Source organism: Jaculus jaculus, chromosome 4, assembly GCF_020740685.1.
Source record: "Jaculus jaculus isolate mJacJac1 chromosome 4, mJacJac1.mat.Y.cur, whole genome shotgun sequence".
Taxonomy (NCBI): domain Eukaryota; kingdom Metazoa; phylum Chordata; class Mammalia; order Rodentia; family Dipodidae; genus Jaculus; species Jaculus jaculus.
In genome coordinates, this window is record NC_059105.1 from 84381375 (window position 1) to 84453463 (window position 72089).

Here is a 72089-nt window from a genome sequence, read left to right on the forward strand (position 1 = left end):
GCCATATATGATTACTAAGGGCTACTGGCTATTCTGGCAAGAGAAGTTACTTTTTAAAAATTTTCACAAGGCCTTTTTCATTGAGTAAAAGAAGAATATACCTTGTGAGGTAGAAAGATCACAGCAGGATTTGGGCCATTGACAGAGAGCAACCTGAGTAGATTGTAATATAGGCTATACATTAAATCTTCCTTGTCTCCCAAGAGGAAGTAACTCCCCTGACCTCAAACCATGGGGAAAATGGCAGGCATCAACTAAATGTTTTTCCTGCCAAAGTTTCATTATTGACTAATAAGTCAACTGTTTCCAGGTAGTTTGTCTACATGAGATATCCTAGTAGCTCTATGCAGTTGTGTGAAAATGAAAATGGTCATGGTCATTCAAATCCAACAGATATTTCAGTATACTTTTTAGAATTATGAAAGTGAGTACTTGTAATCAGAAAGAATGCATTATAATGCTAATGAAATCCACTAACAATATAAAAGCATTGAAATAACTATGACCTGTTATGCTTACCCTTGCTATTAGGTGATAAAATTGCATCTTCCTAGAGTCTTCCTTTTAGTGTAGCCACTTCACAGATGGGCCACCCATGGATTCATTTACACTTCACAAATACATGACTTTTAAAAAAATGTAGCCGGAACTGCATGAGTGTATAATGCTTCTCCCAGAAATCATGAACTTTCAAATCAAAATCCCAACACCTGATACTGGATCCCTCCCTATGAGCCTTTGCCAAGGAGCCTCTGTAGGTTCCCAAAATACAGGTTACTGCCACTGCTCTTGGCTGCCACCCAGACATAGACAACAAGACCTTGATAAAGGCATCATGAACTTTGAATACAGGAAATTAAGCAATCAAGCAGGAACTGAGTTAGAATCTTCATCCTTGGTGGCTAGCATTTATAGCACCAGCAGGTACTGTGTAGTCTGTTAGGTGAGAAAAATTATCAACTATCTTGTCCAGCTGTGAACCTTATGTTCTCTACATTGATCTGCTAGGAATGATTCAATGACTGGTACAATAGGGGCATGACTGCCATGAGAGTAACCAATACCTTTCTGACCAATTTCTAGGTCCATTTTACATAAGGCAATTCATACCTGATGCAACTAATCTGCTTAATCTGGCTGGGGAGGTCATAGGCTCTATGGTGGGCCACACTACTGTTGTTATGTTAAAAGAACAGGTTGTTATACTCCCTTATAATTTGTTTAAACATTATACATGTGTATGGAATTACAAAAACTAAAATTAATAAAAAATAATAAAAATACTGAAAAGAATTGTTCATTTCAAAAACTGTCAATTTTTGAACAAAATCAAATAATTTACTGACTTCTTGGTGCACAGCAACATGTAATGGGGACATTGAAATCAGAAATTGGGTTTAAGATTCATTTTCAGTGCTTGACTACTAACAAGATATCAGTTTCTCATCTCCTGTGTCTGTCTCACACAATTATTTGCTTACCTCTCCAGACTCACTTAATTCTATACTAGAGTTACATAAAATTTGCTGATTTTTAAAAAAATCATTTTATGGTATACTTTTCCCTCTGTCTACAACATTCTTTGATAATCCAGATTTAACAACACATATAGCCCACCACATGGATATAATCGTCATACAGGCATATATGCATCCCCACATGATTGCACTTATATGTTCACAATTCCTTATTATTTTTCCATACTCAAGTTTAATTCACACTTCTTACAGCAATCACCTTTTGATAGATAATGAAAGTTAATCCCTTACATAAACTTCCATGTAATTCTATATTTCTTCTGTCATAATGTGTTTTATTCAGTTATGCATATGTCTTCCCAACAAGGTTATCAGCCTTGTGTGAACAAAGCTCTTGGGGCTGTGGTAACCGTTACATGTTTAACACTTTCCCCAGCCTCCAAGCATGTAGAAGGAACTTAATGACTATTTGAAGAATGATACCCCAAGGGCAAATTTTTGTTTTTGTAAGTGATATACACAAACATTCTCCAGTCATGCTGTATAGCAACAAATCCTAGAACATAGTAGGCATCAAAAAATATATGTTCAAAAAATTATTATATGAATGGATGAATGAATGAATAATATAAGATTAATGCAAGCAAAAGTCTTTTTAAGATAAAATATTCTTCATTGAAATTGAACTTATTCATAATATTGTTTACAATATCATTATTTTATTTTTGTCAAAACAGCCATAACCCAGAGAATGGGATAAGTGCATTATGATGCTACATAAGTTGCAGTTTGAAGGAAAGTCTTTAGGACCCTGGAAGAGGGGTGGGTAAACTATTAAAAACAGCAGGAATCTCAATGTAGTTTTAATCTGCATTTCCCTGATGACTAGTGATGTAGAACATTTTTTTAGATGCTTATATGCCATTCGTATTTCTTCCTTTGAGAACTCTCTATTTAGCTCCATAGCCCATTTTTTGATTGGCTTGTTTGATTCCTTATTATTTAACTTTTTGAGTTCTTTGTATATCCTAGATATTAATCCTCTATCAGATATATATAGCTGGTGAAGATTTTTTCCCATTCTGTAGGCTGCCTCTTTGCTTTTTTCACTGTGTCCTTTGCAGTGCAAAATCTTTGTAATTTCATGAGGTCCCAATGATTAATCTGTGGTTTTATTGCCTGAGCAATTGGGGTTGTATTCAGAAAGTCTTTGCCAAGACCAATATGTTGAAGGGTTTCCCCTACTTATTCCTCTAGCAGTTTCAGAGTTTCAGGTCTGATGTTAAGGTCTTTAATCCATTTGGACTTAATTCTTGTGCATGGAGAGAGAGAAGAATCTATTTTCATTCTTCTGCAGATATATATCCAGTTTTCCCAACACCATTTGCTGAAGAGGCTGTCTCTTCTCCAATGAGTATTTTTGCATTTTTATCGAATATCAGGTGGCTATAGCTACTTGGGCTTACATCTGGGTCCTCTATTCTGTTCCACTGATCTACATGTCTGTTTTTGTGCCAGTACCATGCTGTTTTTGTTACTATGGCTCTGTAGTATAGGTTAAAATCAGGTATGGTGATACCACCAGCCTCATTTTTGTTACTCAGTATTATTTTAGATATTCGAGGTTTTTTGTGATTCCAAATGAAATTTTGGATTGTTTTTTCTATTTCCATGAAGAAAGCCTTTGGAATTTTGATAGGGATTACATTAAATGTGTAGATTGCTTTAGGTAAGATTGCTATTTTCACATTATTGATTCTTCCAATCCAGGAACAAAGGATGTTTCTCCACTTTCTAGTGCCTTCTGCAATTTCTCACTTTAGTATTTTAGATTGGCCACCATCATGAAAACAAATGATCATAAATGTTGGCGGGGATGTGGAAAAAAAGGAACCCTTCTACACTGCTGGTGGAAATGCAATCTGGTCCAGCCATTGTGGAAAACAGTGTGGAGGTTCCTAAAACAGCTAAAGATTGATCTACCATATGACCCAGCTATAACACTCCTAGGCATATATCCAAAGGACTCATCTCATTTCCTTAGAAGTACATGCTCAACCATGTTTATTGCTGCTTAATTTATAATAGCTGGGAAATGGAACCAGCCTAGATGTCCCTCAACAGATGAGTGGATAATGAAGATGTGGCACATTTATACAATGGAGTTCTACTCAGCGGTAAAGAAAAATGAAGTTATGAAATTTACAGAATAATGGATGGACCTGGAAAGTATTATACTAAGTCAGGTAACCCAGGCCCAGAAAGCCAAGCGCCACATGTTCTCTCTCATATGCGGATCCTAGCTACAGATAATTGGGCTTCTGCATGAGAATGAAAATACTTAATAGCAGAGGCCAGTAAAGTAAAAAGGAGACATAAAGGGTAGAGAAAGGAAGGGAGGAGGATACTTAATAGGTTGATAGTGTATATATGTAATTACAATGATTGTAACGGGGAGGTAATATGATGGAGAATGGAATTTCAAATGGGAAAGTGTGGGGGTGGGGAGGGAGGAAATTACCATGGGATATATTTTATAATCATGGAAAATGTTAATAAAAATTAAAAAATATAAAATAAATAAAATTTGAAAAAAGCCGGAAACTAGAGTGAAAGAGATACAAGAGGAACACAATGAAAACCTACATCTATTTGTCTCTATTTATTATTTCCCCCTATAGTTGGAACAAGTGAGGGGATTTTATTTTATTTCTTCAGTTCTCACAAAATATTTCCGAAGGCTTTTTACCAAGAGCTTAAAAACAAAGACGACATATGCAAGTTCAAGAAAATGAAATCAGTATTTAATTACTAAATATCCTACCTCTAAAATTAAAGAAAAAAAGCTTAAATAATTCAGTTTGATTTGGTCTCATTAGTCTGATTTCCTAGTATTTAGCCTTAATTATGTGATACAGAAGCCCTAATTATGTGGTACATATACAGTGCACTCTCTAAAGTTAAAGATCAGAACGGATACTGACTTAAATGATAAAATATGTTAAATTATTGATGATAATTAATCTTACAAAATAGGCATAATTAGTTTAAGTACTTTAGATATTATTCTTAATAGTGTTACAAATAATATGACACAGTTTGATCATTTAAAAATAATTTATTGGTATAAAGGCTACACAAGCAATGATTTTTACTCAGGAGGCTGACAGATGGTTTGGTACTGTCAAAATATATTTATCTATCTTTGTTAAAAAGGTGAGTTTGCTTTAACCCCTTACATACTAGGTCCTAAACTAAAGAAGAATACTGCATAAAAGGTATACTTTTTATGAATACAATCATTTTATAGTAACAGTAATATGTCAGGAAGAGTTTTTCAATATTCTTTAATCCAATTCATTCTGGATTAATTGCTCAGTACTGTTCACTGTAATTTTGTAATTAATTAATTAATTATTTTATTTTGGTTTTTACTGAAATTAATACAAAAATGTATTTAAACTTGATAGATATTCCATAACACAATGTTTTGTTCTCACCCATTTCTTTGAATATTACTTTCAATAAACCTGCTATTGTTTTTGGTATCTAACATGAGGATATATATTCTAAGAGGTTCTAATGAAAAAGAACTAGTTTATATTTAAAGAAAAAATTGAAAAAGTATTTACTTCTATGGAATGGTGTAACAGTTCCTTCCTCATTACTATGAACAAAATACCTGACCAAAAGTTAGTTAGAGAAGGAAAGTGCTAATTTCAGCTTATACTTTCAGATGGTAGAGTGAATGATAGCTGGCAAGAACGCAAGATAGGAGAATGAGACTATTGTCACATCAGCAAGGAGAAAAGAGAGAGAGAGAGAATGGCAAGTAACACACACAGCAGGCTGAAACATCTCAATGTACGCCTCCAGTGGCATACTTCCTCTGGCTTACTTACTTACTTCCCTGCCTCCAGAAGGTTGCACAGCCTTCCCAAATAGCACCACCAACTGGGGATTAAGTAATAAAACACATGAGTCGATAGTGTACAATGCATCTTGAACCACTACAAATGGGAACATCATTGAAAAAGAGAATTATTCATCTTTCCTTTGTAGGGTTTTGTAATGAAGAATAAGTTTGCTGTAAAACAAAAATGATGCTGTTTTGCTAAATTTTGCTAATTCCATTGCAAAGGCCATAGTGATAATGTTCAAGAGAATAACTAGCAACATGATTTCATGCAATGAATTAATGGTTTATAATATTTGTCCATTATTTATAAATTACATCATAAAATCCCACAAGCAGGTAAAATTAAGTTAAAAAGTGAGGGAATGTCCATTTGTTATTTAATATTTGTATTTATTTACTTATTTGTTTATTTGAGAGAGAGAGAAAGAGACATATATAGAGAGAATAGGTATGTCAGTGTCTGTAGTACCTGCAAACAAACTCCAGACACATGCAACACCTTTTGTATCTGGCTTTACGTGGGTATTGGAGAACCAAACCTGTATCTTTAGGCTTTGCCAGCAAGCACTTTAATCACTGATCCATCTCTCCAGCCTAGTAATGGATATTTTTAAAGTCACATACAGTCTTTAATATCTGGGTTTTTCTCTGTTAACATTCTTCTATAACACCAAATTAAAACTGAATTATGTCTTCAAATCACAATTTAAATTTAATGTTTTTCAAAGCTTTTGTCAGCAGCAATTACAGCAGGTATCTTTCCATTGTCTATGTTTCCCAATCAGCTGTAAGGGCAGAATATAACATAATACTAATAATTTATGGTTCTCTGAATAACCCTTTGTTGAAATGTAGATAAAGGTGGGTTCCAGGAAGGAAGGCCTTGCTGCAACAGGGACAGTAGAAAAAAGGAAATGTCCAACAACCAATATTCTGTGTACATGACTCTGACTAATAAAGAGTTGTCACAATAATTTCCATACATTGTTTCTTGAATTAATGACAGCAAACTTCCTTCAAATGGTATTTTGCATATGACCTCAGAGTAACCTGTGGTGTGGAGAACAAATTTTATTCTAGCAACAGAAATGAAAAAGAATATATGCCCAGTAAGGGAATAACTGGGTCAATTGGTATCTCTATAGTCAGTGTTTTCCGGAGTCTCCATATTGCTTTCCAAAGTGGTTGTACCATCCTACATTCCCACCAACAGTTGATGAGTGTTCCTACTTCTCCACATCCCTGCCAGCATTTATTTTCATTTGATTTTTTGATGTTTGCTGTCCTTATTGGGGTAAGGTGGAATCTCATAGTTGTTTAATTTGCATTTCTCTGATTATTAGGGATGATAAACATTTTCTTAAGTGTGTGTTTGCCAGTTGTATTTCTTCTTCTGTGAACTGCCTGTTCAGCTCTTTGCCCCATTTTGTGAGTAGGGTGTTTGATTTCTTACTGTTTAGATTATTGAGTTCTTTGTAGATTCTAGAGATTAGGCCTCTATCGGTAGGATAACCTGCAAATATTTTCTCACATTCTGTTGGTAATCTGTTGGCTTTGCTTATTGTATGCTTGTCTGTAAAGAAACTCTTTAGCTTCATGTAATCCCATTGGTTGAGTGACTGTTTAAGATCTTGAGCTACTGGAGTTTTGTTCAGGAAGTCTTTTCCCATCCCTATATCATGGAAAGTACTTCCTAAATTTTCTTCCAGTAGTATTCGAGTTTCTGGTCTTATACTGAGTTCTTTGATCCATTTGGACTTGAGTGTAGTGCATGGCGAAATGTGTGGATCAAGGTTCAGTTTCCTGCATAAGGTTATCCAGTTTGTCCAGCACCATTTGTTGAAGATGCTGTCTTTTCCCCAGCCTATATTGTTTGAGCCTTTGTCAAATATCAAGTAGGTATAATTGCTTGACCCAAAGTCCGGGTCCTCCAGTCTATTCCATTGATCTATACTCCTGTTTTTATGCCAGTACCATGCTGTTTTTATTACTGTGGCTTTGTAATATAGCTTTAGATCTGGTATGGTGATGCCTCCAGAAGTATTTCTTTTGCTGAGGATATGTTTGGATATGCAAGGCCTTCTGCCTATCCATATGAAATTTGTGATCATTTTTTTCTATCTCTATGAAGAACACTGTAGGGATTTTAATTGGAATTGCATTAAATCTGTATATTGCCTTTGGTAGGATTGTCATCTTCACACTGCTAAAAGACAGGCAGATTTCAGTCAGAGTACTTGATGACCCACCAAAGGTTAGTGGTAAGACCCTACTGCTGAAGACACCTTATGTGGTTGACATGTGAAATGGAATGGCATGGCTGGAAGTTGGAAGAGACTCAGTCCCCAGACAGTCAGCACAACATGTGGAACAAATAATACCAATGTTCTAGAAGTCAAATGCAGCAAGGAATACATTTTCCTAAAAGTGAAAATTGACTTTAGGGATGACAATAGTGGTTAATTTCATCTTTAAGGTGATCTCTTTTTTTATATAGCAACCTTTCAAAAAATATTCACCAGATATTAAATCATATTTTATTAGTTTTCAATGCATGGCCTTGCAGTTTTAACTGTTCTTCAACTGATTAGGTTAGTGTCAAGTACAGAAATTTGTGTGAATTGTACAGTGAAACTATTTTGAAGTACAATCACATTAAAAAGTTTGTCCCTCTGGTTTTGTTTTGATATTTCTTATGATCTATATATGAAGTGAATTATTTTGGGAGAATGTACATTTGAAACTCTTTACTGCATATACAATAGTGTTCGGATGGTCTGGATTACATGTGTAATATGGTCCTTATGAGATCCCTCATGAGAAACTCCAGTTTGAAATTAGTAGAAAAGAAAGTATGGTAATGTCAACAAAACAGGAGGGTCCTTATGAACCATGAGATACCAAATAATGTTTGTTTTAATTGAAAAGAAATCTCTTCTAGCCATCCACTCTGGCCAATTACTAGGGACTAGGGATATCTAGCTATATACTATGACCTATTAATTTCATTGCTCTCTTTTTTTTTTACATTTTTATTATTTTAAACATGCAACTCTGTTATAAAATATCACATCATCTTAGACATTATTACAAAGAAATTTAAGACTAAAGCAAGAGAAATGAAAGATAACTTAAAACAATACTTTGTTTTTTTCCATTGGTTTTTCAACTCTAAGACCGAGACTAGTACAGGACATTTAGAGGGGAGTTGACAGCTGCTTGTCAAATTGTCAAGTTTGGGGAAAAGATGACAGGTGTATGCTGTTAATTCTGCATGTTTAATTACAAATGATTTATTATTAACAAAATCATGTGATCAAGGTTTTTAATGATATGATTCAGTCATCATTCTTAAACTTATTTCACAGCCAAACATTTACAGATACCTAAGCTTGTCTTATGCTACTAAATAAGTACTAGTACAAGAAATAATCTCTTCTTTTTTATTTTAATTTCTTTGGTCGTCAAGTGTTTCTTCCCATTTCTAGGTTTCTGAACTGTTACACCTTTTGAAATTTTTATATAATAGGATTACCTTTATGTAAGTACCCCCAAAGCATATCTCAACTATTAATTCATATAATTGTTCTTCCTGGGAACCTCTGCTTTTTAAGGCATAAATTTGTCAGTTTTTTTCATTATTGTTCCCAAAAGATCATGAAAATCTCATAGTTTTTACTATGTAATGTTAAACAGATAAAAACAAAGTTGCTGTTTATCAGTTTACTCATTTTCACATACATTCTTGAAATACAAATGCGATCCACATTGTTGGTGTGGTTTTCAGCTAATATGGCTAAATTTTGTGTATGGTTATACATATTTCTGAAATATATCTATCTACCTATATATTTAATATATTATTGATTAAAATGAACTCGATTATATTTTCTATTTAATCTTAGCTTTTTTATAACTTTATTCATCAGTCCTATGCTTATTTTTCAGTTATTGTTTGTTTGCTTGAGATATGTTCTTATTTGTAACACAGGATGACTATTGAAATCCTAATCTGAGAAGTAAATACTGACTTATATAAGTCAGAGAGGCCACCTGTAGTTATAACTAAAGATACAGCAAAAGCACCAATCCAGCATAGGCTACAAAAATCTAGTATAAATATACAACCTGCCAAATGTTGTGACTGGAATGCAGTACAGTTTTTGGAAAGTTGTGGGACCTTTTGAGGTGGAGCATCACTAGAGAAAGTGGGTCTCTGTGAGAAGGCATTTACATTTTATAGCCTGGCCTTACTTCCTGTCTGATCTTGCCTTCCAGACTACAGACAAAATGGGACTATCCTTTGCCTCATACACCTTCCAACATGCATTCTTGCCACCATAAGGTGAACTCCATACTTTCTTAAACCAGGAGCCAAAGCAAAACGTTCCTTTACCTTTCTCTCTTCCTTCCATTCTCTTTCATTATTACTTTCCCCCTCCCTCTCTTTTTCTCTCTTTCATTTTGTTCTGAACCTATTTCCTTATTATAATGAACAGATTGTATTGTATACAAAAGGTGGGATATTGGTTGCTGTCTCATTGCTGGGGCAAAATGCCTGATCAGAAGGAACTTAAGGAAGCAAAGCTTTAATTCAGCTTACAGTCTCATTTCATCATGTCCGGAAGTGAAAAGCCATGGTCATATTGGAGCATAGGAAGCAGAGATGGAGAAGAGGATTTGGAACAGAGCTATAATACCCAAAGGAATTTCCCCATTGTCACATTTCCTCCAATAAGGTCATACAACATTCCCAACCAGCTAAACTACCTGAGGGCCAAGTATTAAAACGCATAAACCTATGGGGGCATTTTATATTGATTATATTTACATTTTACACAAATGGTCATAACTGGATGCTTTTCCTCCATGTCTAGGGTGCTGCATATCAGAGTGCAGGATTCATTGCTCAAGGCAGGGCTGTATGTACATAAACTAGGTTGCCTGGCAAGCTTGAAGTCCAGAACAGGGATTTGCAAAGTTAATCCCAGGCCATTTTGTAGAAGAAAAATGTGATTTTGATGTAATAATATTAAATTTGGTGGTAGTATTGTTTATCGGGGAAGAAATTTGAAAGACAGTGTAACATAAACCTATCAAGATGTGATGTGGAATATGGCACTCAAAGTGGGGATCAATTGAAATGAGGAGATCTTTTTCACATTATGCTAACTCATTTAATCTACAGAGTATTTTAATAATTTGGTTAAAACAAAAAAGTTTAAAAATGGCCATATATGTGTGGGGCTACAAAATTAATTCAATGCCAATCTAAAGGAAATACATCATTTTCTATTTTTTAATTTTTTTATTAATTAGTTTTGTATTCAGCAAATACAGTCAGTTTGGTACCATTATTAGGCTCATCCATGACCTACCCCCTCCATATTGACCCCTCCTTGTTGAGGTATATGGGTCATGCATTGTGGAGTTAGCCCGCAGTTATGGGTAAGATAAATGTCTTTGCATATCATGACCCAACATGTGGCTGTGACATTCTTTCCACCCTCTGTTCTGCAAAATTTCCCTGAGCCATGTTGGGTTCATTTTTGGTCTGCTTCAGTGATGAGGTGTTGGGGGCCTCTGAGGCTCTGGCTCTCTGATTTAGTAGGAGTTGATTTTTCTCTGTGTTGGTCTCCTTCCCCCTTGTGCTGGTATCTGGTTCATCAGGAAAACAGCACCCTTGCTTGTTTCACCAATTTTCCTTAGTTTCAGCTGGGGCCCTTTTGAGGTATGATGGCTCTCTGCTTAGGATCTACATTCTAAGAGAAGCAGATTCTCCAACGGAGAATAAGTTAGCACCAGGACAAATGAGATAACCATTACTTTTTTTATAGAGAATTTAATAGGTATAAGCCTTCTTGTAGCCCATGATTGATAGTAGCGTGATAATAGAGAGTAGGCTAATGTTTGGATATGGTTCTGACTTGTTTCCCTACTCTAGTTATGGGTCCCATACCATTTAGGGAATCTGTTTGCCAAATCAAGAGCAGTTGGTTCCCCACCATGGCTGTTTGCCACTATTGCACTTGTGTGGGCATCACAACAGGTTATTTACACCATATATTATATGCTTATCTATAGACTTAGCTTCTCCCAGATTTCCAGATTTTTCCACTAAAGTACTTCACTTTTGCTGAATTCCACCATTATACTTCAGACTGAATTGACCATCTCCTTTTCTCACTCATTGCCTTGTTTACATACCAGCACACTTTATGTTCTCCTCTTCATTTGACTCATTTGAGTGGGAAAGCCTGAATCCTACAAACGTGCCTTGATATTAACTCTCCACTCAATGTCCAGTGAAAATTGTTGAGTTTTACGCTGAAATGTTCCAGACATGATTTCTTCCTGTTCCTGGCCTTGTGTCTTCTGTGCATTTGTTCTGTCCTCTCACTATTGAAGCATTATGATGCTTGAGATCATATAATTAGATTATAATAATTAGATTGTAAATCTAAATTTATCTTTTGTTGCTGTACTATATAAAATTCACATCCCCACCCCCCCACACCTGTAATTCACTAAACTCTTTATTTTTTTAATATTTTTTGTTCATTTTTATTTATTTACTTGAGAGAGAGAGAGAGAAAGAGAGAGAGAAAGAGAGAGAGAGAGAGAGAGAGAGAGAGAGAGAGAGAGAATGGGCATGTCATGGCTTCCAGCCACTGCAAATGAACTCCAGACACATAGGGCCCCTTGTGCATCTGGCTAATGTGGTAATGTGGGTCCTGGGGAATCGAGCCTCAAACCGGGGTCCTTAGGCTTCACAGGCTAAGCCATCTCTCCAACCCTCACTAGACTCTTTAAACTGCATATGTTGATGTATCCAGGTGGCCTCAGATCTGTTTAGCTGCAATAGTAACATGGTTAGATTCTCTGAGGAGTGGAGGGAAACCTGATGAGAATCACTCATGCATTTTTTCATTCCTTCATTCATTCACATATATTTAATAAGAAGTTAGTAGATAACAGGTGCTATGCACACAATACTTTTAAAATATTCTTTTGGCCCTTGCATTGTAATTAAACTTTTATGTAAAACACTGAAACAGCTAATTGAACATGAAATGTTATTCTCATGTTATTTTTGTAGGACAAGAATATGGGCCCATGTGTGGCAAAATATATGTATAGAGGTCAGAGTGTGACTCCAAGTGTCAGCTGTCACATTCTACCTTGTCTGAGGAAGGGTTTCTTATTGTTAACCACATTGCCTTCCAGGCTGCCTGGTCCACAAGGTTCAGGACTTCTATCTCTGCCTTTTATCACCCACAAGAGGAATGGATACCAAACAATTGCTACTGCATCCAGCTTTCATGGGTCCTGAGGACATGAACTTTAGCCAGCCTACGTGTACAGTAAATAATTCAAACACATAGCTGCCTCCCCAGCTCCAATACTATCTTTTTATTAGGATAGTAAGAGGAAACTGAATAACCTTAAAAAATAATTATGTATTATGCAAAAAGAAGGAATATTGGATTTTTAATAAGTGATATGTCAAAGGTGCAAAGATGAAAAACAGTTGCAATGTATGATTACAAATAAATTAAGCTAAAAATTCATGAGTGGGTATATAAAAGTCCTTGTCGGGCTGGAGAGATGGCTTAGTGGTTAAGCGCTTGCCTGTGAAGCCTAAGGACCCCGGTTCGAGGCTCGGTTCCCCAGGTCCCACGTTAGCCAGATGCACAAGGGGGCGCACGCGTCTGGAGTTCGTTTGCAGAGGCTGGAAGCCCTGGCGCGCCCATTCTCTCTCTCTCCCTCTGTCTTTCTCTCTGTATCTGTCGCTCTCAAATAAAAATAAAAAAAAAAAAAATTAAAAAAAAAAAGTCCTTGTCATTATAAAGTGATTGAACTTTGTCATTTAGGCAAAAAATGTTTTGTTTGTTACTTCTTTGAGATTGTTATGCATACAAAAAATTAGAATTGCACATACACACACACATATATATGTTTGTGTTTACATATACACATACACACATATATGTATATACATATATATGTATATATAATATATATAGCAGAAATTAACAATATTACATTAAAACCCCCTTAAAAGCAGCACATGATTAGAAGAAGTTTGATCAGACCTGCATTGAGAAAATGTCTTTCAAACTAGGAATAAATGAAAGATCCTTAAATCAAGCCCAAACTATGTGGATTTCGGAGATACAACGTTAATATAAAGACGTAGTGACAAAAATAGTGGTGGAGTGGAGAGTGGTGCACATACTTGGAATCTTTACGAGGTTCCATTGATAATAATTGAGTATTTGAACAAGAAAGTGAAGTAAGTCAGATAAAAAAAAAAAGCAAATTTGGAAACCAGAAACACTAATAATTCTGTTTGATTTGTAGTGGGGTTTCATACTAATAAATATTTTTACTGATATAAATATTTAAGGTTGAAATAAGTATTATTAGTTTTTGATAGAATGATTTTTAGGCAACATTTTTTAAATCCCACATCTTTTAAAAATTATTCATTTATTTGAGAAAGAAAGAGGCAGATAAATAAATAGACACACACACACACACACACACACACACACACACAGGAGGGAGAGAGAGAGAGAGAGAGAGAGAGAGAGAGAGAGAGAGAGAGAGAGAGAGAGAGGAGAGAATATGGATATGCCAGGGCCTTGAGCCACTGAAATGAACTCCAGGCACATGTGCTACCTTGTGCATCTGGCTTACTTGGGTACTGGGGAATCAAACCTGGGCCCTTAGGCCACAGGTATAAGTGCCCTAGCCACCACTAAGCCATATCTCCACCCCAACTTCCACATATTTTAAGCCCAACTTTTCTCTTTAGAAACCTAGCTGCCTACATTAAGACATTCAATGACTTTAACCAAAAGAATATTGTATTTTATCATTAACTTTTCTGTTATTTTTTTTAATACTTTTATTAGTCATATGTCTAATAACTAGAGTGTTACGCATATAGTTTCTCTTTGGTCCATTGAAATTTGAAAGTTGCAGTTATAGTTATTTTAGAAAAAAGATGGTCTCCCTAATAAGTTCTGGAAGGTACAGAAGTGGGCTTGTGAGAGACATGCATGTGCGTGAGAAAAGTACAGATATAAGGCAATGAGGAAATCTCAGTTATGCCTCAAGGAACAGGATGTGTCTGAAGCAATCATTATATAAAGAATCATTTGTGTCCCATTTCTTTGGCTTCTTAGTGAGGTTATTCTTTTGGCAAATGATCTGTCTTAATATTACACAAGGCAGCTTTGTAAAGACAGCGTTAACTCAAATTCTATGGTTGGACAATAATGTAAGCAAAATGTAATATCAAAAATTGTACAGACAAGAATAAAACTAGTGTTACTTTAATATATAAATGTAAAAGTAATGGTAAAAGATAACAGTCTAGGAAGAACACTAGAATTATGGAAATCACACCTTTGAAAGACTGGGATATTGATTCTTCCAAGTTTACATCACCAGTGACAACAATGGATACTTCTGAGAGGTGCTTATCGTGTAGCTCACCTAACGATTATATTGATGAAAGACCAGAGAAGACTGATTAAATAGGTTAAATGTTTCACCCACAGTCAAACTTGGGAAGTCAGGATTTTAACTCAGCATTTGACACTCTCTGGTATTTATAGCCAACATTCAGGAATTCTTTCTAACAATGATGTAATTGTGGCTTCCTAGGAAATGCTTAACGTTTATAATGTTTTGTTTATTATCACATTACACTAAATCTATGATATCAACATGTGTAGTATATGGTGAAGAACATTTTGATATGTTTGTCTTTCCTACTTTTGAAATTTTTTAAATTTAAATTTTTAAAAATTAAAAAAATATTCTTTTTTTTTTTCCTTAGGTTAGTTTTGTACTTAGTGAACACAGTCAAGTTGGTACCATTGTTAGCCTCCTCCATGACCAGAATAAATTTGTTTTTTATCTTAGGAGTCATGAATTCTTGGGAGATAACACATGCACACTTCAAGGAATCACAGACCTTCTAAAATGTTATCACGGACTTTGGGTATGTGCCACTGATCATATTTTTTTTGACGGTGAGAATATTAACATTTCCAGGTTTGAAAACTTTTGTCTCTGATAACAACCTCTTTAAGACTGGGGTTACAAACAAGTGTGGCACTCCCATTTACAGACCAGGGTTATGAACTTGTGTGACCACCCCCAGGATTTTTAATTTGTGGGTTCCTGAGAGTTGAATTTAATTGATCACAGGTCCTGCCAGAAACTCATGTTTAGCCTGAAAACACTCTTAACTCCCTAGCAAACCCCAAAGCTCGCCAGCCCCCTTTATAAATTTTTCATTTTGGGGTAGGGTTTCTCTGAATTACATGGTTGAATCTGAACTCATTTTGTATCCTAGGAAGTCATTGTACTTGCCACCCTGCCTCAGCCTCCTCAGTAGCCAGGACTATGAGAGTACATCAATCAGCCTTTTTTTTTTTTTATATTCATATAAATTTACCACACATAAAAGATGTAAGCAAATTTGCATACTAGTGAGATGGATCTGTATATTTAACTTTATATATATCTTGGTTGAATATTTGATACTATAGTACATAAAGCATCTTCAATGATTTTCAGAGTTGATTGATAGCTTCATTTTATAATCAAGGGCTTATAAGGCCTTATATTTTTAATTCTAGTACTTGTGGTGGCTTTATAGAGGAATATCAAAAGATCTGTTGAGATATTTTGGGTTTTATTAAATCTGGAAGTCCATTTGGGAAAAATGCAAGTTTTTACACATATCATGTCACATAGAGAATGATCCTGGTATATTTTTCCATTTATTTAGGTTTTCATTTTCTAGTTCTAAAAACATTTAAGGGCCAAATTGACAGTTGTTTCCTGACATTCTCGAGGCTGTATGTATTATAGTCTTCAAACTAGGATTTGAAACAGTTTAACTCAACTGTAAAAAAAAAAAAAAAAGCTATGTACGAACAGGAAAAATTGCACTTTTCAGAATTATAAGACTGTATTATCAGTTCGTAAATGTCACTATCAGTAGCTCAGTAGGATGGAAGGTTTACTACATGCAAATGAAGCTAAAAAGTACCACCCTTTCCCCAGCACCTGCTCAAAACCAAAGATAAGAGGCAGAACTCAAGAACTGATCATTATAGCATTTTCCCTAATGCCATTCACTTTATTTGGAATAGAGGGATAGGAAGCACAAGCCTAAGGGCATTTCCAACAGAAATGGAGATTTTGATGAAAAGCAACTTAGTAGCCTGGTAGCTACATATAGCAAGCAAGGAAATAGGGGACCAGCTAGATCTTAACTGAGAAAATTAAAGAGGGACATAGATAAGAAGAGCCCGTGGGGAAGACTCATAAAATACATACACTAATGTGAGTAGAAACATTATCTATAGAACAGACAATCAGAAATAAGAAAATTATCCAACATCAGAGAGATGTTGTATATTCATGCAATGGATATTACTTGACCATCAAGACAAAGCATTGATACATTCTACCATGGGGTCATGTATGAGCCTTAACAATATTGGGTAAGTGAAAGAAAACAGTCAAATTGGGTCACATATGTACATTTCTACTTGTACAAGCTTTCCAAGGTAAATGAATGTTTAGAAATAGAGAATAGTGTATAGACTGAAGAATGTTTATGTGAGTGATCACTCATATTTTGTGGAGTATAGTAGACAAGTTTGGGTTGTTGAGATAAACTTCCAGACCACGGATCATTATGCAGGAATAAATTTATTTATTTGAAAATTAAAGATCCAGGGGTCTGTGTACAGGTGGGCATAGCAGTTGGGAATGTAAAGACCAGACCTATGTTTTCTGGCTCCTATAATCCTCCTGATCTGAGGTCTGTGAGCCCATCTGTGTGCAGGCTAGTGTAGCAGTTGGGAGTGGGTAGGCCAGACCCCTGTTTCCTGGCACCTCCAACCTACCCGGTCTGGGTTCCCTGTGCTAGTCTGTGTGCTAGTGGTGCTGCTGTGTGGAGTGAGTAGGACAGATCCCTGTTTCTGGGCTCCTCACACCTTCCTGGTCTAGGTTCCATGAGGACACTGTGCTGGCCCATCATTGGGGAGGGAATAGGCCTGACCCCTCCTTTCTGGCTCATCCCAGTTCCTTGGTCCAAGTTCCCAGAGCCTGTCTTGTGCAGGAGAGTAAGGTACAGTCCTCTGGTCCTGGTAAGTCCCACTGTGCCTTGTTTGGGGAGGCCTGGTCTCTGTGTGAACTGTAGAATCAGGCCTTTTGCTTTGGTATCCTGGCTAGCCACTGGGCACAAGCATCCCTTCTCACTTGATTCAGATGGTGCATCGGCCAAAGGACAAAACTTGCTTCCTCCTCAATAAAATATTCTTCCTAAAATGGGTAGAAATAATGCAATAAAAGCCAATGAAAGTCAAAAAACTGAGAGATCTCACCAAAGGTGCCTAGTCCTACAATGAAAGCCTCCAATGAAATCATAGAGAAATCAACAGAAATTCATTCCCACAATGAAAACCCTATATCCCATGAGACAATGATCAAAAAAAGAATTGCTGAACTGGAAGCAAACCACCAAAGAACCAACAATCATATCAATGAAATTGAACATAATAATCTCCAGGAGCATTTAGCTTTTGACAGTAGGCTTAACTTGATTGAAGAAAATTTTAGAACCCTCAGAAGAGATATGGATAAATTGAAACAATTAACAACATACAAAGGCAATCCCATCAGAATTACATCAGATTTCCCTGCATGCAGTTCAATGGGGGAAACTAACAGCACTCTAATTTGATTGGAGACCTGCTCCATGGAAGGGAATATATTCCTGATACTGAACACCTACTACAGGAATACTCATGAGCCCTAGGGTGTAACATATGATACTGTCTGGCTAAATGTATATATACTATGCTCACCAAACTGCCCAGTAAGTACTTCTCTTAGTGCCCATACCCACATATTAATACTACTCTCACTTTTGGTTAGAGAACTTTATCTTTTCAGATGGCAGTGACCTTAGGATGACTCAGAAGGCACCATGGTTCTGAGAAGAAGTGACAGAGGAGTGCTCAGCACTGAAATATCTCTATCACATCTTCCAAGGCTTGGGGTCCATTGTGGGCGAAGGCATGGAAAGAATATAAGAGCCAAAGGAAGGGTAGGAATCCTTACAACATGCTCCTCCAGACACAAAATAGCATGGATATATATAACCTCACAGTACCTGACACTACCAACACAAGAAAACCATAATAGGAAGAAAATATCATGACATCAAAATAAAAGAGAGACTGATTGAGAGAGGGAGGGAATATGATGGAGAGTGGAGTTTCAAAGGGGAAGGTGGGGGGGGGTCCATGGAATTACCATGGGGTATTGTTTACAATCAAGAAAATTGTCAATAAATAAAAATAAACAAATAAATAAAAATAAACAAGATTGACAAACCCCTGGCCAAATTGATCAAGCAAAGACCCTGAACAAAATTTTTGCAAAGAGAATCCAATGACACATCAAAGGCATTATGCACCTTGATCAAGTAGGATTCAATCCAGGGATGCAGGACTGGTTTAACATATGAAAATCAGTCAATGTAATACACCACATAAACCGAACCATTAGAATCACACGATCATCTCAATTGATGCAGAAAATGCTTTTGACAAAATACAACACCACTTCATAATCAAAATACTGGAAAGAACAGGCATTGAAGGTTTATATCTGAACATAATAAAGGCTATTTATAAAGCTCCTAAAGCCCAAATAATTTTTTTTTTTTTTTTTTTTTTTTGGTTTTTCAAAGTAGGGTCTCACTCTGGTCCAGGCTGGCCTGGAATTAATTCTGTCATCTCAGGGTGGCCTTGAACACATGGCAATCCTCCTATCTCTGCCTTCTAAGTGCAAGGATTAAAGGCCTGCACCACCACACCAGCCAGATAATTCTTAGTAGGGAAAACCCTAAGAAGTTACCACTGAGATATGGAGGAAGACAGAGGTAACCACTGTCACCACTGCTCTTCAGCATAGTACTAGAAGTACTAGCCCAAGCAAAAAAACAGAAGAAAGAAATAAAAGGGATTCAAATTGGGAAGAAGAAGTCAAGTTACCCCTATTTGCATGTTACATTCTCCTATATATAAGTGACCTGAAATTCTCCATCTCCAAACTTCTAATGGTGATAAATTCCTTCAGCAAGTGGCATGATACAAAATCAATGCACAAAAAAATCAATACCTTTTTTATATGCAAAGGACAAATATGCAGAAAAAGAAATCAGAGCTGGGTGTGGTGGCATACGCCTTTAATCCCAGCACTAGGAGGGCCACTGTGAGTTTGAGGCCACCCTGAGACTACATAGTGAATTAAAGGTCAGCCTGAGCTAGAGTGAAACAAAAAAAACAGCAACAAAAAGGAAAAAAAGAAATCAGTGAGGCTGTCCTGTTTTCAATAGCAAAAATAAAAATTAAATACCTTGTTATAACACTAACCAAGGATGAGAAAGACCTCTATAATAAAAATATAAAAACACCAAAGAAAGAAATAGAGGAGGACTTGAGAAGATGGAACATCCTTCCATGCTCCTGGATAGCTAAAATTATTATTGTGAAAATGGCAGTTCTACCAAAAGCAATATATAGATTTAACACAATACAAACAAAATTATCAGTATCATTCTTTACAGAGATTGACAATATGATCTCAAAATTCACATGGAATGGCAGCAGGCCTCAAATATCCAAATATATCCTCAGTAAACAAAATCCCTCGGACAGTTTCACCAACTCAATCTAAAGCTATATTGCAAAGGCATAATGATAAAAAAAACAACATGGTACTGAATAAATATAGAACCACAGACCAATGGGAAAGAACTGAAGACCAAAACCTTAGGTCAAGTAACTGCAGCTGCTTGATATCTGATAAAGGTGCCAGTAATATAGACTGGAGAAAACATAGCATCTTCAACAAATGGTGTTAGACAAGTTGGATGACCATATGTAGAAAAATGAAATTAGACCCACTCATTTCACCACACACAAAATCAAGTCCAAATGGATTAAGTATATCATTATAAGACCTGATAATGCTCAACTATTAGAAGCAAAAATAGGAGGCACTCTCCATGATACAGGACTGGGAAAAGACTTCCTGAACAACATCCCAGTAGCCCAGGAAATTAAACAACACTCAATCAGTGGAAACTTATGTAGCAGAAAAGCTTTTGCAAGACAAACATACCATAAACAGAACCAATAGATTACCTACTGAATGGGAGAAAATCTTTGCCAGCTATACCACTGAAAGAAGCCTAATATATAGAATCTACAAAGAACTCAAAAACTAAAAAATAATAAAAAAAATAAAACAACCCACTCCAGAAGTAGGGCAGAGAACTAAATAGGGAGTTCTCAGAGGAAGAATTACAATGGCTAATGCACAACATCCCTAACAACTACGAAAATTCAAATTAAAACAACTGTGAGATTCTACCTTACCTCAATAAGAATAGCAAACATTGATCAAATGAAACAAATTATCAAATAATAACCAATGTTGGTGAGGATGTGGAAAAATAGGAACACTCATTCCCTGTTGGTGGGAATGTCAGCTGGTATAACCATTGTGGAAATCAATTTGGAGACTCATGAAAAGGATGAATATAAAGTTACCAACAGACCTGTTATTCCTTTCCTGGGCATTTACTCTAAGAGTCACATATCTCAATTCAGAGATATTTGGTCAATCATGTATATAGCTGTTCATTTTATAATAGATAAAAACTGAAATCAACCCAGGTACCCATCATTGGATGAATGGACATGCAAGATGTATTATATCTACATGATGGAGTTCTACTCAGCAGTAGGAAAATAAAAATGTAGATAAGTGCTCACACTTAAACAGATCATCCTAAGTGAACTCACATAATTACAGAAAGACAACCATCACATGGTCTCACTCACATGTGGTTCCTAACTTGGATCAGCTGAAGTTTCTGACATACCTGAATAGCATCTTGAGGCTTGGACCATAAGGAGTGTAGGAGGGCTTGCGGAAGGGGAAGAGTTGGGGGTGGGGACATAAAACTGAACCCAAATTAAGCTGGTACCATAGAATCCTACATCTTGGAAGTCAGACTAAAATGTGGAACCCTCAAGAGGTCCTGAATTGAAGGTCCCTGGAAAGGGTGAGATGAAACCTAACATTAAATTTCTTTTGTTTCTCTTTCTTCTTTGTTGTTTCTTTTTTCTTTTCCCATGGTGCTGGTCTGTAGTTCCCAATACCAGGATGTGGCTTACATCCACAGTGCATTGTTGATCAGAGAGAGCTACTAGATCTCCCAAAACAAATAAGACAGAATTTTGTCAGAGCACTTGATTACCTACCAGAGGTCAATGGTAAGACCCCACTGCTAAAGACACCATATGCTGTTGACAAGGACCATGGGGAGATCTTGTTGGAATCCAGGAGAGAGCCAGTCCCCAGACAATTAGGCCATCTAGTGCTAGAGGGTGCTACATGAGCTACTAGAGTAAAGTGACCAACATTTGCCCAAGCAATGAAAAATCTAAGTGACTTAGAAACAATCTGACATGATGCTCACACAAGTGTAATAGTGACACACAGCCATGGTGGGTAACAAACTGCTCTTGGATTGTCTATCAGATCCATTCAGTGGAAAGTAAGTCATATCTGGAACTGGGCAAAAAAATCAGAATTATATCCAGATAATTATTCTGTTTTCCATTGTCAAGCTCCCACTAAGCTTCGGCTTTAAGAGGCTCTACATCCTTTAAATTCTCTCTAAATTAATAATGGTTAGCCTGTTTAACCATTGATTACTTCACTTTCCACTGGAGAATCTACCTCTCATTTTCAGAAGGGAGCTGGACCTGATGAGATAAACAACCCAGTGCACTCCACCCTGGCCCCAGCTGAAACCACAGCAGACTGGGAAATGAGTAAGAGTGCTGCTTTCTCAATGAATCTGATATCAACACAAGGGTGAAGGAGATAGACATTGAGGACACTTAACATCTTCTAAAACAGAGATTCAGAGGCTCCTAAGTGCCCATCACTGAAGTACATTTAAATTGAAGGTTGAAGCTTGGAAGTAAGTGGGTGGTAGGCTTCTTCAACTCAGTTGTATATATTTGCAAATTTCCTTAAAATGTTTGTTTATTTATAAGATCTGAAAGGGCCACCTTTGGCTTTAGAAGTGTGAGATAGCCAAGGCTGAGATGACTTCAATCCTGCTCCTCCCCTGACTTGAGCTGCTATCTTGCAAGTCCTAGGAGGACACATACTGAGGGAGAGTGGCATAGCATACCTCAGATGAGAGCAGGTGATGCACTGATTTAGTCAGAACAGGCATGGACAGTGCTCCCCCCACACACACTGTCTCAGAGGCATTTTCTCTGGGAGTGGATAGAGGAGAGGATCTATCGTAGACAGTTTTGCCTGGACTAGGCTATCTGTGATAGCACTTCACTGGGCTTAAGGTTTTGATTCTTACAATCTTGGTGGTTACTTGCAATAAAAATAAACTTTTATTTAAAAAAAATGCTCCCACCATGGCTCAGGGAAGTTTGCAGAAGAGAGGGAAGAAAGATTGTTAGAGCCACAAGTTGAGACATTTTGCACAGAGACATTACCTCTCCCCCAGTAATGTATGACTCATAATCCCCATGTGATTTACCTTCATTCCCAATGAGGAAGACCTCTTCAGAAAAGGGGAGGGTGCAGCAAAAGAATGGTACCAACATGTGTTGTTTATATACTAAATGTGTCCATATCTAATAATAATAATAATAAGGCCAGTCCATTAGACTTGCCTCAAAAAAAGAAGAAAAAAAAAAAACATGTTCAGGGCTGGAGATATGACTTATTGGTTAAAGGACTTGCCTTAAAAGCCTAAGGACCCAGTTTTGATTCCCCAGTGCCCACATAAACCAGATGAACATGGTGTCACATGCATCTGGAGTTCATTTTCAGTGGTTAGAGACCCTTGGTGTGACCATTTTCTCTGTGCCTATATATCTTTCTCCCTCTATGTCTTTCAAGTACATAAATAAAAATAAAATTAAAAAAAAAAAGATCCAGGGAACGTTCCATAATGACAGAAGAAGCTGGCCCACAGTTATAATTGTATGCCAAGAGAGAAACCAACACTATCATCAGCACAAGCAAGCACACTTCAGGAACTCCAGCAGAACTCAGATACTTTGCATATCTTTAGATTATAATTCCAAATGTACCATCACACCTTAGGGATGAACACCAGGGTTTTCCCAGTGACATCTCATTGAGCCAGGTTGTTGGAAAACTAAGAAGCTTTAATAAAACTCCTGAATCTGTTGGGGGACTGTTGCAGTCTTGTTCGCATTGCTGGTAGAAATCACCCAACCAAGAGCAGCTTCTGGGAAAAAGAGATTAATTTTGGCTTACAGGCTCGAGAGGAAGCTCCATGATGGCAGGGAAAAATGATAGCATGAGCAAAGGTTGAACATCACCCCCTGGCCAACATAAGGTGGACAAGAGTAAGAGGAGGCTATGCCAAACACTGGCATGGGGAAACTAGCTATAATACCCATAAGCCCGCCCCCAACAATACACTCCCTCCAGGAGGCATTAATTCCCAAATCTCCATCAGCTGGGAACCTAGCATTCAGAACATCTAAGTTTATGGGGGACACCTGATCAAACCACCACATTCCATCCCTGGCCCCCATAAACTGATAACCATACATGATGTAAAATGCAATGCATCCATCTAACTTTAAAAGTCCCATAATTTTTACCAATTCCAATGATGTTCATATATTCCCATAGTCCAAGATCTTTTGATTGAGCCATAATACCAAAAAATAACCTCAAAAATCCCACAATGGCACAGAATAAACATTCACACAGCAGAAGATGGCATTGGGCATAGCAAAGAAATATTCAACCAATACAAGATTTAAAACAACCAGGTCAAACATCAAACTCTGAAGCTTCAAGTCCAACAACTGCAGCCAGCAACAAATATTGAAATCTGATAACTCTAACCAGCAACAAGTCTCTGGCATTCCAATTCTGCCTCTCTAGCTAGGCTACTCACAGTCCTGGAAAACTTCATCGGGACAGCAGCTCTCCTTGGCAGCCATCTCGTGGTCCAAGCATCTCCACTTGGTCTCCACTGCAAGCCACGGTTCATCTTCATGGCCCTGTGGGGTCTCCATGCAGGCATCCAGCAAACCTGCTTCACACTGCCCATAGTCATTTCCAAAACAGAAGACCATGTTGCAATCTCAATGATCCTCTTTCCAGCATTTCTTATACTCCACGATACCAGGTAGGGAGCCAATTTGTTAATCCAGGGGGGAATAAAACAGACTTTGAAGAACAGGACACTCCTTGAGCACTGGGGCCCCTTCAAAAGAATCAACATTCTTCCTTTTGCGCTAGTGCAGGTCAGCTAGCCCAGTCTCATAGGTTGTAATCTCTCAGTTTCAGCTGAATGTGCAACAGTTCACCCAAACATTTTTCTTTCTGTGCCATATCCCTCTGCTCACACCAGTTAATTTCTATGTAATGCAACACTGCACAACGTCTCAGGACATGGGCACAAGAGCAAGCTTCTCACACAAACTGCTAGCCAAGTCCAAGCAAAGCTCTTTCTCACCCTCATAAGCCAAACCTCACGTCCATAGTTCTTACTGCATTCAGGTCTTGCAGCTCAGACCAGAATAGTCCATCAAACTGTACTTATAGCACTAGCAGACATCTCTTAGGCCAAGGTTTCAAATCCTCCCACATTTCTCTTGAAAATCAGCTCCAAAAGGCCAAAGCCACACAGTCGGGTGTCCAGCAGCAATCCCACTCCTCAGTACCACTTTACTGTTGTAGTCCGGTTCACATTGCTGGTAGAAATCACCCAACCAAGAGCAGCTTCTGGGAAAAAGCGATTTATTTTGGTTTACAGACTCGAGATAAAGTTCCATGATGGCAGGGGAAAATGATGGCATGAACAGAGTGTGGACATCAGCTTCTGGCCACCATAAGGTGGACAAGAGCAACAGGAGACTGTGCCAAATACTGGCATGGGGAAACTGTCTATAACACCCATAAGCCTGCCCCGGACAATACACTTTCTCCAGGAGGCATCAATTCCCAAATCTCCATCAGCTGGGAACCTAGCATTCAGAACACCTAAGTTTATGGAAGACACCTGAATCAAACCATCACAGGGACATTTATTCAAACTACCGCATTCCAGCTCTGGGCCCCAGTAGATTCATTACCATTCTACACTTTAAATTGCATTCAGTCCAAATTCAAAGGTTTCCATAGTCTTTACCAACCTTGTATAGTCCCATAATCCCAAGTCTCCTCTGAGATTTAAGATTGTCTCTTAGCTGTGAACCTTTTAAAATCAAACAAGGCATACACACTCAACATATACTGGCACAGTGTAAATATTTTCAATTGCTATAAGGCATAGTAAGGAGAGACTAGAACAGTGCAAACTCAACAACCACTATGCAGACATCAAACTTCTGCAGCACTAGTCCAATATAACCAGTGACTGAAAGTCTTCAGATTTTCTAATTCTGTCCCTCCAGCTGGGCTGAGTAGCCAGGGAAATATTCCATCCCTAACCAATAGCTTCCATGGTAGCCCTTGTATAGTCCTGGTATATCCAAAACATATTCACATCTTCATGCAAACCATGGTCCATCTTCCAATGGCTTTGGCAGCCTATCACAGTAATCACACCTTGCCTCATGCTGCATCTCAGCTGTGGGTACTGGAACTGTGTGTGTGCTTCTTGACCCACTCCATGCATTCTTCATGCTTCCAAAACTAATACTAGGAGTACCAGATACAGCTATATTCTTAATTCAGCAATAAAATAAATCATGTCATTAGAAATGAGGTTTCTTCTCCAATTCTTTTCCAAAAGAGTTTGCATTTCTATCATAATATTTCTTCAGACATCTTCTTCATTGTTTAGTGAAAAGCAGATTGGTCATCTTCCTTAAGATTGCTAGTATGTTTGACAATCACAGCTTGAGTAACCTAAAACAAGTCTCAATGACTATAATTTTAACTTGCTTGAGTTTATCCAACTAAAAATCTTAATTCTCTCAGTCCTATATATCTTTAGCCAAGCACATTAATCAGTCCATTACAAATTTCACCTTGATCCAACTGTCTGGGAATGGGCAGCAGAATGTAGCCAGCTGTTATTCTAATACCCTAGTTCCAACAAAGTTCTGTCTTCTTTCCTTCCCCTTAGAAAGTTTAAAAGTCATTCCTCCAAGTTCAATTCTCTGTGCATTTAGCATGTTCGAATTTTCTCAGGAATAGTCCATAATACTCGGCTTACCACTCCAGAAGGTGTATTCAGTTGCAAGCCCCAAGTCCATGCCCATTCTTCTAAAACAGAAGGTGCAAATGACCAAAATCTACATGATCAGATAACAATTTGTGTAGCAGGAATTTCAGATCCAAGGGAAGCACCATAATGGCAGAATAAGTTGGCCCACTTTCACAGGCCTAAGCAGAGAGTAAAACCAACACAATCATTAGCACAAGCAAGCACACTTTAGGAACTCCATGTAAAACTCAGGAACTTAGTATATCCTTAGACTGGAATTCCAAGTCTATCACCACATTTTAGGGCTGAAACCCAGGATCTACCCAGTGACATTTCCTCCATCCAGGTAGCTGGAAAGTTAAGAAACTTTAATAAAACACTTGAATGTTTTAGGGGCATTTATTCAAAGTACTACATGGTGCTTCCATCTTGGGTGATTAATCTAATATAAACTTGATATCAATGATTATTACACAACTCTCTATATTAAAAACATTGTAATATACACATTAAATTTTGAATTATCTTTGAAAAAGCTGCTAAGCACAAATGTGTAACATTATAATAGAATATGGAGATTCCAGAAGAAAGGAAATGTGGCAAAAATATTATTCCTTTTAAAGAAATATTTATTTATTTGAGACAGATAAAGAGACAGATGGGGGAGGGGAAGAGAAAGGTGCACCCGAGCCTTCAGCCATTGTAAAAATAACTCTAGATGCATGTGCCCCTTTGTGCATCTGTGTTACATGGGTCCTGGTGAGATGAAACCTGAGTCCTTTGGCTTTGCAAGCAAATGCCTTAACCACTAAGCCATCTATTTAGCCCAAAATATTATTATTTTAAAAAAACATATTTTTTATTTATTTGAGAGAGAGAAAGAGGGAGCGAGAGAGAAATACAGACAGAGAGAGAGACAGAGAGAGAGAGAGAGAATGGGCATGCCAGGGCCTTTAGCCACTGCAAATGAACTGCAGATGCATGCATCCCCTTATGCATCTGGCTTATGTGTGTCTTGGAGAATTGAACCAGGATCCTTTGGCTTTGCAGACAGGTGCCTTAACCACTAAGCTGTCTCTCCAGCCCCTATTATTTAAATAAATATATATTTACTCATTTGTAAGCAGAGAAATAAACAGAGAGAGAAGAGAATGGGTGAGCCAGGGTATCAAGCCACTGAACACAAATTTCATTTGCATGCACCAGTTTGTGCATCTGGCTTTACATTGGCACTGTGGAATTGAATCAGGGTTGTTAGCCTTTTCAGGCAAGCACCTTAACCACTACGCCCCCTCTCTACCCCCACACCATTCTTATACAAGAAAAAAACATATCTTCTAAATCTTGTCACTAATAAAATAAGTAGGAAACACTACAGTTCACTTAAGGCTCCTGAGATGCTTATTGCTAGATTATCTCTGTAAACAGAGGAGAATTTAGATATTTATTCCCTATCTGTAAAGTACAAATTCAAAGTCAGGGCTATTCTTTTAAGTCACACTTTGTCTTTAAGACTCTGAATAATTATGGATGAGATATCAATAGTGGGGAAGCAATTATAAGCTGTTATTGTGGGATTAAGAAATTTACCTGTATTTTTCATTTGATACTATTATGAATGGTAAATAAACCTTATTTTCATAAAAATGCATGCTTTTCAACTTAGTAGGAAATCATTCCAAACAATAATATTTTCTCTCATTTCCCAATGATAAATTCTGGTAGCATGCATCATCTTTCTTCTGACTATATAAAACAGACTGATAGCCTTCCTTCCAGTTGTTGATTTCTTTTTAAATTCTATGTCATGCCATTCTATATATCACTTCAACTAAAATGTCATATAAGTCATAGATATCATTTCAAATAAGATGCTAATCTTTGCATGCTATTTCAGGTCTCCTCCACATTCATTGACTGTTACAAAACTATAATTTACAAACTGAAATCCACACAATCATGAGTAGTACAACATACATTTAAAAATTAGAACTTAAAATTTTAATATTATTCTTGTCCTTTAGAAAATTTTCTTATATATTTCATATATATATCTTATAAATAAATTTACATGTCAGTATGTATGTTCAATAATAATGTTTTTTTAATTTTAATTTTTTTTTGTTTGTTAACTTTTATTTATTTACTTGAGAGTGACAAGAGAGAAAGAGGCAGAGAGAGAGGGAGAGAGAATGGGTGCTCCAGGGCTTCCAACCACTGCAAATGAACTCCAGATGCATGCACCCTCTTGTACATCTGGCTAACATGGGTCCTGGGGAATTGAGCCTTGAACCAGGGTCCTTAGGCTTCACAGGCAAGCGCTTAAGCACTAAGCCATCTCTCCAGCCCAATAATCATGTTTTATACATGTGAAATATGACAAAATATTTGGAGTATCAAAATGTAATGACTTGCCATTGGAAATCAGAGTTACATCTGTGTGGACTTAATGACTAAAGGATGTTACAGTTAAATGGACAAGTAAGGAAGGATGCTGGATACCATGCATGGCACAATTCCAATCAGAGAGGAATTTTTTCTGAGTCCTGCCCCACTTAAAAACAAACAAACAAAAAAATCAGACTGACTTCTGGCCAAGATGGCATCTGGCTAACTATGTGGCAATTTCTGGGAAGGAAAGGCAGGAATTAAGGGGGTCACTGGGTCGTTTAGGGAGGAAATCCCTAATAAATCACCCGTGGGAGGATGCAAAGGGGCAAAAAAATGGAATTGGCTGAATCCCATGCTCTAGGGTAACCCAGCAGTTGCCCAATATCCCAAAGCAGCCATTCTAGCCAGAGTTCCAGCCTCAGGTTACTCCTACACTACACTGCAGTCAAGGAGACCCAGGCCAGTAGTTCTACCTGTGCCTCCAGACACAGGCAATCACCTGGAACCAGCCCCACTCCCCTGCCTGCACATTGTCAGAGACACCCCACCCTTCCACCCCTGCATGTCCTCAGACACCCCCCCCCCCACTTCCCCACTTTGGTCCCTCTCTGCTGTGGCCCTGACTGCTGCGACTTAGGAACCTCTCTGCTCCCCCTGCCTCCCCTCAACTTTTACTTGCCCTGCTCTGCCCCACGTGACTCCACCCCCAGTGACTTCCAGCCAGCTCCACTCTATCTACCACCACCCTGAAGGACTTGAGACCTGCTCTACTCCACCCCATCCCCACCCCACCCAACTTCTGACCCACTCTGCTCTCCTCTGCCCCCACCACAGGTGACTTTCAACCTGCTCTGCTCCACCCTGCACTTCCCCTGTATGACTTCAGATCCTCTCCACTCTGCTCTTCCCCACCCCCCATGACTTCAACCTGATCTTCTCAGCCCCCACTGTATACACACTTAAGGAAATGTTCAGCATCCCTAATCATTAGGAAAATGCAAATTAAAACCACTGTGAGATTCCACCTCACCCCAGTAAGGATAGCAAACCTCAAAAAATCAAATGCAAATAAATGCTGGCAAGGATATGGAGAAATAGGAACCCTCATCCACTGTTGGTGGGAATGTAAGATAGTAGAACCACTTTAGAAAGCAATATAGAGACTCCTAAAAAAGCTGACTTTGAGTTACCAACAAACCCAGTTATTCTCTACCTGGGCATGCACCCTAAAAGCTCCATGTCTCAGCTCAGAGAGATTTGTTCAACCATCTTTACAGCTACTCAATTCTTGATAGCCAAGAGCTGGAATCCACCCAGATGTCCATCATTAGATAAATGGATAACTAAGATGTGGTATATCTACACAATGAAATTCTACACAGCAATAAGGAAAAATGACACAATAAAATTTGAAGAAAAATGTTTGTACCTGGAACAAATCATTCTCAGTGAACTCACCCAGGCACAGGAAGATAATTGTTGCATAGTCTCACTCATCTACAGCTCCTAACCTGAATCCACCCAAGTTGCAGGCATATTTAGCAAGCATCTCGAGGACCAGACAATAGGAAGGGTGAGGAGGGAGGGGAAGCTAAAGGAGGGGGTGGGGGACAAAAACCTGGACACAAATGGCAATGATACCATCAAATGCTACATTCTAATGGTTGAGCCTTCACCAGGGAACACTGGATTCACAAGGTCCTGGAGAAGGTACATGAAAACTGATCATTATCTCCTCCTGTTTCTCTCTCTCTCTCCCCCCCCCCTTCTCTCTTATCTATCATCGCTATCTCTTTTATATCATTTATCCTTTTCTTCCTTCTCTTCTTGGATGCTGACCTGTGACTCCCAGTACCAGCAGGTAGATATCATCCACAATGAGGTTTTGATCACAGTGACCTACAAGGTCTCCCAAAAGAAGACAGATTTATGCCAGAATGCTTGATGACCCACCATAGGTTAGTGATAAGATCCTACTGCTGAAGACACTGTCTACTGTTGGCATGTATTATGGAGCAACATGGCTGGAAGCTGGAAGAGAGTCAGTCCCCAGACAGAGTGTTTAGTGCTGGAAGGTGCTACATGAGTGACTGGGGAAAAATGACCAATATCTGTCCAAGCAATGCATGGTCTAGCCTACTTAGTAGCAAAGAACCTGACATGATGCTCATACATACATGCTATAGTGCTGCATAGGCATTGTGGGAAACCAGCTGCTTTCGATTTGGCTAAGTGATCTACTCAGTGGAATGGAACCCATAGCTGGAGCTAGGAAACAAGTCAGAACAATATTCAAAAATGAGCCCACTCTCCATTAAACTCTCTCTACAAAACAATGGTTATCATATTTACTTGGTCCTAACTTTACTCTCAGTTGGAGAAGCTGCTTCTCTTTTTCAGATAGATGCAGATCCTAAGAAGAGAACCACACCATCCTACCTCAAAAGATCCCCACCTGAACTGAAACTAAGAATAATTGGGGAATCATGCAAGAATGCTGTTTTTTTTTTTTTTTTTTTGTGAACCGGGAACCAGCATAATGGTGAAGGAGATAGACACAGAAAACCATCAACCCCTACCAAACCAGATATCCAGAGACACAGAAGCTTCCAAGATCTCAACATGGAAGCAGACCTAATATGAACCCAACATAGCCCAGGGAAATTTAGAGAAGTGGGGGCAGAAAGAATGTCAGAGCCTCACATTGTGTCATGACACACAGAGACAGTTGCTCCTACCCAAAACTAAAGGCTAACTCCACAATGCACTACCCATAATAAAGAGGGTCCCTGTGGAGGGGGAAGGACAGGTAAGAGACTAACAATGGTACCAACTTGACTATATTCACTGACTAAAAAAATTTAAAAAAAAAACAAAATAAATTAAAAAATAAAATGGCTTCAGGATTGAAGAAAAAAATCGGGTGTAGCAGACAGATTCAGGTTTGCTGAGATGAACTTCCAGACGAGGCACAGTTATGGATGAAGGGATGTTTATTGAAGCTTACAGATCCAGGGAAAGTTCCATAATGGCAGAAGAAGCTGGCCTGCTTTCACAGGTCCAAACAGATAGAGAAAGAAGCACAAGCCTAAAGGTCAAAAGCCACAGCACACTTCAGGAACTCCAGCTAGGCACACTTTGCATATCTTTAGATTGAAATAGGAAACCTACCACCACACCTTACGAGCACCCAGTGACATTGCCTCCAGCCAGGTAGCCAGCAGATGCAAACTACAAACAATAAAGAACTGAATATATTGGGGGCCATCCATTCAAACCATCACATGGGGAATACACAAGTAGGTGAACATCAATAAAAAACACCCAACCAAACAAAACCACTGAAATTTATTTGTTGACTAGAAATTGTAGATTTTTTTACAATTATTCAGAAATGAATGTATTATGCAATTATGAAAATGTAAACATTATCCACGATTTTGGACAATTACATTACATGTAGCAACTATCTCAGTAGGTATTGAGCAAGGGAAGCTGGCCTGTGTTAGGATGTATGCACTAGTGGGTGGTTCACAGTATTCAGTGCCTAAGGTCAAGCCTTTCAATATTTCATTAGTTCTAATGTAGTTAAGTTTAGACAGTTGCTTATTGAATATCATATTATTTTTAAAATATTTAAATAAGTATTGGACTTCATGATTTGAATACCATGTTGTTATTCCTAAAGCCTAGATTATGCCCTAAATCAGTTGTTAAGCCACCACTTTCCATAATGCCAAGCATTGGCTAATATCCTTTTCCTTTAGCAGGGGAAAAATCACATGCACATCATCTACTCATTAATTGACATCAGTAAATTAAATGTGTGTACATATAATATTTGTTAACAAAATAAACAAGGCAATCAAATATTTTTTTAATTTATTACATTGCTATTTAAAATATTATAGCTCCTCTGATACACAGAAGTTTATTGAATTTGAATGATTTTAATACATAAATATACTTTATGTTAACAATAGCTCTAAAAATGTCAGACTACAAACAAGTGTGTTTACTGTATAAAGAGGAAGCAAATATTGTAAGTTAATTGGTGGTTAATTTTATTTTATAACTTCATTATCTTACTATATTTCACATATAGTATTGATTTTGACCTTAATAATCATAGGAATTTGTGGAATACATAGTTTCCTTTATTAAAATAAAGAATATTAATTCCTAAATAGACTCTAAAAACTTTCCACATCAATAATTCTGAATTGTTTCCCACTATGTTTCTGCAATACAAATATGATCTATGGGATAGAAAAGGTATTCTCCTATGAACTTCCCTGTAAATTTTCTTCAGTAGAATCCTGTCATTTTTCTAGCAAAATAGGAGATAACTCTTTACAATGAAAATCTATTCAAAAGATTAAGGAAAATTTGTCTTAAGTATGCAGTAAATTGTTATCTAGATATGTTGTATTAAAACAATGGATAAGATATCAAAGTTTTCAATAAGTTACAATGTATAAATAATATTTTTCAGCCTGAAAATCTTTCCCCAAAACTTTTTGCTTAGAGGCAAAAATCATGTAAGATGATATTACTTTATTTCTTATACTCAACCTCTTCTCTTTTCCTCTAGGATTGAAAAAAAAATAATATATTTAAGTAGCAAAGAGGATTTAACTCTTATTTTAATAATTAACATTATGTCAAGAAAATAGAATGTATAAGATGTAGAGCTTGAAAAGATAATAGAAATTTAGCATTTGAATTTATCTCTAATATGAGCTCAGTGCTTTATAGCTAGAAAGTTTGAGTTATACAATTATGAGAACCTTCTAGAGTCTTTACATAAGCATTATTAGAAGCTAATGTTTCTTTAATTTTTCTAGTGACTGTGGCATAGTATGTGTAATGTATGTTTCTGCAGGGACACACACACGTGTGGAGGCCTGGGGAGTGATTAGGATGTCCTTTTCTATCATTCTGTCCTTGTTTCCTTGAAACAGTGTCTCTTCCTGAATCTACAATTGGCTGTTGTTTAGTTAGACTGATTGACCAGTGAGCCATAGTTATCCTCCTGTCTCCTGCCCACATAAAGGCTGCAGTTAAGGGCTGGAGAGATGGCTTAGCGGTTAAGCGCTTGCCTGTGAAGCCTAAGGACCCCGGTTCGAGGCTCGGTTCCCCAGGTCCCACGTTAGCCAGATGCACAAGGGGGCGCACGCATCTAGAGTTCGTTTGCAGATGCTGAAAGCCCTGGCGCGCCCATTCTGTCTCTCTCCCTCTATCTTTCTCTCTGTGTCTGTCGCTCTCAAATAAATAAAAAATTAAAAAAAAAAAAAAGGCTGCAGTTACAGCACCACGCCAACCTTTTTACTTGAGTGCCAGGGATAGACTTCATGCACAAAAAGTGCCCTTACAAGAGCTATGTCTCCACTCTCCAGATTCATAATTTTCTTACTTGGATTATGGAGTTAGCTCAATAGTGAGAGGAGTTGAGTCAGCTGTGTTATACCTCTGCTTGTAGTATTTTCAGGAAATGGAACTTTGTTCATTTTTATTATTTGCTTCTCTATCTTTCTCTTTTTCTAAACTTTGTAATACATCTTCCTTGAGCATGTATTCAGTAAAGATATTATCTATTTTCAGTAAGCCACATTTGATGTCAAGACTTCCTCAACAGCCAGTTACAAATGTCCTTTGCAGTAGTTGGTAATTTAATTCACTCTTTTATCAGTCAAGTGGAGAAGCTTATGTCTGACATGCAGGGGTTATCAACATGGGTAGCTTTTGACACAGATCACTTGCTACCAAGAATGATAAATCAATAGTTTTCGGAATAAGTTGTGTTGCAGCTGCATTTTCTTTGGCTGAAAAAGTAATATTTTTAAATGAATTAAAATATATTTGTTAAATATAGAGTTAGCAGTGTGTCACTTGAGAGAAAGATAAAGAGAGAGAGAGTGCTCACATTTGGTTTCTATTATTATTATGAGAATGAGATTAAAGTCAATATGAATGATCCTCTTTTAAATTTTTAAAATGTTTTGTTTATTTTTATTTATTTATTTGGGAGTGACAGGGAGAGAGAGAAAGAGGCAGACAGATAGAGAATGGGCACGCCAGAGTCTCCAGCCACTGCAAATGAACTCCAGATTCATGTACCACCTTATGCATCTGGCTTATGTGGGTTCTGGAGAGTTGAACTTCGAACCAGGGTCCTTAGGCTTTACCAATCTCTCCAGCCTCTTCTTGTTTATTTTTTTTTATTGTGGTGGGATAGAATATGTTTGTTCACTTCTACTGGAAATAACCCTGCAAAAGAGGGCTCATTGTCACTAAAGTAATAATGCCACTTTACAAAGTCTTTGCACTCCACAATTTGGAAACCTTTAAAAACATTGTATATATCTCTTTCTAGAAATAATGGTGTGATACATTTCATATCTCTAATGAATTAAACAAAAAGTTAAATAATGGCTATGCTGTGTTTAATTGGGTATTTATTTATTTTGAGGTAGGGCTTACCTGGAATTCACTATGGAGTATCAGGCTGACCATGAACTCAGTGATTGTCCTACCTCTGCCTCCTTTGTGCTAGGTTAGTGGGGTGCAGGATTACCACCATACCTGGCTAGTTGGGCTGGTTTTTTAAAAAACTATAGCCATACTTAAAAGTTATCTTTTAAATTTGTTTTTAAATGTTTGATTGAATTTCCATAAAATTTTAAATTTTTAAAATTTTGTTTAAATTTTAGTATACATATTTCAACAGGATTAAAGTAATACTGTCATGTTGATTTTACCTGAGGGCAAAGCAGTGATAACTTTGCTTGAATTTAGTAATATTCAATAAAAATTTGGCATTTTGTTTGCTACAAATGTAAATCCCAACTCAATGTCAGGAACTAGAGGTTTAAAGTATGAGTAAACTGGGGTTGGGGATTTAGCTCAGTGGATGAGCGCTTGCCTAGCAAGCGCAAGGCCCTGGGTTCGGTCCTCAGCACTGAAAAAAGGGGAAAAAAAAAAAAAAGAAAAAATCATAAAGTATGAGTAAATTGCAGTTTCATTTAGTAAAGTAAAGTAAGATTAAAATTGGCCACAATGGTCAGAAAACTTTAATCATGCTTCAGAAAATGTGCCAAAATATGGCCAGCTGAATTCACAGGACTGTTTTGTTATAAATTTTGCTTCAAATATAGTTTCTTCATAAACTTATTAAACAATAAGTTCAAAATATGAAAGACTTTCTTTCCAATAAACATAAATAACTGAGTGAGCATGCCGGAATGTCAGCTAATAAATAGTATAAAGTTGCTGCAAAGAAAAAACATGAGAGTTAATGCTACATGGTCTAAATATTATTCTTCTTGGATTATGAAAATGTAGCTGTTATTGTTTTTATGTAAATATATTTTAGTTTACAAAGTCCTATGCAGTCTTGAAATACATTAGATATAAAATATATATAATATTAAGTATTTATATATTTCATATAAACTGAAAAAATAGCAGTAGCATTGACAATAAGTGATGGTTAACAATTTTTCATCATAATAGATTCAGTACTTCTCATAAATATTTATTCAATTTAAATACTACCAATATTTGATATTTTATTTTTTCAACCAAATATGTCATTTTATCTTTTCCAATTGATTAAGGCTTTAAAATTTTTATTTTATTTTTTACCAAACTCTAATTGGTATTGGATCTAAAAGAATGCTTTGGTATTAATGCAGCTGTGGGATTTTCCTATTTTAAAATTTGTATTCTACATCACAACACAAGAAAAAAAAATCCATCCCTCTGCCGGACTAGTGTTAGTTTGATGATTATACTAATATTAACTGCTTCACTTGAGTAAGCAAAGAAAAGTAAAATACCAGTCGGACCAGCTGTTAATTCACAGTGTGTTGTACTATGCTTATTAAAAATACCCAAAAGATGTACCTTTGTGGTTCAGTCTTTTGAATTAGAATCAGAATATTAATCATGCCTCAGGCCTAAATTAAACATTGGAAGGCCCCTTAAGAATTTTCACCAAATTTTCTTGGATTTTTCTTTATTGGGTCTTTCTGGACTCTGTTTAGCTCTGTAATTGCTTTGCTCCTTTGTTGATAGGTTAAAGCACAACGTGATTTTCTCCGTGTCATAATATTTAAGAGGAATGCTCAGTGATCTAGTCCAAGTTGCAACGTGCAGCTGAGACACCCATGTATAACAGAGATAGTGTTTACAATGTCAAATACACAGTGGTATATGAGCACTTGTGTATTTCAAAATCTATAGTTATAAGTGAAAAATCATTTCTATGTTTACATCATTTATAATCTAATGGGTTATCTCAAGAGATATCACCAATGTGGTTGTCCTATTTTATATGGACTGAAGATTTTTCCATCATATTTTAAAAATGGAAAAAAAAATAAAATCTAAACCTAAATATAAAGTTCCTACATGATCAAGCACACTACTTCCTGTTTCAGAAAGTGATCATTATTATAAATTAATGGGTTCCATGAATAGACTAACGGATAAGTTTTACGATGCTCAAATATGTTATTGTCTGCTTTCAAAGAATAGTCCTTGTCACTAATAAGTACATGACTTAGATGCATATGAATGCTATTTCAAAGATTTGACATGTGTGACTAATAGTAGTGTGTGGGCAGCAAACATGCGTATTGGGTTCAATTTGAACTCCACACACCGGAAATCAAAACAAACATGTTACAACTTTGAATTATTCAATCTTTAAAAGATTGTCAGTCTTTCTTGAAGAAAAAGGGATGAAATAGAAATGTTTGGTTATATTAGACTGTGCTATTTTAAAAAATAATAACAATAAAATGTTAATACTCTTGATCTATAAGAAAACTTCCATTTCCAACTTCTCATTTGAATTTATGATAAACGACTAATATTTAAATTTAAATAAGAACTATGTAAATTCAAAACTCCCTTACAATTATTTGTGGAAATAGAAAACATATGTCTGTTGAAATTGATATTTCAATTTATTGACACATTTTGGTAGAAGCAACATGCTCAGCTTTTGAAAGGTTTGTTTAACAATATTTGGGCTGAACTGATACTACATGGCATTTATCTTGGCAGCATCTGTATGTTATATAACAGAAAAATAAATGTAGCTCAATGTGATAAAGCAAGGAAAAATTGAGTCATAGTATTGTTAAGATGAAAAAAATAATCCCAGATACATTTTAGAGAGAAGCTATTAAGAAATGCCTTATTCCCTGGCATGTGAACTAATTAACTAATTCTCATTACCAGGTAATTGGTATGGTAGCTAGTTTTTATTACAAAAGCTACCAGCAAGGAAATATGAATTCTTCTGACTTGATGGGTAAATAACTAAATTTAGTTATTTACATTATAATAAGCCCTTCTGGTTGCTGTGAATTACCTTGAAAGAGAAAGCAATAACAAGGAGGAAGCCACCATTTCCCAAGAAAATGTGGTACTTGGAGAAACTTAGTGCTGAGCCTGGGAGAGCAGGGTACTGATAGACAGGTGTTTGATGTAACGAGTGAGAACTCATCACTCTGTTTACCTTCTCTGTGAAAATATGCTGCTACATCTGAGATACAGAAATGGATCACAATGCACTCTTCAAAATATGTGGATTATGAAATAGTCTGTTAGTCTCAAAATCACATAAAATCTGGTTAAGTATTTCCATGAAAGATCAAACTGTCACCAACAAAGAACAGGCAACTTGAAGAACATTACCAAGGACTTTTTTTTTTTTTTTTTTGATGAGCAAGGGCAGAACTACACAGAGCCAGCTTTATTTCTACAAGTTGAAAGAGAGCACAAGAAGCCGCTGTGATAAGATGGCATGCTTTTTTGCGAGAGCTGGTCTTTTAGAGCAGACCAGTTTTTGCTTTTTTATCCCCCAGTGATAATTATGAGGACTTTTTTTTTTTTTAACATTAGTAACATCAACTAGAGCAAATCTAACACAGTGTTAAACTTTAGTGATCAAAGACACCTGAGATCTATGAGAATGTCTCATATAGCCCCAAACATCATGTTTTATAATTTCTTTGAGGATTATCATATAGAATTTTTTAACCCAGCTGTAACTCTTCTACTTTTTCTAGTTCTGTGTTTTCCCCCTTTTTCTTGGAACGCTTTAAAAGCACAAAACAACATATTATTTCAGCTGCTAGTAATGAAATTTGTAAGATTAAGAAATAAAACTTTTTGTTGTACTATTTACAGCAACTTCCAAATAAATAATTCATTTGTATTTGTAGCAGTTAAAAGGCATTTTTTTAATTTTTGTGACAGAGAGAGGAAGAAAGTGTTTGTGTGTGTTTGTGTGCGTGTGTGTGTGTGTGTGTGTGTGTGTGAGAGAGAGAGAGAGAGAGAGAGAGAGAGAGAGAGAGAGAGAGGAGAGAGTGTGCATTGGCATGCCAGGGCCTGTAGACACTGCAGTAAAGCTCCAGATGCATGTGCCACTTTGTGCACATGTATCCCCTTGTACATCTGGCTTACATGAGTTCTGGGGAGCAGAACCTGGGTCCTTAGACTTCTCAGGCAAGCGCCGTAACCACTAAGACATCTTTCCCATCTTATTTTTTTTAATATAGCAATAAATTATGTAATAGTAGTTAATGATCTGATCTTTGTTCCGTGTGTCCAGCATGAGCACTAATTTTTGATCATGTTATGCTTTATTTTAAAAGAAGGACCTAATTGAGTTAAGAAGTTAATATCAATCAGGTAAGTCCCTAAAATCTTTCAAAATATATAACAACACTTTCTATTTAACTTTTTAAATGATAGGTATATATCCTGAAGTACTTCCCACATTGTGGGTTTGGCTTGTTCCTCCGTATTTACTTACTAATTTATTTTCTTTGATTATATGTAGGGTTTAGTGCATGTATGTGATATTGTGTGTCTGCATCTGTTTTCATATGCGTGTGGCATATAATTGTAAGCAAGTTATCTGCAATTATGGGTGTGTTATCATGCTCAGCATTTTATATTACTACTGGGGACCAAGTTTAGTTCTTATGCTTACAAGACAAGCAAGTTGGTTAACTAAACTATCTTCCCAACACCCAAGATTTAATTTTATTTATGTTTGATTTTGAATTGTATCTCAATACAATGTATATGTAGCTAGTTTCTACACTTTATCTTTAATATTTTACTTTTAGGAGCTAGATAGAGAGAGAACGCGTGCCTCAGGGCATTCCAGCTGCTGCGAACCTGCTCTAGATGCATGTGCTCCCCTGGGTACATGTACAATATTGCATGCCCGCGTCACTGGGCGTCTATGTGGGACCAGAAATTCAAACCTGCATTCTTAGGCTTCTCAGTTAAGCACCTTAGCTGCTAAGCCATCTCTCCAGCCCTCTACACTTCACATAGTTTTAAAGTGTATTGGAAATAAAACAATAGAAATATAAAAGTAAACATTATTATTTTTTATGGTAGAAGTAAAAAAAAAACTATATCCATATATAATGTTGTCAAATGATCAAATGCGTACCATATCACTGAATATAGGAACAGAATATAATCTCCAGGACATACTGAAAAAACAGTTGGAAGAAATATACAATGTTAAATGTAAAGTAAACGTGTGGGATGGGCTGGAGAGATGGCTTAGTAGTTAAGCACTTGCTTGTGAAGACTAAGGACCCCGATTTGAGGCTCAATTCTCCAGGACCCACCTTAGCCAGATGCACAAGGGGGCGCAAGCGTCTGGAGTTCGTTTGCAGTGGCTGGAAGCCCTGTCGCACCCATTCTCTCTCTCTCTCTCTCTCTCTCTCTCTCTCTCTCTCTCTCTCTCTCTCTCTCTCTCTCTCTGTCACTCTCAAATAAATAAATAAAAATGAACAAAAAAAAATTAAAAAAAAGAAAATATGTGGTATGCATATTTATAGTGAACTAAAATGAAAATGTGTGAATAAGTGTGCTATATTATTCATTATATTTAAGTACATTAAGATGGGAATATAAAATGAAATGTATGCATTAAAGTGAGAAGAAAATACAAGAAGGAAGGAACATTCTATCAGCTGTTAATAATACTTATTATCTGTTTTAATTATCCTAATATCTTTTAGACTCAGTTGCAGGTAGATTTTAAATATATTTGTATATCTAACTGGAGAATAACATGAATATTTTTAATTATAAATCATTGTAAATTAGTTGACCTTTATCTTCCTAGAGGGTATATATTTACCAAGAAAAGGAATAGCAAATGCTCTAAGACATTTCATAATCATTACATTAATTGAAATGCTAATGTTACTCTGAAATGATTATGTTTATATGGTAGAATAATTCAAAGTATGTTATGGTCTATCACAGAGAATCATGATTCATATTGTGATTAATGTTAAACATAAAATTAATCTGAAGTAAAGTTTCTTGAGTTTGAAGTGAAAATCATTGATAAAGTCAAGCCATTTGTTATGTGCTTATGAACATTCATACACATACATGCTGGCACATGTGTGTATTATCTGTGTATATCCATTCAGAAGGTTGTAGAGCATTACACTCTAGCCAGAGTGAAATTAACCACAGCCACAATACAGTTCCTAAAACCTCCTCCTCATCAAAATAAAAAAAAGTCCCTATATAAAAGGCAGGTCCGGGCTGGAGAGATGGCTTAGCGGTTAAGCGCTCGCCTATGAAGCCTATGGACCCCGGTTCGAGGCTTGGTTCCCCAGGTCCCACGTTAGCCAGATGCACAAGGGGGCGCACGAGTCTGGAGTTCGTTTGCAAAGGCTGGAACCCTGGCGTGCCCATTCTCTCTCTCTCCCTCTATCTGTCTTTCTCTCTGTGTCTGTTGCTCTCAAATAAATAAATAAAAAATGAACAATAACAACAAAAAAAATAAAAGGCAGGTCCTAGGTTCTAGTCCTGCAGCAGGTAATGCACAAGATGAATCTTGAAACATGTACTATTTCTGTAAGTGAGGGACTTATTTTCTGAAAGGCTAGATTTATATTGATAGAGTTTAGGATTCAGCCTTAAAGAGCTCATAGGGGCAAGCAAATGAGATGATTTAGATAGCAATGAACATTTAAGTACAATGGATTATGACATCACCTATGTGCAAATGCATTGATTCATAATAATATTAAAATACATTTGTTTAATTTTGGAAAGTGGTAGGGAAATTCAAAGGGAATTGATAAAAAATAACATAATTATATTTTGCCAGGTGTTTGTTGTGAAACTATTTTGTTTAAAAGTGATCTCCAATTGGAGTTTATGAAACCAATTTATGAAGAGCTATTGTCTTTCAGTTGGTTTTCAAGATTACACCTAGATAGCCATATTCCTTTTGGATTTGAAAATATTATGTGAAGTATTTTGTGACTCTGTGTCATAAAATAAGTTACATTCTATAAAGGCGAGCACGTCAATATTCTCCCTTCTTCTTATAGGTAAACATATCCATGTATTTTACAAGCCAAAACATTAGTAAAATGTCTAATGAAATTAAAATCTACTGTCTCACAATTCAACTACCATAACACATAAGAAATACTAAACACAAAGAAGAGAGTGAGGCATCATCAGCCTATAAATGGAACCTCTAACATGTCAAGTTTCATTTCCCAAGAAAACATGCAAGCTAGAATGAGTAATAAACCAAGAACATAACCCCAAGGCATATTTAGTACCTCAACTGTATAAACAGCTCTATGCAATCTTTATGTCTGAGGTTGGGAGAAATGAACAGCAAAGAAATGAAAGTAACATAATGTTACAAATTTTTAAAATAGCTTTATAGGCTCTGAAAACCACAATAGATCATTGTATTAAAGACTGTGCGTGTAAGAGAAGCTGCATAATGCTGACACAGACTGATTAACTCACATTTACTTAACCAGAAGTTTTTGGAAAACTATTCCATGTTTGAATCAATTAGGTTAAAAATTATAGAAATGCGAAGTAGTGAGAGTCAGGTATTTGTCATGCACAAAGGTGATATTTGAGAAAAGGGAGAGTATTCTTCCCCTCAGCTTCATAGAAAAAAATCTATATTATTATTATGAATGCTTAGCAAATCAGGAGTCTTAAATGAGAATTAAATAGATTGTTAAAGATGTGTCCTTTAAGCTTCTGAGCATTAGAATTCTAGGTTTCCATTAATTGGACCATTTAATTGACAACTTCTTGGTTTTAGGCTAATTCTTCCTTAGTTAAATGAAGTGGAGAATCAAGACAATTATTCACTTAATTGGGAGAAAATGTATGTCTTTTTGAAAAACTTGCATATTTTAAGATTTCTCTGTTTTGTTTATTTTCAATTATTGAAAAAAATAACCTGAATTTTCTATGCCTTTATTTGAAGAAATAATAATTTCTGGTTTTGTTCACAACTTATCCAAAAGAAAGGTGATATTCCATTTTTTTAAATTTGTTGAATCCATCACCCACAAAAAAATCAGTGTTTGGATGAATAAGAACATATTAGATAAGTTTTAGATTTATCTAGATAAGCATATATCATATTTCAGTAGAGTCCTTGATTTTTGTAGCTGCTTTGAGACCATCAAAATAATTTTATTGCCCCAGGGTAATATATTTTCCTCAACCTTGTTTTCCTTTTAATGTGCTACTATGGCTTTCTAAGCTTTCAAATAAAAATTAAAACAACTTTTAATTATAGGAAACAATAATTCTCTGCAGATTTTATTTCCATTCTCTTTGTGGCTCCCCCCAAAATACCTAGACTTCATTTAAGAAGTGCACTAAGCTTATCCAATTGCTTCACTCTCTGTTGGATAATCTGCTTTTCTTTTTCAGAAGGTAGTGAGACTGGAAGGAGGTAAACTACCCATCACACTTCACCCAAGCCACAGCTGAAACCACAAAGGAACTGGGGAGGCAAGCAAGAGTGCTGCTTCCATGATGAACCTGATAATGAGTGCCAGGGTGTAGGAGACAGATGCTGAGGGTTCTGAACACATACCAAAGCAGAGATCCAGAAACTCCTAAAAGATCATCATTGACATTGACTTAAAACTCACCCATGACAGCTCAGAGAATTTTGTGGAAGAGAAGACAGAAAAATTGTAAGAGCCACAGGTTGAGACATTATGGCCAGAGGCATTCCCTCCCCCCCAAAAAATAACTGACTGTTGCTCCCACAATACATAAACCACAACCCCATAGGGAATACCTGCAACCCCTTAAGGAGCATCCTCAATGGAATGGGGACAGGGACGAGGGAATAGAGGGTATCAACCCATGATTTATCCATGAGAAATATGTTTTTGATAATAATAATAATTTTAAAAAGAAGTGCATTAAGTAGATTAATATCCTCAGTGATCATTTAAGCTCTAACCTGCGAATGTTACTTTATATAGAGAAAGGAACTTTGTAAATACAATTAAACCAAGGATTTCCAGGTGAAAATCTTATTATGGATCATGTGTGGTGGGCCCAAAATAAGTCATAAATGTATTTCTAAGGATGAGGAGGCGTTTTAAACAGTGAAAATGCTGATAGAGCAATATGCTGAACTACTAGTTTTGGAGATGGATGACAAGAAAAAGAGCCTTGCAGAGTGTAGGACCAGAACATGAAAATACTAGAACAGAATATCCACAGAGCATATGAGGGGGGCACAAGTATGATATTCCTTGATTTAATCTAATTTGATAGGTTTCATATATTTATCCTTCAAAACCATTAAGAGAAAAAAATCACATTTTGTTGTATTGAATCACCATGTTTGTGGTAATGTGTTAAATAGGCATGGGAATGCACACTGATTGTCTACCTACTTACCAATGTACTCGACTTTAGTTAGGACTGAGATGGAAAAAGAAGTTGAATGGAATTTACATAGGAAAAACATATTTTTTTATCAATAATTCTTCTTCCCAAGTGGCCAAATATGAATTCTTACTTACTTACTATTGGATATGCAAAAGAGTTTATACGACAGAATTGTTGGTCTGCTATTTGTTTAAAATGCTTGAATTTGGGCTGGAGAGATAGCTTAGCGGTTAAGCGCTTGCCTGTGAAGCCTAAGGACCCCGGTTCGAGGCTCGATTCTCCAGAACCCATGTTAGCCAGATGCACAAGGGGACAAACATCTGGAAATAGTCTGCAGTGGCTGGAAGCCCCGGCACGCCCATTCTCTCTCTGTCTCTGCCTCTTTCTCTGTCACTCTCAAATAAATAAATAAGAATAAACCAAAATAAATAAATAAAAAATAAATAAAATAAAATGCTGCAATTTATCTGTGAAGGTGGTCAGAAACAAAAAGTGCTTTATATAACTTTATTTTTCTGTCAAATAATATTTACAGTTCTAAACTTGTCTATTAATAGTGCATAACTTTGCACATCTACCCTAGTACCTATTTCACTTTTCTTTAATTTAAAATGTAACGCTTGGGCTAGAGAGATGGCTTAGCAGCTAAGCGCTTGCCTGTGAGGCCTAAGGACCCCGGTTCAAGGCTTGATTCCCCAGGACCCACACTAGTCAGAATCTCAAGAGGACGCATGCATCTGGAATTCTTTTGCAGTGGCTGGAGGCCCTTGCATGCCAATTCTCTCTCTGCCTCCTTCTCTCTGTCTGTCACTCTCAAATAAATAAGTAAAAATGAACCAAAAATGTAAAGCTTATTTTTACATGCTTTGAATAATAGATGATGAAAAATACTGAGGTATTTAATAATTTCATGTTTTGTTAAATATACATATATGAAAGTAAGAATATAGGAAGGTATAGGAACAACAGAACCTGTCTTATTTTATGAATGAGGGAAACCGTATTGCTATTACTATTATTATTGCTTTGTAAAGATTAATTATGAATCATGTGGGTAGACTTGTGTGGGGAAATAAATAAATCAACTAGTGTAAAGACTCAAGTACTGGCAGGCAGATTCTTGAAGAAACAGAGAGGAGGTATGGAAAAATGGAGCCAGAATTTAGAGAGGTTAATACAAATGAAGCTAGAGATGTAAGTACACTCCTGGTTAAAATAGCTCATAAAAATTTTACACAATTTATTTTGTCCTGAATTCTCCAGGGAAGGAAGGTACATACTCCCATCTTCAAATTTTAAAAATATCATCTAATGTAGTGTGTTGCTTAGAAAACAGTGTTGATATAGCAGATATGGTTATGGAGATGCCTAGGAAACAGTAAAGAGGATGAAAAAAATAGACTGTAAATTGCATTGGTGCCATTAGAAAATATAGACTATACCATGCACAGTTTGTTGCACTTTGGCTGTATTTGAGTTTGCAGGTGCAGGGAAACTATAAGATGAGGAGAGCAATAAGGGTATCATTGCTCTATCTTCTATTCTCTACCTACAACCACAGAGCCAGGTAAGCAGCTCCCTTCTCTTGCTGCAGAGTTTAAAATATTCTTATACAAGACAACCCATTTGGCCCTTGAGGTAGATGTGGAAATACTGTGATTTCCTCTTGTAAGTTTAAATGTGCTCCCTTGCTCCGTGTTGGTTTTCTTAACTATAATCGTGACTTTATAAATATTTATAATAGCTAAAATAATTCCACACTTTGTATTTCCTGAGAAAATATTAAAAGATATAGTAGTCAGCTATCCCCCAAATGGAAAATTTCAGAATTAAAATGAATGGCTTGTGATTACTCCAAGTATACTGGTTTGAAGGGATAGCTATATACTGTCTTAAACATCATCTGTGTTCCATGGCTTCATCCTTTACACTCACTTAACATCCTGCAACTTTTCACTGTCTTTATGTTCTACCTTTTCCAGAATGTTACAGAATTGGACTCATTCAGCATGCTGCCTGTTCATATTGGTTTCTTTAATACAATAATGCATTTACTTGGTCTCTATGACTTTTCATAGCTTGCTAACTTTTTTCTTTGTAGCATTGAAATACGTGTGTGTGTAGAACATGACTACTTTTGACTACAGTGGAAAGAGGATATTTAGTTTTGTAAGAAACTGGGGAACTACCTTTTCAACGTGTCTCTGTCATTCTGCCTCCACCAACAATTAATGAGAGAACCTGTTTTTCAACATCCTACTAATAGTTGCTTCTATCCATGGCTTGGATTTTGGTCATTCTAATAATCTTATGGTGATAATCCATTGTTATTTTAATTTACTGTTCCTTGGTAACAGTGGAAGTTGTTTTATTTTGTATATCAATTTTCCATCTGTCGATGGGGAAGCATCTGTTTTTCTATTTTACTTATTTCCAAGTTGGTTTTTTTTCCTAACTATTGATATTTGAATTCTTTTTGTAATTTGGAGAATTTTTTTATCACCTATAAGATCTATAAAGATTTTCTCCTACTTTGTCTTGAATTCTCATTCTTTTTTTAATTTTTTTGTTTATTTTTATTTATTTGAGAGCAACAGACAGAGAGAGAAAGGGGCAGATTGAAACAGAGAATGGGTGCGCCAAGGCCTCCAGCTGCAAATGAACTCCAGATGTGGGTGCCCCCTTGTGCATCTGGCTAACATGAGTCCTGGGGAATCGAGCCTTGAACCAGGGTCTTGAGGCTTCACAGGCAAGCACTTAACCACTAAGCCATCTCTCCAGCCCTCATTCTTTTTCTTTCTCTTTTTAAAATGTGCACCTTCACAGCAGGCATTAATAGCATTAATATTATTTTAAGTGTGTGTGTGTGTGTGTGTGTGTGTGCATGGACACACCAGGGCTTCCAGCTATTGCAAAAGAACTCCAGATGCATGTGCCACCTTGTGCATGTGGCTTATGCAGGTGCTGGGGAATCAAACCTGGGTCCTTAGGCTTCGCAGCCAAATGCTAAACATTAATCCATCTCTCAATCCCAGGAAGTCATTTCTTAATATGATCTCCATACTTTCTTCTCTGGATGTGGTGGATTACTGGAGCATAAAATTGCCTTTTATTCATCATTTATCTCAATACTAAATTACACCAGTGAGGAATGTGGAGGTTGTACTCTAAATAATACATTTTATTTACTGGAGTGTTGTTTCATGTGACCTGCTTATTTTTCATAATTTTCAAAATTCTACTTTTTCAAATGATACTAACCTTTGCCATTTCAAGTAAATATCAATTTTGAATTATATACTAAGTATAGAATCAACAGATTCATGAGAAAGGTCACCATATTCATACTCCATTGTAACACACATACAATCACCTTGGTAGTGAAAAGCCCAGGTGTGTGATTCTGCCATTACATCTTGCTAGGCCTGCTTAGCAAAGCTATGGCCTATTCCTCAGTTGAGACTTTTCCCTTCTTGTTGGTGTTAATGAGACCTGTTTCAGCTCTTCTTTATACAAAGGGATCAACATTTTGGCAGTAAATATCCTCATTCTGAAATTTGAGGAATCAAAGGGAAATAATTCTTGTTTGACTTAATAATCAGAAAGAGCTTAATTTCAAGACTAGACATTCATAACATTAAGAATTTACAGTATGTTAAAAAACAATTTTTAGATAGGCATATTTATTAATGGAAGACCAAACCTATTAATGGTATTTATAAAATTAAATGTATGTGTTAGTGCAGGTTAGAACTGTACAAATTTGTGCAGAATTTGATAAATCAGAAACAGCTATGACTTTTTTCCACCTGATTCCTTGGAATAGATGTTCAGAGGACAGTGGACTCCTTGAAATTTTATTCACAATGTTCATGATACACATTTATCTGAAATAAAATATAGACTGATTTCAAGATGGTCCATAAAACCAGAGTCTCTTTGTTCGATAAATGTGATGTACGATATATTTATAAACTGATAGTCTTTGTTCTTAAAATTAGGGATTTTGAAAGAGATTGTGGAGCTTTCAAGAGGGATATTCATGAGTGGCAGGATAGTAAACTCTACAACTAGGCTCTGTTCATATCAAGCTGAGTTTGATCTGGCTAGAACACTGTAGATTTGAGTTCTTTCAAAGTTTCCTGGAAAAGGCTAGCACAGTAGGTGTGTTTATAGCTCTTCAAAAGAACCAGATCTGGGTACCTGGAGATTGATGAACTTTGTCATACAAGGGCAGGCATGAGCTCAGGTAGCCTTCCAGGCAGTCAGGCACATTGCCATGGCAATGGACTCCCAGCCTGACCTGGAGAGACAACTCCTGTGGAAGAAAGATACATCCTGCTTAGCCATCAGCTACCTAGCTGGAAGAAATAGTGTGCCAGGTGATTTTACAGTTTTACTTTTAATGTTTCTGTATTGCAAGGATGATAAACAGAATAGCAATAAAACAAAGCAGAGAAATGGGTGAGGAGAAATGTTACAGAGGAAGAAATTTGCAAATTTTCAAGATGTAGGACTTGACTATCTCTGAGCCTAAATTATATGATCAAGACAACCCAAAACTTGTTGAAAACTACAGGTAGGTATGTGTGAGGTAGGTGTTTTGATTAGTGCCCTGCCCACAAATTACACTAATGCAATTAGCTGCAGCTAAAGCAGGTTTACTTTTTTTGCCAAGAAAAATGTGGGATTCAGTGTCTTGCCACTCAAGCACCAGTTTTATATTCATGCTTCTCAAAGTTTCGTGTGCTCATGAGTGAAGAGAAAATCATGTGAGAATGCAGATTGTTATATTGCAGATCTCAAAGCAGACCTGTGAGTTGGCATTTTTATAAGTTCCCACGCTTCATCAGTCCTGTTGATCTTAGATCACATTGAGTGTCAAAGTTCTTCTGTCTGGCATGCATACCTACCCCATGTCTTAAGTATATAGTGCAACTAAAACATTTTCAATTTTGTAGGAAGAAACTTCTTTTTATATTAAAGAATGCATTTTTGAATACAGCTCATTTAAGTGTGGGGGGGAGAGAGGGTACTACCATGGGATATTTTTTTTGTAATCATGGAAAATGCTAGTAAAAATTGAGGAAAAAATAAATCTATTAGAAATGAAAAAAATAAAATAAAGTCATGAGCTGTAATGTAAAAATAACAATTTTAAGTAATATTTAAAAAATCATGCTAATAGAAAATGTGTTTCCAATTGGTACTTAACAAATTTTCTTTCACCTGCTGGTCCCAAGACCTGCACAAAGCAATTATGTTTAATAATGTGGCCAGAGATAATGTAGCTCCTTCTTAATGGATAGTGTTACATTCGTTATAAGATCAGAAAAATAAGAAAATTCATCACTTTTTCTATTATTCATTTCAGTGACGAGCTTGGTTTGGCAATAATGACAATGAAGAAGATATTAACTATAGAAATTCACATGGTCATGCCTACATTCCAAACCGAATGCTCATCTGTAAACCTGCATCAGATAAGCCAAGTTCAAATCCATCCACAATCTGTGCCTGTTTGACTTGCTCAGAATTGGCACAGCATGTACCTACTGTGTTCCATGCTTTCTAATGGACAATGATTTTCTTTTACAAAGAAAGTACTTGCTTTTTTTTTGAATCTGGCAGAAAACACAAAACAGGAAAATAATGAGAAATTTCCATGCATTTTTGAGAATTAATAGCTCACTATACAGTTTTTACTTTCTGTGTTTTTCATACATTTTCTTTGAACTTGGCTCTGGCAACAGGTCCAGTGAGTTTGACCTTCACAGTAGAACAGCTACCTCAGGCCCACATTAGCCACCACATGTTCTGTTTTGTGGAGATACTGCAGCATGAGAAAAAGATAAACTGATTGCTAATAAAACACACTGTTGGTACAACATTTTGGCAAAAGTTTGCATAAGTTTTTTGTTTCTATTTATTTTTCTTTTAAAACAAAAAATAAACAGTGTTATTAACAACAATATAATTAAGACTTATGGCTGGCATCATCTTTTTAGTTTGCAATGTAATTGCCCACATGGAAACTTCAATGTAAAAAAATGAATATAAAGAGACAGGTAACTGTGACAGTCTTGAATTTATTCTTGAGATTATTTAGAAAATGCCTAGATTTGAATTTTAGACAAATGATTTATAAGTACTGTGGGGCTATTGTTCCCATTAACTATATTAGACTTGCTGCAGGGAAAGAAAAACTGTACTGATTGACAATGACATCTCTGCCACTTCCATTGTAACCTAGTGCTTCATGTGAGATGTGTCTCTGCTCTTCTGGCTTATTTCTCTTCATACCAGTGCAGCATGGCTACAGTATGTTCAGGGACAGCCTGTGCTTGGGATCCTCAGCAGGAGCAAGTCCTGCAGGCCCACTGGTGGGCAGAGGCCTGCTGAGAAAGGTGTCAGAGAAAGGTTCACCGAAGGACCAGGACTGTCACTCAAAGAGCCACTAGTAGGTGGCAGTGCTCAGGGGAGGAGTGTACATTGGAGCAGAGCACTGACTTTCATTCAATAGAATAAAAGTGTTTACAATTGTGTGCATCCAGATTAAGTATTTAAAGCTTTTTTCCCCTCCTTTCACCATTTTTTCCTTAATCACCTCATTAATTTCCACTTTGCCTTAAAATATTCAGCAGGCTGGAACTATATGGCTCATTTATTCTACTTTACTTTATTTACTTTTTCAAAGTAAAATGGATAAAGCCAATTAATAAATTTAAGCCCATTTGCTATGATTTGGAGAGCTGTTAAATAATACATCTTCTTTTCTTCAGGAAAGTGCTATGAAGTAGTTCATCTGTGAGAATGAGAAAATGGCTGCCAGTTTTCCAGTGATCACTCTGAAGCAGAAATCTCAGTTCTGCCCAGATCCAAGCTGTGGAGTGAATAAATGGCACAGACCATTGGGGTACTTGTATGAAAAAATATGAATAATCAAGAAATCTGGCCAGGCTCATAGTTAGTGCTTGCCTTCTAACCAAAAGGACCTGAGAGCAATAACCAGTGGTCATGTTAAAAATGCTGGGTGTAATGACTTGTGCTTATCATAGTACTGGAGAGGAAGAGCCAGCTCTAGGGACCAGGAGGCAGGGATTCTTGGAGCTCACTCCCTCAACACACTAGCTTAATTGTTAAACTCTAGGGCAATGAGAGACCCAGTCTAAAAGAATAGATGGTGTTTCTGAGAAGGTACACACACTTGCATGTGCACCCCCACAGTTTTATGCCCAAATGCAAATAAACACACGTACATCCACAAACCACACATCTTCTTCAACATTAGTATAATAGCAGGTATATTAAAGATTATAGTTCCAATGCTATGATTTGATTTTAAACTAAATACCATAGAAAGGATAGCAAAACCATTCTTTGGCACCAGTGTGGAAGGCATATGGAAGGGTATAGCAAACACACACAATCTGAATGGGTGAGAATGAGTAAACATCATGTATAGTGAAAAGGAAGACAAGCCTATGGATTGAAGCTGGAGATAGAGAAGATATGGAAAAGATTCTTCCCAGATTCACCACAGGTAAAGAGATAACTAAGAGGTCTATATGAGGGCATCTTCAGCCCTTTCTGGTACAGGTGTGCATCTAGCTACAGCAACTACCAACAAAGCTGCCCCATTTAAAAAATAATAAAAGAAGCAAAAACACTTGGCACAGTACAACTCTATCAGCTGTGGTGGTGAGGGTATATACTAACAAAGATGGCACATTATCACTACTCTGAATATTATGTGAACATAAAACACACACACACACACACACACACAGAATTCTTTCATGAAGGGAAAAAAAAGAAGACAAAATAGACCTATACAAGAAATGCGCACAAATTTGCATATGGTTAGGAAATATTTATCTTTCCCTTTTTAGTTTTAATTAGGCAGTTGTATGTCCATTTAATGTTGAAAATTAAAACAGTTCAGAAGCATGTAAACTATAATATCATTTATGAATCCTTTTGCTATTCAATCAGAAATTTTCTAATTTGTATGTATGTGTAGACATGTATGTATATAATATAATATATATAATAAAATAATGAACTAATACTTTATTATATATATGCATATATATATAATATGCTGAGAAATTTTATTATTGTTTTGAACTTAAGCATGGATCTGTTAACATAATCTTCATAACCATATCATTACTTATAGAATTTGAAACACATATGGTTGGACTTCTGTTATCTATTTCATCAACTTTCTATCATCTATCTTATCTGTCTGTCTATCATCTGTCTATCTATCTATCTGTCTATCTATCTATCTATCTATTTATCTACCTAATCTATCAGCATCTGTCTGCCTATCTATCATGTGCTTATCTATCATCTATCGATCTACCTACCTATCTCTCTATATGTTCCAACATAACTGCCTTTCTGTCAATCATTTAACTAGCCATTGTCATTGATGAATCCAATAGAATAAATGCATTTGGTATAACAAATACCTAGTGAGAAATATTTTAGTTTCTCTTAAAATTCTATATTAATGGCTTGATATGCTCTGTTATGGCTTTTAGAAAATGTGTGCTGTGTTCTGACAATGTGTCAACAAAATGTCAAATACACTGAGAGAAAAGCTAAGAACTAAAATCATAGTGTCAGCAAGTGTTAAAGCTTGAGGGACCTTAGATCTACTTCATGTTAGAAATGACAGGGCTGAAGCCAAAAAGGATTAAATGATTTGTTCAAGGTCACATATAAGTAAAAATGGGCTCCCCTCCCCTGACTCTTAGTTTTGGTCTCTTTTAGATATGTAATTTGCTTCTCAATTTATTAAGTATTTTATTTTTATTCAGAAATAAGACAGGGATTTTATTATTTTGGAGTTTGAGTCATTTTAAAGGTCACACATCTCTTATTAGTAAGAATGCATTACTATCTGTCCTTAATAATTTATTTAAGAATTTATTTTTTCTTGAAATTCTTAGAGAAATTAATTTGTCTGGCAATGAAAAGCAAATTTTCGTTTTGAATATAGTCATCACTCACTTTAAATCTACTTTTATACAGGGCTGGAAGTTTTTTTCCTTTCTTGCAGTCATTCTTTTCTCAAAGACATGCTCTTTCTCTTTTATGCACTAACAATCAAGCAAGCAGAAATTATTGTAAATACAGAAACAAAAATGAATACACACACAGGAGCTCACACACACACACACAAAACATACGTAAGATCCTGGGTAGTCTACCAAGCACTCCCATGCCCTAATTCTCACCATAAATGGAGGTGGCTCTATTGAATATCTCCAAAAGTTCATATTGTAGGTGTGAAAGTATAGTAATAATGGTCCATAGCAAAGGTTAAAATTAAGACTTTATTTTTCAAAAAATAGGCACCTAGATTCTTATAGTTACTTAATGGATAATTAAGATAAATAAAATAACTTCAGGCTATAATAATATCTATTTTATTGTTTATGGTAATGGAATAAATATTATTTTATATTTAGTCTTCAGTGATAAAGGCAGATATTTAGTCTTAAAAAAATTAAAACTTTAGCTTGGTGTGTGACATTCACCTATAATAGGAAAGATTTAGACAGAAGAATTTTGCTTTCAAAGACAGCCTAGACTACAGACTTGCCTTACCAGAAAAGGAAGGAAAGGAAGAAAGAAGGAAACAAAATCTAAACACATATGTTTTTATATTTTTTTAATATTTTATTTATTTATTTTATTTTGAGAGAGAAAGACGCAGATTCAGATATAGAATGGGTACACCAAGGCCTCTAGGCACTGGAAACAAATTGCAGATGCATTTGCCACCTTGTATATCTGGCTTATATGGGTATTGGCGAATTGAACCTGGGTCCTTAGGCTTCACAGGCAAGTGCCTTATTCATGCAGCCATCTCTCCAGCCCTATTTTATATATTAAAATATTAAACTTTTTTAATATTCATGTAAGGTAAATATTCAATTTAGACTTGTATGTACATATTTTGATTAAAAATAAAATACTAGGTATATGCTAGTATATGATAAGCTGTTTTGAAGTTCAAGTAAGATATCCATATTAGAATTTATTTTTTACTATTACTTCTTTTTGAGGGGCTGGAGATTGAACCTCGATTCTTTCACATGCTACCCAAGTGCTCTGCCACTGAGGTATATCATTAGCCAAGAATGGTTAATATAAAACATGTATTTGAGAGATAGGGAGAGAAAGAAAGAGAGAGAGAAAGACAGAATGTATGTGCCAGGACTCTAGCCACTGCAACCTAACTCCAGACACATGTGCCAACTTGTACATACAGGTGTACTTGGGTACTGAGCAATCCAACTTGGGTACTTAGGTTTTTCAGGCAAGTGCTTTAATCACTAAGCTAGCTCTCTAGCCCAGGAATGACTTATTTAAACCAACCATGTTATCTATTCCTTCAAAAACTTTTAAAATGAAAACAATTCTATTTATTCTTAGCAATGATATGTTGTTGTTATCTATGGTCACTATATTATAGATAGTTGAACTTATTTCTCTCTAACTAAAATGTTTTTTTGCTTCCTCTATCAGCTCTTGATAACAATATTACATTAATTATTTTGATGATTTAGATTTCCTTGGGTTGTATACTGTCAGTAAAATCATGCACTATTGATCTTCCTGTTGCTGGCTTGTTTCACATAGGATAATGTCCTCCATTAACATCACCATTGCTAAATTTGACAAGATTTCCTTCCTTTTCAAAGTCTGAACAGTATTCCACTGTGTAGATGCACCATGGTTTTTTTTTAAATCCTTTTTTTTCTGTTGAGGATACCATTTGATTTCAAACCTTGCTGAATGAGAATGATGCTATAATGAACCAGGAATGGAGATGCAAGCATGGAGTAGTTTCTTTCTTTGTGGACATGTACCCAGCATCAAGGCTACTGAAGCATGTGCGTGTGCTATTACTAATTTGGGAGAAATTAAATTCAGTATTACAAACTGATTTATAGTATATATACTCAGGATTTTAAGCTTATAGCCTAGTCCTTAATTTTGACCAGTCTTCAATTGGGTTTCAACCCTTTCACTGTGTATTGTCATTTGCCTGTTCTCTTTAGCTGTTCAAAGAGTTACCCAGTGAAGACTCATATAGTAGAAACAATTCTGGTGCCTGTGGAAAGTTGGAGAGCAGAAAAATAAATCTTGGTTTTCCTCCTAGCTTGTTGATTTGTTTACTGTGGACATTTAGTGAACTCCCTTATAGCCAGGAGTCTTAGTATAGACTTCATAATAAAAAGAATGTTTGATGTTAGATAGTCCACAAAATCCTTGATCACTTTAAGGGTCTATGATTTATAATGTATCTTTCCTATATATTGATTTGATTTGATAAGGGTTTTATTTTATTATGGGTATTTCTTAAAGTAATCACATGTGATTATGAAAACTGAGCTAGTCTGTGTCTAAAAATCACATATGTCAAAACAGACATACAATCTTGTGATCCCTGGGTTAGTTTGTAAAACTATTAGATTAACTACCTTCTTTAATGAAAATAATCTTCACATATGCTTAATAATGGTAACTTTGTTTAGGTAAATATATGTGTTTACATGGTACCATGATTTGGTTGACATATGGAGATTAAAACTAAGAATATAATATAAAATTTTTAGATCACATAGAACACTCACATTGTATAATATATGATCCAATTTAATGTTATTTCAGAAGAGAATAATTGGGCTAGTAGTACTACAATGAACTATAAATGCTATGCACATCATGTAAGCTACATATGTAATACTATGACCTTCTAAGATCCAAATAAACATCTTATTCATTTTAGGCTCATACATTCCATATATTTTAAAACTCAAAATGTGTTATGAGATTTTGATTTCTAATGTCAATATGAAAAGCATACTGTTTTCATCAAAAACATTTAGTAATTTCTGGTACTTTTCTTAGTTGTTTAAAAATCTCTAGGATAAAGTTAACTTAATTCATATATTGCAAATATTTCTTAGTTCAGTGCCCATTGAGTTCAAAACAGATAACTTAAATATTACATGTATATATATTCACAGTGTCTGTAGTATGACTGAGAGTTGGGAGGCATTTTATTGCACAGCACCATTGAAGCAACATACTTTTGTTCATTTCTCTGTTTGTTCATTTTACTTTGTTTTGTTTTATACAGGAACTCATATAGCCCAGGCTGGCCTCAGTGAAACTGAAGATAACCTTGAACTTCTGATCCTCCTTTCCCTACCTAGGATTGTAGGCAATAGCCACCATGTCTGGTTTTACACAATGCTGGAGGTTGAACCCAGGGCAGCAGTAGGCAGCCACTCTACAACCTGATAAGTATCCCTAGTCCTTAGGTAACATTTTAATCTCTTTTGCCTCAAAGGAAGATTTACTTCAGTCGATGTAGCTGAAATCACACCACCGTTCTTCAATACATCACAAAACCATTGCTTTAATTTTCTCTGTGTGCAGCAAGCTACCAGATCTAGAGACTAGAAGTAGACCTCCACTGGACAAAACATTAGCAGTGTTGTGTTTCCTTCACAGCTTTTAGACAAAATGCTTTCTTGCATGACTCTCCCAGTTTTCTGGTGGCTGCTGCATTTTCTTGACTTGCACACATATTACTTAAGTCTCTGCACCAAGGTTTTCTTGCCTCCTCCTCATCTATGCTTCATCTCTCTGGTTCTCCCTTCCAAGTATAAGACCAACCCACATAATCCAAGTTAGTTATTTCATCTCAAAATCCTTAACCTAGTCACAAGCTCAAAAACATGCATTTCAAACATAATTCACAGTTTCCAGGGGTCAGAAAAGATCTACACCTGTGGGATCCATTACCCACCAACCATTCCGTTCTTTAGTTGCTCAGTACCTTATGGTGAATGAGCTCCCAAACTTGAACCAAATACAAAGAATGATCTCTGTTACTTAATCACCCATCATTCAGTTATAGTAAATTCAAACATAAATTCAACATCATGATAGTGGAAAGAAGATGGGAGGCAAGGTACAGCACAGTTACAACTCAAGAGTAGGGCTATGAAAGTAAATTAGATGGAAGGTTTTACTTAGTATATGAAAATGTAGACTAGACCAAATGTTTTTCCACAACCAAATATTAAGTAAATTCTCTCTGCTGAGATTGTTGCATCCTTCTGCTCTTGCTAAAAGAATAAATGATAACTTACCTTTTGCTTTCTTGTCTTCTAATCTCACTTCAAATGTTACATTTGCAAAAAGAGGCTATATTACATAACACTCATGTTTTTGGATAGCTGTATTTACTATTCAACTCACAAGTTGTTTGTTTTAAACTTGTGCCACATATCACCTTGCAGATCATGGTCTTCATCAAAGTAGAGGTGCTTCTTTTCCTATTTCATAGCCTAGAACTGTAATCAACATATGAGATTTCAATGAGTAATTTTGCAGTAAATGACTCACTATAAAGATTATTTAAACTAGGTGTTGCTACGAAGCTATTTTAAAGAATGTGATTAGCACCTAAAATTGACTGTAAGTAACAGAGATTATCCTTTCTATGAGGATAGGCTTCATAGAATCAGCTATAAGACCTCAAGGGCAAAACAGGAGGCTTCAGGTAGGAGAGATGACTTAGCAGTTAAGGCACTTGCCTATGAAGCCTGAGGGTCCAGGTTCAATTCCCCAGTACACACATAAAACCATATGCACATGGTGGCACATGCATCTGGAGTTTGTTTGCAGTGGCTGGAGGTCCTAGCAAGCCCATTCTTTCTCTCTACCCCTCTCTGTCTCCTCCCCACTCTCCATCTCTGTGTAATAAAAAATAAGACAAATATTTAAAAATAGGAAACTTCTCAGAGAGGAAGAAATTCTGCCACAGGACCACATCATCAGCAAGATGTGGTGGCTCATGCTAGTAATACCAGCACTTGGGATTCTGAGATGGGAAGATTGCCATGAATTCAAGGACAGCCTGGGCTACGTGGGGGGCCAAAGGGCCTTATCTTAAACCAACAAAGCAAACAACCACTCAACAAACAAGAGAATGAATCAGGAGTATTCTCTTTCTTTCTTTCTCCCTCCCTTCCTATTTCTCTCCCTCTCTCCCGTCCTTCTTTTCCTGACTGATATACCATCCATTTTTTTTTTTTCACTTAAACTTAAGTTAGGATAGTATGGAGACCTACTCTCTTTTAGCTCAACTTCATACTATCTTAATGACCTTTAACTAGATACCCTGATATCTAATCATTCATCCCTACTTCTTTTGGTGCTTTGATAGTAACCCAATAAATTTTCCTATAAAACAGGCATTAGAGCTCTCTTTTACCTGACATGGTTAATGTGTTTATTGATTACAGACTACCATATACCTCCACAGCACAACATATACTGTGACTGCTACTATAGGATACTTAGTTGATACCTTCACTTGCCACTCCATCTTCCTTTAAGAAAGACCTAAACATCACGTATCCTTCTCATCAATTTGTACTATAGTTATCTTCCATTTTTCAAATACAATTCTTTGCATATATAAATTTACAATTTTGGTTTGCTTAAATGTGGATTTTATCCTAATTCTTTGCTATGTTTAACAATAGAAAAAAAGACTTCCTGATCCAAAAAGCCATGTTGTAATTTCAACATAAAGTCCCAGCTTTCTCCTCTTTTTCTGTAGTGGTCTTTCCAGAGGCATAGTATCATACAATCTTTTAGGTATAGGCTAAATCCTATTGTGACATACAGGATCAGTTAGCATATTGACAAGTGACAGCCTTTCAGACAATGTTTTCTTACTATAAAGTAGAAATTACAATAAGTCAAATTGTAGTTTTCAGTGGCTTACTTTCATTAAGCACTTCTTTCCCCTCCTATTTTATAAGCTAAGAAGATAGACATGCTGCCAGAGAGGTTGATTCCTTTTTCTGATGTCTGGTCCAGAGCAGGAATTCTATAATATTTATACCATGTTAGCACATAGTAAGAGTTTCTCACAGGAGGGCTGTCATCAATAATATCACCATTTTCATCCAACATTTATTGATGATACACAGAATTGGTTTTTACTTTTTATAATAAATCAGGTTTATTTATTCTTTTCTTGTACTAAGTTTTAGTGATTAGTATACAAAAATATATACTGGAGTAGGCCATGGTGGCTCACGCCTTTAATCCCAGACTTGGGAGGCAGATGTAGGAGGATCATCATGAATTTGAGGCCGTACTGAGGCTACATAGTAAATTCCAAGTCAGACTGGGATAGAATGAAATCCTACATCAAGAAAACAAAAACAGGGCTGGAGAGATGGCTTAGCAGTTAAGCGCTTGTCTATGAAGCCTAAGGACCCTGGTTCGAGGCTTAACTCCCCAGGACCCATGTTAGCCAGATGCATAAGGGGGCACACACATTTGGAGTTCATCTGCAGTGGCTGGAGGCCCTGGCGCGCCTGTTCTGTCTCGCCCTCTCTACCTGCCTCTTTGTCTGTCACTCAAATAAATAAATAAAAATAATAAACCAAAAAAATTAAAAAAAAATAAATAAATAAAACATACTGTATGGGGCAATGTGAAATTGATTAAGGAACTGAATCTGGAACTGGAATTACAGTTTATTTACAGCATTCTCCCACTCCATAGACGTCACATTCACATCTCATTGCTAGTAATCTAGTGAGAGATTAGTAGCTGCCTCTAGGCTTTTCATGCCACACATATTTACTTTTTTAGCAGCCATTTTTAATTATTTTCTATTCCCCTTCAAAGCCCATAAAATAATAATATGTCACATTTTAATAGTGCCTCAGAGGAAAAAATTTCTAACACATGAGCATTTAACAAAGTCAAATTTACAAAGCATGTATGTGAGAAGGGATGATGTTGTTAGCAGGATTCTACAGAGAAATTTCATAGGAATATTCCTGCCAAACAGCTAAACCTCGTCCCTACTCATTCTACCATATAGCATCATTTTCCTTTCAATACTCAATGGACCATCCCTTCTTATACCCTACCAAAAATGAATGTGATTTGGAGAAATAAATTTCTTAAGACTCTTAGACCGCTATGCCACAAATGGTCAGAGTTTGCAACTCTTTCCTATTGCAAGGTTTGACATGATAGAAATAAGAACAAGCCTGGCCATCCCTGGCTCATGAATTTTGGCTATTGGTACCTCAATATATGTCACCCTGGAAACTTACACCACTTACCTGATCTCCTAGTTAGATCTGTAACACATAGAATATCAATGAAAGTGTTTTTTTTTTAATTTATTATCACTAATTAGTAGTTGAGATATTGAAATTTAACAAGGTTGACCAATCTGTACAAAGGCTTTCCTCATGATTTGAAGAACTTCCTTGTTTAGAAAGGGTCAGATGTTTGGACAAGTCATTAATTGGATGCAAATAACATTTCTACAGACTGTATTGCTAGTATCTATAAAACATCATTGTTGCTATAAATTAAACAGCTACTGGTAAAGTCTCCTTACTAACTTTCTCTCTCCAAGAGCATATGCCCATGGGGTGAAGGAAAGGGAGAAACGTAAAGTAGTCAATCATTGCACTAATATTTTCCTAACTATGAATTTCTTTTAAAAATTGAGCAAATTTGGATTTATCTTAGAAGAGAAATCGTTGCTATATTTGCTGAATTTTTTATTTCATTCTTGAGCATATTAGTCTTGAATGTTGAATGATATTTTTATAGTCCATTTTTCATAAGAAAATAAAAAATGCTTTTCTCAATTAAATATATATGTATAGTGTTAAAATTCAAGCTTCCATTTTTTTATGTACATTATGCATTGTTCTTTGTAACTGCTACATATATATTAATTTAGATTATTGTGATTGAAATTCCTACAGGGAATTTTTTCTAGGCTTAACAGCAAACTACAGTTGACACTCGTTTTGTGTTACCCTAAGGCTATGGTGTTGATCATGGTCTTAGTGGATTCATTTCTGTCAACACAATGTATTTTATACTCATGTCACAGGTAAATTTCACCATCCTTTGGCCTTTTTCAAATACAAAGGAAGTAAGGATATATTCAGTAATGAACCATTTCAACTAAGGTCTAAATAACAGTAATCACGTCAAATGCATGTGCAGGCCAACTTGCCTGATCACTTTCAAGTCTAGTTGTATTATTAGAGAAAATGCTTCATATTATAACACTAGTCTTGATTTTTGTATTCATTCATACAATTAATCATTCTAATACATCAAGTACATAGAAAAATCAAACAAAAGGGTTCCATTTTTTATCAACTACTGCATTAATTGTGATAAAGGAATAAGTTTTTTTTTTTGTTTCATAACCTTATATAGAGTAAGGTTTGCTACAGATCATTTTTCAATTTTAAAACATTTAAAGTCCCTATTCCCATTTGCCCAGGTATTAGACACCAGCGACAGTTGCTTTGAATTTTTAAAAAATGTACATTCTTATCATAGGTTTCCATGAAGGTTAAATATAAATTAGTCATAAAGCCAATGGAAAGAGACAGGAAATGATTAGGCCATGTGATTATTTTTAAATTTACAGTGTTTTAACACTACTAAGTGCTTCATTAAGGAGAACAGACACCAATTTTATTTTATGTGATTATTTAAGACCTCAAAAGTTAATGTTCTCCTGTTCTGTAATCTGTAGTTCTAAAGAGATGTTGAAGGCAACAAAGTCCCACTTGATAGTCCAGCCTTTCAGCAGGCAGCTCTTCTTCCTCCCTTTGATGTAGGAGTGGGTTATTTAATCAATTATTAATCAAAGTTATGACATTCTTCTTATATATTTAGGTAAAACTAAGAGATGACTTTCTCATGTCTTATTTCCTAAATAAGAGTTTAAATAGACTGTGAAAATATTTTACTTTGACCTGACAGCAGTTATGCAGTGATTCAAGTTTTAGAGTCACTGGTTTCAATTGGATGCTTAGAGGAGAAGGGGTGTGTGTGTGTGTGTGTTTGTGTGTGAGTGTGTATGTGTGTGTATGCACATGTATGTGCATGCACACACACATGCATCTGAATGTTTGTATGTGATATGTGATTTTTCCAGCAGTAGATAGTGTGTCTGGGCCAAAGTATCCAGGGAACTTTTGATAACCTTCCCTCTGGTAACAGAAGCCAGTGCAGATGATTTGATTAATATTTTCTTTGCACAGGTGTTAAAGTTGACATGAAACAGCTGAAAGATAGAGCAGAGTGGTAGCAGCCGGGCAGCTGGACACTGTGTGCATGGAGAATCTTGAACAGTTGGTAACATTTGGCAGCTTAACATAGAAAAAAAAAATGACTGCTAGAAAAATCTCAACTGCTGCTAATTAGCAGCAATGAACTGTGGGAAGGACAGTACGTTTTAATGTGAAGAGATTTTTACAGTAACCACTACACTAAGTGGGGGAAATAGAAAGATATGTTCCCTAGCTGACCCTCATGGCAATCCAAGATGCATATTGCAATAATCCTGTAAATTACTATGCTTTCTTATACAGCAACTTGGAGTTAATTAGTAATTTAACATTCCTCTACACTATTAAATGTCTTTCTTGCATTATATTATGTTGTTTCATGGGCTTACCTTAAACACTAATGGGGTTTTGTTATATTTTCTCAAAACAGTAACAGTAAAATAAAACTGAGCTAGAAAATTAATTAGTTAACTTTTTCCTTTGATTTACCTGTTATTAACAATTAGGTGGTAATACACATTTTTAAGTGGTTTTGGTGGGTTAGTTGGAGATGAATAGACTTACAGAATACATTACTGAGGAAATGTTCATAAAACAAGTAGTATAAAAGCATTAAGCAAAGATACCATGGATGCAGACTACAAGGAAAACACACATGCCTTCCCTAGTCTAAGACAGTAGGACAACTATTCAGGGACAGAGAAAAGGAAGGACAAATAAGAAGAGAGGGGAATCCTATTTATCTGCATATTCCAATTTAAAAAATATTCCTTGGAAATTATATATACATATATATATATTCTGCTCTGGCACTTATGGCATAAAATGTGCAGATGCTAGGTAGAGTACTAGAATGAACCATACTGAGACATAATGCACATTATATAGTTTTGTAGATTGTCAGTAACAGAGGGCTCTGTGGGAAAAATGATGCTCAAAACTTTAGATGACATCCATGAATAATTCCAATGACAAACCAAAGTGAGGAACTCTAACAAATGAAACTATTCTCATTATTTACAAGAATTAAAAAAAAACAAATAAATTTAGTAGATTTTTAGTTCCTTAACTAGCTACCTATTTTTCTCCTGTGATGGCAATTTTCCTATTGAATGAGCTGACAAGTTAAGCAATGTCACAGGCATGAACTTCATACACTGTTCCCTTGCAGTTTGAAATGCTAGTGTATTCACTATGATAAAGAGAGAGGAAGTGTTTTTATTTGGTGTCTTAAAAATCAATGTGAACGGGGCAGTGGCACAATTTAGTAAAAGCTGAGCTTCAGAAGAAAAAAAGCTACGATAGTTCGTAGAAAGGAACAGCTTCAACATAAAACATTTCCAAAAGATTCTGTCTCTTGGGGCTGCCTCTAAAAGAGTGTCTGCTACCATTTAAAATCCCATCCTTTGCAGCTGGATTTGAGCATTCCATAAAAAATTCATCCGTGCTTTAAGAGATTTCTGCTTTTCTGTCCTCTCCATTGTTAGACAAATTGAAGTGTGCACTCAGAAGGAGAGTGGCAGTGAACTGAGAATTTATTTACTCATTCGATTCTAATATTGAGAGAATCTACTAGCTCCGTTCAAAGGGTAGAGCAACAATGCAAGTGACATCAGGTCACCCAGCACTTCATAGCTACCTGTGAGATAGAATTGTTCTCCTAGCAGATAGGAAGTGACTGAAACCTCTTTTTCTCATCAATGTCTATTATGATTGATGGCTCTATGGTCACATTGAATATGCCCTTTTTAAATAATTCACAATGTCATCACCATAGTACTAGTTTATAACTAGCCTGTTATTTTTACCTTTGTTCATTCACTATCAGAAGGTTAGATAAATTAACTACTGTGTATTTGGGGAACATTATAACCAACCAAAGCAGAGTGTTTATAGCTCAACAACAATAAAGCAGGAGTTTAAACTATTTATTTTTTTTCTTAATCCTCTGAGTGTTCCCTTCTCTATAAATTTTAAAAGAAAATATGATAAAGAAGGAGGAGCACTTGTAGCACACTTTAACCTGAGACCACATTTTGGTATTTTCATCAGAAATATTGCAATATAAAAAGCATTCATACTGAATTAAAATAGATGGAGTTTTATATATACCCTACACATTTTGAAATAAATACATTTATTTACTTCTCCATAATAATTGAGTTGTTAATTCATTCCTAAATATCTCATACACAAATTAATATGTAAGCATCAATATAAAAGAACAGTAGAAGCCCACACTTAAAAGTAAAATGCTTAACACTGAGAGTGCACTCTAAGAAATATGTTGTTTATGAAATGGATTAAAACTTAGCTTGCTATTTAAACTTTTAAATGTAAATGCACACCCTCAGAAATCTCTTATTTTATAAGATACAATTGACATGGTTATCTAGCAACATTGACTCTCACTAGTCATAAAGTGAATAATTACATTTGTCTTGCATAATGCAAGTATCACTCTATTACACAGTAATTCTGGAGACAAAAAATAAAACTTAAAATTATCATTGGAATTCACAATGCCTCAAATGAATCAATTTTTTATATGGTATTATTAATATTGCACTTAACATTAATTCAAAAGGTTTTATTTATGCAAGTTTGTTCACAGACTACAAATGCCTTAAATATAAAGTTTAAGAACACTTATTTTCTTAACAGTTTAGTGTCCTATGCCAATGTATAATAACATTCATAATTTTATAGAAAAAGTTCTATCTAATAGTATTGAATCATAAAAAGCTAGAATTGGTGTTTTTCTAATATTTTTGGATTTTATTACTTACTGATTATATTACTGAATTCATTTTCCAAAGTAACAGTAAAAAGTGGGTGATAAAATATGAAGCATGTCTAAGGTTTAAGTCTTTGTTTAAAATCTTTATGTCATGAATAAAAATAGTCCAACTGATGGGTAAGATGGGTATGTGGTCAGAAATACCACGATGAGAGGCACAGCACTTCTACTCATTCATTGGCTCAATAAGTATTAAATGACCACTAAGAAATTATGAGATTGGCTTTTTTTTCTTTCATTTGGAACATTTATTTGTTCCATCAGAGGAAATAGCCAACAAAGAAATGATTAAAAAAAGTCTAAAGTAACCTCAACAGCAACAAGTGTTTAAAAAAAAAAAAAAAGTCAAGCTGGAGGGGAAAGACAAATCTCAAGGGCCTTGTTTGGATGGGTAGTTGGGGAAACTTTCCTGTGAGTAAAAGGAAGCTCGAAGAAATAATGAACTGTCACTAGTTTAGCAATTCCTGGGTTCCTGCTGTGGCAGAAGCAAGTGTTATTTCAAAATGACTTGAGCCATGAGGAGGAGGCAGTGACAAATGGGCCAGGGAAGCAGGCCAGTCCTGGGTGAACATTGTGTGAGAGACTGGGATGCAATTCCCAGTGTAGCACAAAGCATATGTAAGATGTTAAGCAAAGAAGAGACATGCTTTGTCTTATCTAGTACTTACTCTGGACTTGAGCAAACATTTTAAGACTTACTGTTACCCAGTTGAATGTACCTTACTTCTGGAATATTCAGTTTCTTTTACTCAAGTATGTGGGAGGGAACAATATAAAAGAAAAATGAAAAAATTGTGCAACATATCTTTTGAAAAATTGTAAGGATTCACAAAATCTTAATTTTTTTTTTTTTACAATTTTCATGAACATAAAGTTTTAAAATTACTAAGCAGAGTATTCAGATGCCTTGGCTCCTCTGGTGTAAATTAATTCTGATTTATACTGACTTAATTTTTCTTCATGCATAAAATGAAGTTAAAGAAAATGATCTGCAATAGTTGATTATCATATATATGTGTGTGTGTGTGTGTGTATCTATCATCTATCTATCTATCTATCTATCTATCTATCTATCTATCTATCTATCTATATATATATATAGAGAGAGAGAGAGAGAGAGAGATACACACACAAATGAGGGGTGGAGTGATGGCTCAGTGGTTAAGCACTTGCCTGTGAAGCTTAAGGACCCCAGTTCGAGGCTTGATTCCCCAGGACCCACATTAGCCAGATGCACAAGGGGGCGCACGCGTCTGGAGTTCTTTTGCAGTGGCTGAAAGCCCTGGCACACCCATACTCCCTCTATCTGTCTCTTTCTCTCTCTGTCTGTCGTTCTTAAATAAATAAATTAAAATTAAAAAAAAATTAATATATGCACTGAAGGACTGGAGATATTGGTTAGCAGTTAAGGTGCTTGCTTGTGAAACTAGACAGCCTGGGTTTGATTCCCCAGTGACCATGTAAAGCCAGATACACAAAGGTCTGCATGTATCTGGAATTTGTTTCCAGGGGATAGAGGTCTTAGTGTGCCCAATCTCTCTCATAAATAAAGAAGTATTTTTTTAAAGAAAATGCAATATAATAATTAATTATTTAAGCATAAATTATATTACAAATTAGTCAATATATAATTTCACAGGAGATATAAAGGATAGAAAACTTCCTTATCTAACTCCCATCAGCATGTACTGGGCTGGGATCCTAAACTGACAGTTCACATGGTTGTGCCACATTTCAGGAAAGATTCAAGGATCAACTCATATTAATGCAAAAATTCAGCCTCTGTGTAACTTCTTCCATGAGGGGATATTATGTTCACATGATGACTGTTTGAATCTCAGCTGTTGAATATGAATCACTGGTATTTCTCCTACGTGTAGGAAGATGCATGCAATTATTATGTTCCATGAAGAATGTGCTTAGTTTTATAATAGAATCAAAATTGATTAAAAAACAACAACAAACATGTGTACATATATAAAAGCAAGCCAAAGAAATGGACTAGGAAATACTCTAATACAAGTTGAATTAAGGAAATTTATGTTAACAATATGAAATAGGTCAATTTGATCAGCAGACAGTATAAATCTGAGGGCATGAAAGTTAATGAAAATACAGTTAGAATAGGGTTTTACTTCAACAAAGGACTTAAGAAAGTGAAAGACAAAGCTCTAAGTAGAGTTTCTAAAATAATATGCAAGGAAAAGTATATTTTAAAAAATAAAAGGCAGAAAAAGGAATAATAGAGAAACAGGATCATTAAAGGACAAGGAAATATGCATCTTGCTTTATTACTTTCAGAAAAATCTCATAATTTTTGATGAATAACAGTGTCAGGGTTGGGGAAATGGTTCATGGTTAAAGGCACTTACTTTTGCAGCATGCTGTCTCAGGTTCAATTCCTCAGTATGATGTACAGCCATATGTACAAAGCTGAGCATCTGGAGTTTGTTGAGGCAAGAGGTCCTGGTTTGCTCTCTATCTCTCCCTCTTTGTCTCTCTCTTTTCCCAAATAAATAAATATGTAAACAATAAAAATAAGGGCTGGAGAGATGGCTTAGTGGTTAAGACACTTTCCTGCAAAGCCTAATGAATCAGGTTTGACTGCACAGCACCCACATAAAGTAAGATGGACAAAGTTGTTCTTGCATCTGGAGTTCATTTGCAGCAGCTACAGTCCCTGGTGCACCCATTCTTTCTGTTTGTATCTCCTCTCTCTATCCTTCTCTGCTTGCAAATAAATAAATAAACATAAAGTAAATAATATTTTAAAAACACATAAAATAAAAATAATATGAATATATTCAGGAGAATTTTCGTAGGGGGGAAATCATATGTTTATGGGTGCGCAAGTGTGTAAAATGTGAGTTATCTAAAAGTTTCCCAAGTATATATGTTTATTTTTATTGAACTATTTTTGAGATAGGATTCCATGTACAACAGTATTACCTCAAACTTATTATGTAGTTAGGTGTGGTCTTGAACTCCCTGTCCACTTGCTTAAGATCACAAATACTGAATTATAGGTGTATATGCATACAGTGGCTTTGAGAAATAGGATTTATGACTGTCATGGAAAAAATACAAAATATGTACTTCTATTTAAAATATTTTCTCAATTCATAAGATCAATCATTCAGCAAAGTCATACATTTATATTTTGCCCTATAGTTTGAAATACAATTTTCTTATTTTGTGCTTGCTAACACATTTCATTAATTCTTGTGTGAATGACTGTCCTCTCTTAAGTAATGTACGAATATCTGGAACTTCAATACATTAAAATTTTGGAGGCAGATGTTAATCATTTTGTAGATGAACATGTGTCACTTTTGAAAGGATCTAAAGTGATTCTAGCCAGTTATAAAATGAAGCCACAAGTGTGATCCTGAACTCCTGTAATAATATCAGACAAAAATTTTGATGTATGATAGATAGATAGATAGATAGATAGATAGATAGATAGATAGATAGATAGATAGAAGGAGACAGTTTACATGGCACTCTGATAGCTGCTTTATATTGGATACAGATAGAACGAAAGTTCTAATTAATGTGAAAACAAAATTTTGTTTGGAAACCAAATTACTCTAGAAACAATAAACAAAACCTTGTACAAATGAATTAATTATACTATTTATATTACTCATTTATTTATTAATATTTATTCATTTATGTAGTAAAACAAAAGAATAGGGGACTAGGGAGATGGCCTAGTGGGAAAGACAGCTTGTTTCACAAGCATCAGGATTTGAATTCAATCCTCAACACTCACAGAAAAAGACAGGCATGGCATAACCCCAGTTCTGATTGTGGCAGAGACAGAAGGATCATTATGGCTTACTGATCAGCCAGTTTGAAAATCAGCTACCTTCAGGTTCCGTGAGAGTCCCTGTCTAGCAACATAAAGAGGAAGATTGAAAATATTTAGCACTCTTCTCTGGCCTCTGTATACATAAGGCATTTGTACCTCCACACACAGATACATATGCTACACACACACATGCCACACATCAAAATAAAATAAAATAAATAAAATAAAATAAAATAAAGTAAAATAAAAATGATTGTACATTTTGCTCATTTGGGCAATCCCAGAAACAACAAAATATATGTAGAATAGTCTATTAATCAGAAACTATCACACATTATTTTTCAGGTGTTGTGGTCAGCAAAGATGGAAGAGAAATCATATATCCAAAATTTTAGTTAATACATACTTTTCTAGGAACAAACAAAATCAAATGCATATCCACATGAAACTTATTGTTTCAAAATACGAGGAACCCCAATAAATTTAAGTAACTCTTAACTATTAAGCCATCTCTCCAGCCCTCAAATTTAGGTAACTCTTGCAATATTTTTATTGTTCAACATCTCTCAGATACTAAACGGAGAAATTAGAATAACTCAAGTCTTTGGACTTTTAGCTTACTAGTATTTCTAGTGTTTGGTTCATGCCAAACAGAGGACTTGTTTTATGCTTCCAATTTGCTATTAGAAATGACATTTGCATGTGACATATTCATTAGTTTATATGTAAAATTTGTAATTGTCCAAGAAAATAATATTTACTTTCTTTTGTTCTGTAACGGGAATTTAGCTATAATATAATAACAATAGTTTTTGTTTTTCATATGAAGAAGACAAGAGGAATTAGTACATCATGGTCAATTGATGTCCCATGGAACAATGAAACAAAGATGTTACTCAGATTATTAGGTTATATGTAGAGCAATTAAACTGAATTGATATATGAGAGCTTTCCAAATAAAATCTCTAATTAAAATATATAATTTCTCATGTTACTGTATTACAAATTTCTTTTAAGGTTTATAAGATTTGAGAGCAAATTAAAGGTAATTAGAACTTGAAATTTGTAAGCTATTTGCTCCAACTTTGGATACCCAGTGGCCTATAAAATTCCCTCCTCCAAAATATTTCTATGTGCTTTGAATGTTTTTCTCTCACTCATTTTGCCACAGGTCAACTCGCAATAGTTCTTGCCAAATCTGTTGAGCAGTCTTTGGTCTTCCAGTGTGTCTTCTGGCACATCAGATCCTGCCCAAAATTTTCTTCTACCCTATCAGGCATTGAGGTTGTCACTCCAGCATAATCAAGATTCATTTATCCTCAATGTTCCTAGTAACTCAAAATTCTCTTTGGGGACTAATAAATTCTTCTTCATGGTCAAATAGGACTTTTTCATTGTAGCCATGTACATTATTGTCTACTGTGGTATTGTTTAAAGGGTGCCCCTTTGTGGTATTGATTAGGCTCTAATAGCACAGAAAGATTCAACTCTTAATTTTCTCTTTTAAAAAGGTTTTTATCTATTTATTTGAGACAGAGACAGAAAGAGACTATAGGCCCACCAGGGCCTCCTGTCACTGTGTCTCTTTGTGCATTTGGCTTTACATGGGTACTAAGGCACCAAACCCAAGCCATCAGGCTTTGAAAGCAATTGCTTTTAACTGCTGAGCCACCTGTCCAGAGCCATTAATTTTCTTTTTTAAAAAAAAAAAATATTTATTGATTGATTTGAAAGAGAGAGTGAGAAAAAGAGACAGAGATAAAGAGAGACAGAGATAGAGACAGAGACAGAGAGAGAGTGAGTATGGATACACCAGAACCACTTACTTTTGCAAACAAGCTTGATACACATTGGCCACTTAGTGCATCTCTCTCTCTCTGTGGATCCTGGGGAATCAAACCTGGGCTGTCAAGCTTTGCAAGCCAGTGCCTTTAACCACTGAGCCATCTCTCTAGCTCATAACTCTTAATTTTCTTGCAGCATCATAGTATGTAACTATTCATTGTTAAATAGATAATATTCCTCTATGGAATTTGATACTCATTGAACATGTAGAAAATTCAAATCAAATTTATCATGTAATTTAACTCCTGTTTAATTGAATATAAATTCAAATTAAAGTTTTAAAGCATCTTATAAAAAATACTTTTTTAAAAAAAAATTTTTATTTATTTATTTGAGAGCGACAGACATAGAGAGAAAGACAGATAGAGGGAGAGAGGGAGAATGGGCGCGCCAGGGCTTCCAGCCTCTGCAAATGAACTCCAGACGCGTGCGCCCCCTTGTGCATCTGGCTAACGTGGGACCTGGGGAACCGAGCCTCGAACCCGGGTCCTTAGGCTTCACAGGCAAGCACTTAACTGCTAAGCCATCTCTCCAGACCAA